The sequence below is a fragment of the Erpetoichthys calabaricus genome, chromosome 3 (genome assembly GCF_900747795.2).
Source record: "Erpetoichthys calabaricus chromosome 3, fErpCal1.3, whole genome shotgun sequence".
Taxonomy (NCBI): domain Eukaryota; kingdom Metazoa; phylum Chordata; class Cladistia; order Polypteriformes; family Polypteridae; genus Erpetoichthys; species Erpetoichthys calabaricus.
The window spans coordinates 812,353-873,300 of record NC_041396.2 but is presented as its reverse complement, the minus strand read 5'-3'; the positions used below and the strand labels follow the sequence as shown (position 1 = coordinate 873,300).

The 60,948-nt window shown below is 50.6% G+C and overlaps 2 protein-coding genes across 2 annotated transcripts; one reads left to right on the top strand and one right to left on the bottom strand.

The window, feature by feature from the left end:
* Positions 1 to 273: 273 nt before the first annotated feature.
* Positions 274 to 9,864, bottom strand: LOC127526977 (uncharacterized). The gene is made up of 4 exons (XM_051924225.1): positions 9,779 to 9,864; positions 2,515 to 2,664; positions 2,323 to 2,406; positions 274 to 619 (listed from the first exon to the last, which is right to left on the bottom strand). Exons 1-4 carry the CDS (start codon positions 9,862 to 9,864, stop codon positions 274 to 276), a joined length of 666 nt encoding a protein of 221 aa, XP_051780185.1.
* A 13,758-nt stretch (positions 9,865 to 23,622) lies between these two features.
* Positions 23,623 to 47,050, top strand: kcnk5a (potassium channel, subfamily K, member 5a). The gene is made up of 5 exons (XM_028796323.2): positions 23,623 to 24,189; positions 41,685 to 41,796; positions 43,392 to 43,558; positions 44,221 to 44,389; positions 44,565 to 47,050. Exons 1-5 carry the CDS (start codon positions 24,004 to 24,006, stop codon positions 45,392 to 45,394), a joined length of 1,464 nt encoding a protein of 487 aa, XP_028652156.1. The 5' UTR covers positions 23,623 to 24,003; the 3' UTR covers positions 45,395 to 47,050.
* Positions 47,051 to 60,948: the final 13,898 nt, after the last annotated feature.

The window sequence follows — 60,948 nt, the reverse complement described above, 5'->3', positions numbered from 1 at the left end:
CACATGGCAGCTCCAAGATGTGTACCTCTGGGCTACACAGTAAAATAGACAAGAGTGGGGGGTCCATGGAGGAGGTGGGGGAACACCAGCAGGACTTCCTCAATGCCACCATTACTGGGAAGTGGGAGCTGAAGGGATGGGGTGGAGGCGGAGCCCCCCTGAGGATATTGGAGGTGGAGCTCCCTGTGGATGTGGAGTCCCCTGTGAGTGTTGCAAGTGGAGCTCCCTCATGGTGGGCAAAGTCCTCTAAGGTATAGGAGGTGGAGCTTGTTGTTAAGTCACAAGTATGGAGGTTGGAGGTGGAGCTCCCCCTGCTGGGGAGATCCCTGTGATTGTAGGAATCAGAATGGGATGGGAGGTGGAGTTTGGGGGCGGAGCTCCCATGGTGGTTAGAGGCGGAGTCATCTGTTGAGTCAGAGGTGGAGTGCTCTGCGGAGTTTGGGGCGGAGCTCCCATGGTATTTGGAGGCGGAGTCGTCTGTTGAATCAGAGGTGGAGTGCTCTGCAGAGTTTGGGGCGGAGCTCCCATGGTATTTGGAGGTGGAGTCGTCTGTTGAATCAGAGGTGGAGTGCTCTGAGGAGTTTGGGGCGGAGCTCCCATGGAGGTTGGAGGCGGAGTCCTTTACAGAATAGGGGATGGAGTCCCATAGGTCACAGGTGAGACTTGGGTCAGAGTCAGAAGTGGAGGTTCCTGTGGAGGCTGCTCTTCATTTTCCTGGTCTTTTTGACTGAGGACAGAATGGAGGTGTGACACTCAGATCTTCTTGTTGTGTCCCCTTTGAAGTGTCGATAGGAAGTCATCCTGGGTTGTGAGGGGGAGAACCTCAATACCGTAAAGACTTGGAGTTTTTAATGAGTGGGCAGTTGATCCTTTTGGGTGGTCCCTGCCACCCCCCTGCCCACCCATAGCCGACATATACCACATGGGAAATTATGAAACTATCATGTGACATGAAGGAGTGAGACAGAGCACCCGGGGTGGCTGGCAGAGCTGTATGCCTGGCTGAAGTTGATTTTTATCTCATGTTTCATTTGTTTTTATTTTGTTTACTGATTGATTGATTGATTGATTGATGTTTGTATTTATTATTCAGGTTGCTGTCATTATTTTGTATCTTTGCTGGGCTCTTGATGTGTTAAGTCATGTGTCCGGTCTCCTTAAAGGAAAGTTAGGGGGGCGGTGCTACTATGATGAGGCCCCGCCCACCACCTTTCTAGGTTCGTTGCAGCTGCTGGGTTGGATTTGATTGGTTTACCTGATGGCTTTGATCCTTTCCGCCCTTACTCTGTCCAGTTCTGTTCTGTTTTTGACGGAGATGAGATGAATGATTTTTATTCCTCAAGATACTTTATGTCCCTTGTCCTTTAATCTCGAGGTTTTCTACAGTTTTTGTACATTTGGGACCCGTAGGACCCTTTAAAGGCCCATTTTGGGCCTGTGTGGGCCTTGAAGCCTGCCTGTTGAGTTTGGGGTGAAGCCTGCAGATCAGGTGAATAACATTTTGAGGCCAACGCCCCTCTCTGCCATTTTGTGTCAAGTAAATCATCACAGGGACAAAGTGAAAGAGCGGGGTGCATTGGGGACGTGTGTGTAGGGGGGGCTTTGTGTTTGTTGTACTTTGTTTGACTTTGGGGTACTGCTGCTTGCTTTTGGTTTCCAGGGTAACCGTTCCTTCTGCTGGATGTGACACCCAGGATCGTCATCATCGCAGCGGTGGGTATAAATAGCAGCCCACATATTAATGGAAGGCGCTGCAGAATAACTGTCGTCCTCACAGTACGCTTTAAGATCAAATGGCGTCACTAGGGTTGGTGCCACCCAGTGTGGTAGCCGAGGCCAGAAGAAGAAGACCTCCAGAGACCCCCAGAATGACGTGACGCATAGAGCTCCTTAACAGAAAGTCTTCCATACTTTGAACAATGCAGGGGGCACTGACTGGTAATTCCCACCATTTCTGTTTCAGGCAGCGAGGGGCCGGTGGTCATTATTGACGGTCATTTGTGACTTTCACCAGCAGAGGGCGGCCTCATCGTCACTGGCCACTGCTTGACCGGCTCTTTTAATGCCAAGAAGACTTTTAAGCAGAAAGCCAGGAGACAAAGTGAAGTCAACGACGGGTAAAGGGGGTCAACAGCTGGAGATCTAACGCTCCGTATGGACAATGATGGAAGACCCTCTCTGCTAGCTTGCTGGGGGTGGGGGGTGCACATCCTGTAAGGGTATGCAAAACGGCCCTGGGCAAAGGGAGGTCCAGGTGGTGCCAAGATGAGGTGTTTGCAATGCCAGCAGGCAGAGAAATGAAGGAAGGGAGGCGCAGCTCACCAAAGCCACATGAGAGCAGCACTGCCTTTGTAAGAGGGGCTCAGGGGCTGGTGGTCCAGGGTGAAGCCCTGGATGAGAAATGACCTGTGGGGTGACCAGAGGTGGCAGAGTCCACGACTCCAACACCCGACGTCACATTTGGTCAATCGAGGGAAAGAAACTCATCCTGGCACCATTAATTTGCCCACCCACGGGAGAAGGGCGATGAGGACGTGGCGGATGGAGAGAAGACCAAACACCAAGAGCTCGTCCAGGACTGGGTGGGCAACATGGCCGCTTACAGCCCACTCTGTGAGGAGTTGGCCGACATGAGAGGCAAAGAGCGGGGAGAACCGGCAGAACCTACAAGTAAATACAAGAACATGAGGGAACTCAAAGGGATGCCACTCTGTTGGGTTCTTAACCTGCCATTGCTCCAGGGGTCCTGACCTCTGAAGCTCGGAGCAGAATGACATTGGCTCCGATAGATAAGTAAAGGTGTGAGTCAGCTGTGGAGGTTCATCCTGAATCCCCTCAAAGTGGACCCTGGTGGTATCAAGTGCACCATTGAGGAGCACATCAGACACTTCCATTTCCATGTATTTATTTATCCAAAGTGACTTACAGACGAAGCCAATAAAATCAAGTAAATATCAGTCTGGGGGACAGTTTGGGGACAGGGATGACAGGACAAGGGGACAAAATGGATCATCACAAGTGAGCTCTGCACAAAATACAAGAGACGTGCAGATGATGAAAAGATACCAGCCGACGTCAGCCAGGCAGACAGATGGTCACCAAACCAGCGAGTCTTCTGAAACATGATAAGGGGGTCTCAATGCCAAACAGAGGTGGGCAGCTCATTCCAGCATCTGGGAGCATCACATGAAAGGAGATTGGGCACAGCAGACACCAGTCATCGGCACATCTGGGTAGTTGAGGAGGTGCTGGAGCCTCACAAGTACACCTATGGTAGGTGGAGACCCCCCAAGGACCCGAGCCAATGAGGGGATCTGAAGAGGGGAGCGACATGTGCCCACCTCAGCGCTTTGGAGAGAGTCGCAGACTTGGCAATTCCTAAGCCTGGGTGGGGAGCTCGGTCACATTTGGGCTGATCTTGCAGATGTTCTACAGACCAAGTCTGTGAGACCACCATGACGTGAACTCGGTGCTCTGTGCTTGAGGGGGCCGATCCTGGGTGAATTCACACGAGAAGTCTGACTGCTCTGAGGTTTAGTTTTATCGGTCGTCGTGTATTGAGATGCACAAATGAGACTGAAGGAGATCCATCATCGGACACGTTGTGCTCTTCGTCTTCCTCACTTTGAAGACCAAAGCCAAGGAGCTCCCGTCCAACAATTCAAAGGCGTCCTGGTGAGAGCCGAGCGTTGCGGTGGCACGACGGACGAGACGAGCTTCTCTGATGGGACTTGCGTGAGGCCACTGCTCATCCCATATGTGACTTTGTTTTATGTCAGGGAGGTGCGGTGGCGCAGTGGTTGGCACTGCAGCTTCACTGCTCAGGTCCCATTTCTGGTCACAATAGTCAGGACGGCACAGTTGGCAGTTGGGGGCACTTCAAAGATCACTACGCCCTTGTAATCCACACATAGCTTTGTCAGCTTCTACCCACCATGGACTTCAATGTAGTTTGGGGACATTCCTGAGCCTTTCTGAGTTGTCACTGAAGTGAAGATGATGCAAATTCAGGATGGAAAATGGAGGCGACCAAGGGCCTTGTGCATAATGGCGTGCGCAGAATTCACACTAAAACATGGCGTATGCACAAAGAAATCCAGATGCATAAATCTGTGCGAACGTCAACTTCCATGTTCTTCTGCTCCATAAATCGTGAAAAGTAACACACGTGCACGCGCCTGCTGTCCCACGCTGACTTTGAATATGCAAATCAATATAATTAGCAATTAAGCTAGTGGAGGCAAAGAAAAAATGTACAGTTTGGTGGTTTAAACAGTGGGATAAACAACAAAAGGAAGTGACAGAGTGACATCGAGTGACATCGAGTGACATTGAGTGACATCGAGTGACAGAGAAACTTGAAAGTTCAACTTCAGAAAGTCACACAGTGCTGAGATAAAAGCGAAGTGGTCTGATATCACAAAGGCGAGTCGTAGCCCACCGCCTGAGTGTCATAGGGACACAGCGGGAAAAAAGAATCTCGAAATGTCCACCTTAATCTCGTAGTTTGTCATTAAAGTAGAGCATCATAAACGTCATCTTTAAATCATTTCTCCAATCCCATCGTAACTTAAGTGTCACGTGAAATGCTTCGTATTCTGTGTGTGTCAATCACTACGCCTTATTAAATGACTTTCTCTTCCGCCGACAGGACACACAATCCATGACACTCGTGATGTGACAGCTCTCTGAACAATTGAAACGCTGAGATGTCTACTGGACTTCCTGTTCATGATGGTAGGAGTTAATGCTTGTTATTAAACATGGTGGCACAGTGACAGTGACGAGCTGGCGCCCCGTCCACAGATGGTTCCTGCGCCGTGTGTGACCTTCGATAACATCATTTACTGTGGCAGTGCCGTCTCTCAAACGTATGAACCCCCAGTTCCTGTCCTTCCTTTTCTTTCTCTACCATAAAAAGCCTCCCAGTGTCCCATTCCATCTGAACTGGTGTGGTGCTGAGGTGTCACCCGTCACAGGGCTGAACTCGGGTCCTAGTCTGGGATGCTCTGCCCAGGCTCCTAAGCTCCTCCTCCTTTTTCTTTCTCCAAGTCGCCGATCGTCAGCTCAAGCCATCTGTAAGCTGAGAACTTTTAAGGAGCATTGACATATCTTTGTAGTTCATGTCGAATTCTGTCCATCTATCCTTCCATTGTCACGCCAGCAAGAATCGGGCGCGAGGCAGGAACAATGGGGCGTCAGCTCATCACTAGCGCTGTCCACCGTGTCCTCACATGTTTAATTATTAACAATGCAGATTATTTAAATAAAGTATAATGTAATACGCACTTCATCTTAACAATGATATCAAGAGCTCCAAGATGAAATCTGAATGGAGTCGTCATCATCTGTAAATACGCTCTTTATAAAGTGGCTCAGGTGGTGCAATATTACCGTTGGAGTGCAAGTTTCCAGTGAGGTTCTTATCTTGTCTTACTTACACATCCAAACAGGTCTACCAGGAGCAATGGATGGGCTGACTGAGTGCGGTTTGTGAACCGCGAAGTGCGTACAGGAAAGCCTCTGAAGTGTTTGGTGTATGGGAGCTGTTCAGATAGACTGTGCGCATGGCTGAGGCAGCGTGTGCTCGATGCTGTACCCCGATAATCCAATCAGCTGCTGTCAAGCTGTGACTCCACACTCAGATACAGTGATATAAATACTCAGAGAGGAATATGGAAGAAGATGATCTGCGGTGGCAACGCCTAATGGGAGAAGAAGAAGAAGAAGGTGCAGTGAGAGTGACAACGCTAAAGCAGCTGTGGTATTTAGTATAGTTTGGCCATTCTGTGGACCATTACATTGTTACATGTTGATTACAATCAGATGCCTTAAACTAATAAACGATATGCGCTTAATTTCAGTGTATTTATAAAGTCGCGTCAGGGATGTGCATCAAATAAATAAAGGGAACCTGCGTATGCCAGGGGCTGAGCTGGTAGGACAATGTGCATGGGCTTTACGCCAAGTTTAGTTTTTATACATCACGATGTGAGCATGGAAACGGGCGTACGCAACATATAGACCCGAGGCCTGTGATGATGTAGTCCACTGCAGGCAGACAGACAGAGGAGGAGGAGAAGGAAGATGCACCTGAAAATGCCCCAGGAGATGAAGGGCGCAGCCAGAGATTGACTGAAGGACAAGCGCAGACCCCGGGGTCCTGACGTCTGAAAAGGCAGAAAACGAAATCGGAAGGAGCAGCACGGAATTCTGAAGGTGACCTGCAAATCGGACGCGCCAACTGATAACGTAGGAAGGCGCGCGGCGTGAGGGCGGGCATGAGGCATCAGGACACGAGGGGAGTCCGAACCGAAGCCAAAGGGCTGACGTAAAAGAGTGAAGTCCTGAACCCAAAGCTGAGGAGCACAGAAGCCGTCAGGTGACTCGCGGCCCCACACTCTCACACTTGCCGCATCACCTTTAGGTTTTTCATCCGCAAGCTCGGACATTCTGGAAGTCTCACCCTCAGTCCTTTCTACCCACTGAACCATCACCACAAAAAGGCTGTGCCCAAAAATAACCAAAATGGTGACAAAACTCTTCTGGGACCCCCATGAAAAAACAAACTACTGGTAGAAGTGGATCGAGGGTCCCACAAAGGAGGTAGAAACCAGGCAGGAAATCACATGCAGAAGAACGAATTGACACCAGCGATCTACTGACGGATTTCTTCCGGAAGGTTGCCGATGTCAGAGCTGTGCCAGTCACGGTCACATGATCCACCTGGCAGAGCAGCCTGTGAAAATCCACCAAACTTGTCAGAGGCGAGGTGTCAACAGCTAATGCACGTGACGCTCAGGGTCTCCACAGGGACACAACGCAAGAAAGTCCATCGACACAGAAAGTGACAAGTCTGTCCGTCCATCATCTGTGCCCGGGTGTAACGTCATCCAGGCGTCCACTAGAGGGCGAGAATGTCCAGGGCAAGTGGCTGGCATTAGACAGGGAACAGGGCGTCACGCCAACAAGAAGCACAAGGAAAGTGAGCTGTTAGGCCCGGTGGGTCCACAGAATTAAAAAAGAGATGCCCGTCACAAACTGGCATTTGGGGGGGTGGGGGGCCCTCAAGTAGGTCACCTTATTGACCAGCACAGGTGCACATCTGCCATGGCTGGGAGGCCCACTCGCCTTCATGGTATTACATCAGGACCCTCAGGTAGGTCAGGCGTCCTTGAGATAAGGCTCTTCATCACGTCTGTTTCTCTGAATTTCTCCTCCTGATTTTCTTGGAAGTCCTCACCTTATCTCTTGGATTAGCCACATCAGCTTTCTTTTTTTTATTTCATTCTTCACTATGTGCGCATTTAGCCAATTGTTGTTGCCATAGTGATAGAACTGGTTTGTTTTTTTTGTTTTTGAAAATACAGAACTGGGCAGTGCCAACTAACATAGCGCCACACCTTGGCAGACAGCGCCATGCTGCTGAAGTATAACTTACAGTATCTGGAATTTGGACTTGTTTACCAAGACAGACAGACCTCCACGTCACGCCAGCAATAAACAGCGGGCCAACGTGTCACCACACCAATGAGTGACACCTCTGCAGGTGCAGCACAAGAGGGCGGCTCATCCTCGAGGGTCTCAGCGTCACTTCATGGAGACCTTGGCCCCCTTTAGAGGGGTTGTAGTGCAATGGGCAGCACATCATGAGAGACTCTTGACATGTGACCTGATCAGGGTCACCAACACGGATGGGTGACACTCTAGGAAAAAGAAGAAGAAGAATATGTTGTGTAATACTAGGGATGTGAAAGGCACTATATAAGATTAGATAGATAGATAGATAGATAGATAGATAGATAGATAGATAGATAGATAGATAGATAGATAGATAGATAGATAGATAGATAGATAGATAGATAGATAGATAGATAGATAGATGTGAAAGGCACTATATAACAGATAGACAGTTATTAGGAAAGGCGCTACATTAAACTTGTTACACAGATATGAAAGAAGCAGAGAAGTCTCCAGGGCTGCTGTGCTGAAAGTCAAATCCCTCTGAGGATGAAGAAGATGGCAGGAGGTCATCACTATTACTATTTCCCTTTAGTGCCTTTCTAGCAGAGACCAAAGCTAATAATCCAAGAAGAGACACCATCTCAGCCTTTGGAGGAGGCACAGCTTGGTTGTCTACGTGTCTCTTTTCTCCCCTCAGTTCCTTCATTGCCGCCGAGTCACCTGAGAGCCAGAAGTCAACATAAAGTAAGGGGGAGGGACTTGAACCCGGGTCCATGCAGCAGAGAGACAGCAGTGACAACCACTGTGCCATTCTGTCTACTTATGGAAAAAGACATCTAAATAAAGTCTTTTATCATGTTAATGTCAAATTTAACCCGTTGTTGTTTACATTTTGTCCATTGTTTGATTGAGTGACTAAGGGGGGGCAATTACTTTTTCACAATGGTGCTAGAGGTGTTGGTGAACTTGTTTGCTTCAGTAGAGAAGATCATCTTTTAAAGCTCATGTGTTGGGTGCACTCAATGAATTGTTAAGGATGAGCAAAACTAGAGGAGGTCAGGACGGGGGCAAATACTTTTTCACAGCTCTGGCATGTGTGATCATTTGTTCTTTCGTTTCTACTTTTCTTCATTCACTTGTTGGCTTGCTGATAATTCATTCGTTCATTTCTTTAGTGAATTGCGCATTTCTTTGTCTGAGCCTTCCTTCATTAACTCGTTCAATTGCTTGTCAATTCATTCATTTCTTTATGTTTGTTTATTCATAAATTATTTCATTCATTCATTCTTTGTTGGTTAATAATTAATAATGAAACAATTCATTAATTCATTGATTAATTAATTTGCTCATTCATTCATTCAATTGATTGTGACTATTTCTACATTCCTTTGTTTTCTTATTGACTATTTGTTTTGTTGATAGCTAATTCATTCATTAATTCATTAGTTCATATATTAATTCGTTCATTTATTCATTAGCAAATGTATTACTATTTCATCCATTTATCCTTTCTTCTATTCAGTTGCTCATTTGCTCATTGTTTTATGTTTGGTCATTAATGTATCATTCTATCCATCCATCCATCCATCCATCCATCTATCCATCCATCCATCCATCCATCCATCCATCCATCCATCCATCCATCCATCCATCCATCCATTTCTTTGTTCATTCATTCATTCATTCATTCATCCTACTACTTAGTAGTTTCTGAATTCAGTTATTTGTTTGTTTGTTTGTCCATTCATTCATTCACACATTCATTTACCTTTCTTTATTAACAACATATTTTTCATTCTTTCACTTACTCGCTCATTTGTTGATTGGCTTGAGTTTGTTTATTACTAAATTATTCTTCCTTCCTTCATTCTTTGCCTTACTCCTTCATTCATTCACTAAGCAGGCCACACCCTCTCCTTGTGGCGCTGGCCTGAGAACTCTGGTGACATCCCCGTCAGTGAGCCCGTCTTCGCCCTGATGGCACCCCCTGCCCCCGCCCCATTTTCTGTCCCTTCCTCGCCCCCCTCTTTGTTTCCCCCCCCCCCCAGGGTGGTCCTGCCATTCATCTGCTTTGGTGCTTTCCTGGCCTCACTGACCCCTGGGGTGATCATTGGCCTCACGTCTGTGGCTGATGGTTGAAGTGCCCCCTGTGGTCACAGCCCAGTCCCCTTGTGGTGTTTTGTTGGATTTTAGCAGGGGGACTCTGATGGACTAATGAACCCCTCCGGTGTGATGAAGTGATTATGAACGAATGAATGAATGAATGAATGAGTTGATTGGTTGACTGATTCATCAGACGTGTCATTTTGCAAACTTGAGCCCATCAAAGCGGTCACTCAGGTCAGCAGTGTGAGTGGCCAGATTCAGGGTGGTCTTCACCTGCTCCATCTCATTTGACATCATCCACATAGCAGGCTCTGGAGGGGAGATGGGGGCACAAAGAGAAGAACGTCCTGGGAGGCTGTGGTAGGGTCTCCAAAGGCCGGACCATGCAGCAGGTGTGAGCAGCCAGCCGAAACCTTCCCAAGAACGAGGTGTGTGAAGACCCCATGAAGTCAGTAGGCATCCTATAAGGCATCTGCTAACTCAAAGTCCCCCCCCCCCCCGCCTCCGGTGGGCACACATGAGATGGACCACCAAGGAGCAACATGAGATGGGTAGCCACAGGGTGCTAATGTCACCTTCGGGTCCTCTTTTGATTGCCTTCCCTTGAACCCACCTGGCATCATTGATAGATAGATAGATAGATAGATAGATAGATAGATAGATAGATAGATAGATAGATAGATAGATAGATAGATAGATAGATAGATAGATAGATAGATATGAAAGTCACTATATAGATAGATAGATAGATAGATAGATAGATAGATAGATAGATAGATAGATAGATAGATAGATAGATAGATAGATAGATATGAAAGTCACTATATAGATAGATAGATAGATAGATAGATAGATAGATAGATAGATAGATAGATAGATAGATAGATAGATAGATATGAAAGTCACTATATAGATAGATAGATAGATAGATAGATAGATAGATAGATAGATAGATAGATAGATAGATAGATATGAAAGTCACTATATAGATAGATAGATAGATAGATAGATAGATAGATAGATAGATAGATAGATAGATAGATAGATAGATAGATATGAAAGGCACTATATAATAGATAGATAGATAGATAGATAGATAGATAGATAGATAGATAGATAGATAGATAGATAGATATGAAAGGCACTATATAATAGATAGATAGATAGATAGATAGATAGATAGATAGATAGATAGATAGATAGATAGATAGATAGATAGATAGATAGATAGATAGATAGATAGATAACTTTATTAATCCCAAGTGGAAATTCCCATTCTCCAGCAGCAGCATACTGATACAATATTAAATTAAAGATTGATAACAATGCAGGTGAAAACATTTAAACATCACATCAGCACTGGGGGCCACCACCCAGGCCAGTGGCTTTGATTTTAATTCTTGGTGTCCTTAAGCATGGCACGAGGACACTGACAGCATGTCACTCAGCTCCTCAGTGTCACCTCCTGGACTTGACACTTACAGGGTTAATGATGCCCACTGCTGGCTCACTCAGGCTGGGCACTCTCATCATTCAAACTGTGGAGCCACCGGGGTCAACACAATGGTCACCCAGAAAACGAATTTGGCAGAGGAGAAGCCGAGGGGCCATTAGAGAGCCAGAGCTTCTTGAACCCTCGGGGGACTCGGGATGAAAGCGCCGCTCACTGACACTCAGCCCGAGATCAGATGGGCAGCCGCAGTTTACGTGGTCAGCGCCCATCAGATTGCTCACTCGCTCACTTCCTTCCTTCCTTCCTTCCTTCTTTCCACCTCCACGAGAAGAGCAGATGCGTGAGAACATCCAAGTGCGTCCCTCCTGAACTCACGGCAGCCGGCAGGCTAGCAAAGGCAGCAGCCTCGTGTCCCCTATTGCGGGCTGTGCTGGGACCACCCTGGGACTGAATGCCATTCCAATGCAGGGCAGCAGTCGGCTGAATTATGGGGTAGCAGTGGGGGGAGAATCGGAGGTGGGCATCCCTACCAGGTCTGTGACCCTGTATTGGACGGCTCCAGCCAAGTCATGGTAGTTGAAATAACAGGGGTGGCTAATAAAAGACATGACGGGGGGGGGGCTGCACTAATTACAATGAGGGTGGGCTCTTTGGCATCAGGGACCCTAAACTGCTCAAAGTCAGGTCAGAATGGATGGATGGATGGATGGGTAATCATGAAATGGTGTAACACCCTGAAATGTCACTTCACCTAATTCAGGGTAACGGGGAGCCAGCAAGTCTCGAGCCCACCCTGGATGGGTGGCCAGTCAGCTGTAGGTCTGCTCACAAGAAATGACAAATGAGAAGAAGAGGTGGAGCCTGAAGTTATAGTGCCGCATATGGTATATGAAAAGGCGGAGCCTGAAGTTATAGCGCCCTCCCCCATGCTATTAGAAAAGGCGGAGCCTGAAGTTATAGTGCCGCCTATGCTATTAGAAAAGGCAGAGCCTGAAGTTATAGCGCCCCCTATGCTATTAGAAAAGGCGGAGCCTGAAGTTATAGCTCCCCCTATGCTATTAGAAAAGGCAGAGCCTGAAGTTATAGTGCCGCCTATGGTATTCGAAAAGGCGGAGCCTGAAGTTATAGCGCCCCCTATGCTATTAGAAAAGGCGGAGCCTGAAGTTATAGCTCCCCCTATGCTATTAGAAAAGGCAGAGCCTGAAGTTATAGCGCCCCCTATGCTATTAGAAAAGGCGGAGCCTGAAGTTATAGCTCCCCCTATGCTATTAGAAAAGGCAGAGCCTGAAGTTATAGTGCCGCCTATGGTATTCGAAAAGGTGGAGCCTGAAGTTATAGCGCCCCCCATTCTATAAAAACAAGGCGGAGCCTGAAGTTATAGTGCCACCTACATGCTCATGGCTGGCCATTTTAACAGCTTTGATTAGCCTCCACTACGACCCCCAAGGTGTACCTTCAGCTTTCAAAGACCCCACTGTCAATCGAGATGTCACCTGTCCCTGTCTGACATCTAACGCTTTACTGGGCACAGCTCTAACACCACCACCAAGTTAGCGGATGGCACGACGCTGGTGGGTCTAATCAGCCATGGAGGTACAACATGTATCTGCCCGTTAATGTGGACGAGACGAGAGACCCCCTTGTTGACTTGACAGGACGTCCCCTGCTGCCCACACATTGAGTGAGGGGTCTGTGGTGGAACTGGTCGAGAGTGCCAGATTCCTTGGAGTGCCCATGCCAGCTGACCTTACTCTATCAAATATGCCCATCTCCACCACCAAGAAGGAGGACAAGACCACCTCCCACCATTATCACCATGGAGGGCGCTCTGTCCAGGATGCCCAGTGGATGCACCCCTTTGAACCTGTGCAGATTTTGTCATTCTGGCCTTGTGAATTTCTCACAAAGTGACATTACTGTGTAAATAAGGACTCAATGGTCCTGCTAGTGACATAGCGATTGTCACTTGATGTTTCTTATTATTTTTGCTCTTCTTATTTCTTGGAGCACATCCTGCGTATACAAAGCAGCGTTAGGAACAAACAGCGTTGTTGGAGGTGAGGTGTCGACTGGTGGGTTTTGGGCGTGGGGTGCCCCCTACAGACTGCTCTACACGTACTGGTTCTGTGACACTGAGGGGTATGGCTGGCAGTTCAAGCTGGCACCCATGCCACGCACACCCACTGACACAGGGCAGGATATGGGTGTGCACATAGGCCACGCCCACACCCCCACCAGGCCCGGTTCCTTTGTCAGGATGTTTTGACTGCCGACAGATGTGTAACGGTGACAAATGCTCTTTTTAGTGGCTCTGCCGGAGTCATTAGAGGGAGTCATAAATCAGCGCCCCGCAGAGCTTCAGGTGCAGCCTGTGGAGGAAGAGGAGCAGAGAAAAGCCGAAAGTATTTGGAAAGTGCAAACAAAATCAACGGCTGGCACAGGATGAAACATGAAGGGCTCGGGGCAACTTGACGTGACACGCTTCCTTGTTACGTCTCAGCGAGTGAAGCCGCCGGCCATTCGGCAGAATCTTCTCTAAACAAACTTTGAAACATGAAAGACAACGACTGGCGAGGGCTGAAGTGGACCTCAAGTGCGGGTGTGTCCGCCCCCTAGTGGCCGCCACCCCATCATGGGAGTTGCTAAAAACGAGGAAGGCATTCCTGGCATTCCTGACCATAACCTTGGCACCCGGCAGGGGAAAGGCTGCCAAGAAATGACAGACACCGATGAAAGGCGCTATATACTGTGGGATATGGCCGGTCACTCATCCCGGCCAATACCCCCAGGCCGCCAGGTGGAGCCCTTCTTGCAACGTGGAGGTGCCCCGAGTTCCAGCAGGGCATCATGGACAGTGGAGTTTTACATCGCAGCCCTGCTGGATACCATGGGGGCCTCCAGGGGACGCTGCAGGGACGAGCAGGGACTGCTACTCTCCCTATAACCGGAAGTACTTCCCAGTCATGGGAGCAGAAGAAATTAGGAACTTCTGGGATGAAGAAGAAGAAGTGCTGGATAATCACATGGACTGAGGGATCAGAAGCACTTGCGGGTCAAGGACTATAAAGGACTGTGGGAGATCCCAGACGGGCGAGCTGAGTTAGGAGGAAGGGTGACAATGCGTCTGGGAGAGGAGGATTGAGTATTGATTGTTAGTATTGTTTATTTAGGAGTATAGTGAAGTGGGGGGTGTTTGGTGCACATCATAGTCTAATAAAATGAATTATTGGACTTTTATCTGGCGTCTGATCTGAGGGTTCAAGGGAGCAATAGCGCCCCCTATCTGTCACAATACGAAAGACAAGTCAGCACGCGTGAAAGGCGCTATATACGGAAGTGACAGAACCACATGCTGCACTGGTGACAGTACAAGCAACTCTCTGTTAAGGAGCTCCACTCGTCACGTCACCAAGGGGCCGGTGGGGGTCTTAACCCGGACTTAACTATCACAATAACAGAAAAATCACTCTGTAGGGTCCAAAACATCCGGGACAGAAAGTGCAAACCCAGAAGGGTCCGACTCATCCAATCTGAGAAGGCGAATGACAAAAATAGCCAAAGACCTCCAACATCTAAACAAAGCCAAAGGAAGCTGAGAGAACCGGACCCCCAGACCGGATGACAGCCAGCACCTGGGGGGGGGGGTCACCTGTCTGGAGGGGATGGGACACGGAGAGGACTCTTCAAATGACAATCAAGGACCGGATTGTTCTGTGTAGGATAGAAACCAGGGATGGGGGGTCAGAAACGACCAGCAGGGGTCACACGTTAGTCACCTGCACCACTGGTCCAGCTTTTAAAAGGCGCTATATAAGGAAAGAGAAGCCAGCGCGTGTGAAAGGCACTGATGATACATTTCATTTATTTGTGGGCGCCTTTCTAAACACTCAAGGACACCAAACAATCGACAAGCACAGAAAATAAAGAAATAAAGTAATCAGACAGAAATGGAGGGCGAGGGTGTGGAGAGCAGAAGAATTGAATGTGGACCTGCACTGGAAGCCAATGAAGCTGCTGCAGGACAGGAGTGACATGGTGAGTGGGGGGGGGGGGGGGGAGGGTCCTAGTGATGATGAGGGTGGGCAGCTGAATTATTTTTTTTGTTCTTTATTTCACCTCATATTAAGAATTTGTTCGTTTTCGCACACCCCTTGGGGTCAGAGCGCCCCCGGAGCAATTCCAGGTTAAGGGTCTCGCTCAAGGGCCCAGCAGAGTTGGATCTCTTTTGGCAGTGACGGGGATTCAAACCGGCAACCTTCGGGATACCAGCGCAGATCCTGTTCAGCCCCAAAATGGGGAAGCTGTTTTTAAAAGTTCCAAATACAATCAAAGTCCCCTCAGCATGTCTGACAAGGGAGAGCAAACCGTAAACCTCCGGCTTGTCAAGACAATTCAGTCTTTCTGAATGAAGCACACGTTAACAAAAAGACAAAGTCTGACCAGGACCCTCAAAGTGAGCAACTCCAGTCCAGAATCTGAAAGCAAAATGCAAAGCCTCAGGTGAAGAAATGAGCAGCATGTGACACCTAGGTGACATCATTCACACACACCTTCAAGCAGGCCTCTTCTTCCTCTTGGTCTTCTTCAATGCACATAAACTCCTTTTATTTCCCAATCTTTGTCTCCTCCGCTCCCACCAACACAATGGCATTGCCACCAGGAAGAACTTTTGGGTCAGGCTGGGGCATCATAATGGCACATTCCTCTAGTGGCACCCAAATACCCCCAGAGGGCCACCCATCTGGACTACAGTTCCCATGCTGCCCTGCAATTACTGAAATGGAAGCTTCACCAAGGGGAGGCTGCCAGCCATTGTAGAAGGGTAGCGCCTCCCACTGTCCTTCTGTTGTAATGGCCGGGTGAAGGACCACCGACCAGCCTGACTGTGATGCCATAGAAAAGACAACACTGGCAGCACATCTCCTTACAAACTCAATGCCCCCCCCCCCATAGTGAAAAGTAAAGGCAGGGGGAGGAGCCATCAGCAGGGATGTCAAGGTGGCCCCGCCTCCAGGAATGGACAAGCAGAAATGACACGAAAACCTGAAATGAGCCACAATGAGCAGGTTGCTTGTGGCAGCACGTCAAGTGAGCAGGGGATCAAAGGTCAGAAACCCAGCCATGCCCGACAGACGGAGACCCACTGGTGCCACCGTACTCCTGGTGGTTTAGTTCCATCCCAGCTGGCCGCTTAGCGAAATGAAATCCAAGGAGTTGATTTTGTGATCGCAGCCCCCCTGAGAAGGTCGGTTATTTTCAGCGTTCTGCTGTGGCGCCATTTTGTTTTTCTAGTAGGCGCTGTCATTTTTTTTTTTCAGCAGTGGTTGATGGTTGATGGTTGTCATGGCAACGTGTCCCAGAATTCCCTGGGGGCATGTGCATGCCGGTGATTTTCCGTGGTGCACATCGTGTCGCTGGACTCCTGCTTAGCGACTCTTGGCTCAGCTCCACTCGACAGCTTCCTCTGGTCTGTTTAGATGGAATAGCTAAACTAGCACCGCTGTCACACAGAGTGACAAAAGTGACATGGACGTCTGGGACTTTGATCCCCAAATTTACTTGAAGTGACAGCTGAGTTTCCAGCTGAGCAGGCGTTGCACGAATGACATCCAACAACTGAGCAATGTCTCCCCCCCCCAACGATGGACCCTCAAAATGGTGATGAACCCTGCGCCACGTACATGTGCTGACGGATCACCCGGAAGTGCCACCCCAAGGCTAGAGGGGGCGCCGTTGCTAACGCTGTCATCTGTTTCCTCCACAGCTCCAATCAGTCACTAGGACAGGAGGCCCCGCCTCTTTAGCATTGGCCCCGCCCCTTCCCAGACCAGGGCCTATGGAGGCGGAGGTCAGAGGAGGAGACACAAATCACACACCTGCAATGGCGGGCGACATTTTCTGTTAGCACTGGTCAGTTAAATGGGGCACTGCTGGCACTGGCACTGCCACAAGCCTATCAGTACTGAAAACAAAATGGCACTGCGACAAGAACAAGTTATACCTTTAATGAAATTGAAAATGGCTCCGAATAACTAAAGAGCATAAATGATAAAATACAAATCTGAACCTGTGGGATTCATAACACCAAGAACGTATCTCACAGTGTGGAAGAAAACAATCCTTGTAAACAAACAATCCAAACGTGTGATGGCAGATTAAGTAAGCCGAGTGTGACACACGCGCCCAGGGAGCTGGCACTCAATGCTGCTGTCCTTAGCACATCGGCGCCTCCCCCTGGGGAAACACGGTCACTGACAGCCTTGCTTCTTACACCCACACATAGACCAGACGCCAAGTCACATGACCACAGCTGTAGCCCCAGGGGTCCCACCTCTTCTGCCCTCCATGGCGTGTCACTTGGGCTCAGAATTCTATGTAAGAACGATAATCCTGGAGTAGTCGAGGTTGTGATCCAACAAGCGGTGCTAAGCCTGAACAGCACTCGGGGCATTCAGTGCTCTGCTGCCATCCTGTGGATGAAACAACATCATGCAGGAAAAAGCTCGGGAATATTCTGGGGGGTTTGGCCTTTCTTTGGTAGCTCATCAATATTCATGAGTGGGGAGGAGCCTTCAACCAAAACACTCCAAACAAAGTCCTAAATTCTCTCTATGAGTTCTGTATCCTTCTGGTAGCTCATCAATATTCATGAGTGGGGAGGAGCCAAAGCAGAATGGCACGTTAGCGAAACGCCATAAAGTCAGAAACTGGGGCATGGCTCAGACGGAGAGACAACCAGGACATCGTGACTTGGTGACACGCCTGGTGACCTCACACTCATAAAGCTGCCATGCGTCAGACCCCTAAGCTCCGTTCACTACACAGCAAGCGTCCCTGCCCAGGTCAGTGAAACGTGGATGTCACTAAGCCTGGCACTGTGGCCGCCTGCAAGAACACGAGGGGCACGTCCATCATGGGGGGCAGACACTGACGTTCTATCCTCTCATGTGCAAGCAAAAGATAAAAAGTAAGAAAACTGAGCAGGGAAACACGAGGTGGCCACAGACCTGATTGTGACATTGGGCAGTGCGCTGGTGGCTGTCTCAAAAGTGTCCTAAATCTGCACCCGCACAGCACTACACACCAGAGACACCTTGGCCACTGCATTTATGGTGACGTCTTGTGTTTACGCCAAAAGACATCTTGTACTTGTTGATTTTGTGGGGTTAAACTGGAAGTGCCAAAGAGGAAGGACAGACAACCCAGGGCTTGGTGGCAGGATGGTGGCACTTGAGACTCGACCCTTACCTTCTTCATCCCAGCACGGATGATAAATGGAGTGGGCGAGCAAATGCGAGTGCCAGGGAGCAGGTGGCAGTGTTCAGTCAGGCCGAGACACCCACAGGATGGCATGAGTCGTGAAGTACAACCCTGTCAGGGTCTCTAGGTGCCACCTCAGAGCACCGCTGACTATGCCAGTCTCCTCCAGACCTGGATGTACTCCGGGTGAGCAATGCCAGGATGATGGAAGCGGTCGTAGGTCCAGTCTAAAAGAGACCCTCAGCCGGACCTCGAGGACTCCGAGTTTTCATGAAGAGACCCACAAACTGCTGGCATCTGAGATTCTGCCTGCTGCTTCTTTGAAAGTCAGTCACTCATTTTCTAACCCACGGGGGTCCGCTAAGTGTGGGTGGCAAATAAAAGCCCAGAACAGTGTTGGGTCACGGTGGTCTGGGGCTCGGTGGCGCCCCCTTGTGGTTACAGAGGCTACAGAGCAGGGTCACCAGAAGTGGACTTCAGAAGATGACGGACCACCACCTCACGTTTGCCTGAGAGAGACCCTGGGGGACGGCAGCAGCATCCGCTCTCATTTGGTTTGGACTTTGTCTCTACTTTTGTTTACTTGCCCACCATTAAGGAGGGTCCGCAGCCCCTCACCCACAGACTTCAGTTCATGTCACATGTCATGGGGTCTGTCACATTTGATCTCATCACTGTGCCACATCAAATGACACGACCAGAAGTCACAGCCCACGTCACATCTATGACCGAGCGCCCGCCGATCTTCCAGTGTGCTTGTGCCCGCCCCTTTATCTGACAGCCAATAGCGTGCTGCCTGACCCAGTACTGACCCTCTATGACAGCCGCAGCGAGTTCAGACGTGGGCTCGGGACTTGACCTCTTGTGCCCCCCCCGCCCCACCCTGTTTTAGTACATAAGGCCCAAGACATGGAGCTTCTCTTCTGTTGGTGAGGTTCCGTCTTCTGCACCGTTGTCTTCTCTGCTTTGTACTGCTGGCTGAAAGCTCATTGGTCCTCAACTGTCACATGTAAAGAGTCTGCCCGACCGACCAATGAGAAGATCAAGCCTTCTTCAGTCCGTCCTTGCCAATCACACAGCAGCTGGGTATGGCACATTAAGTAACTAAGACTGGTGCCAATTGTCACCGACTGGCTAAGATTATGACAATGAAGGTGACAACTGGAAATCCCCGGAGACGTCGTGTAACGTGACCCGGGCATTGTGGAGCGCTTCAAAATGGAAACATCGCCCTCTGCTGGCAGCCTGGTGGAACTTTAGATTTCCGATGCTTGCCTTGCCGGAGATCAGAATCAGAAGAAAAGTTGGACTTCATTATGTTTGGTGGATCAGGAGATGAAGAGAAGCAAAGTTTAAAGATACAGCAGTCCAAAGGGGTCCAAAGGTGGGAAGTTCCGAGACCAGAATGACAATGATCTAAATGGCTGCCAGCAGTGAAAGTCAAACATGAGCAACAGTTCAAAACTCGAGAACCTGGAAGTGTCACTGAAAAGACACACAGTCTGGGGACAAATCCCAATTTCCTATAGCAGTGACCCCCATGACAGCAACAGGCAGACAGATTGGTGGCCCGTTCAGGTCAGGGGTGCTGTGAGACAATCCATCTTGAGGAAATTTCAACCAGGAGATGAAAACGTACGGCTTACGTATGTCAAGGAACCGCCACCATACTTGACCCGTGGTGCCTGGTGATGTCACCTTTGTCATGAGCGCTGTCGCACAAATAAAGAGCAGGATGAGATGAGCCCAAAATCATTAAACGAGAGGTTAGAAGCCCCAAGAGGATGAACCTCCGTGATGAACAACACAACACTTTATTATTACAAACGGTGAAGAGATAAGGTGACAATAGAGCAGACAAAATGACTGGAGTGCCCAGAAGAGCGAGGACCCCAGTGATGACTGTGTGGTGAATGGGGTGAAGTACGAGAAAAGTGTAACGGGGGGCCAGCCTGACACCCGTGACACGCCGTTTATAAATGACAAAACTCGCTGGGCGGGCTGAAAAAACTGACAAAGGACAGCAAAACATCGTGAAGAAGAGAGCGGACAGAGAAGCCCCCCGAATGGAGCAATGGCTTCACAAAGTGGTGACAAGTGAGCTGTAATGAGGTGCTGCCCCCCCATCACGATAACATGGGACGCCGCCCACCTCAAACGATCCAGTTTGTCACCATCGCTCTCCGTCATCATGAATTCACTCCAAGTGCCCCCCAAGCAGCCACCCCACTCGTTTATGGCCACAATAAGTGACCTCAGCGTCAGGCGGTGGTGGCGGCGGCGCCCCCCAGTGGATGAAGTGCTGAGCCACAAACCAGGAGGTCAGGGGGTCATTCCCTAACCATGGACCTCCTGTGTGTCATGGGGGCATCACATCACCTGTCAGAAACCATGAAAGCACCTGGGATGTGATCCACCATTGCAAGGCGCTATAAACTTCTATAAGGGGCCAGCTGGAATGTTCACTGCCAGTGTCCTGTTCAGGTCACTCCACTGCCTGAAGTTACACCAAACATGTACAGAGACCTATAAGCACTATATGAATGTAATGAATTGTTATTATTATTATTATTATTATAGCACCTTGAGTTTTCATGCACTGGTTCCAAAAACTCTTTTAAAGATCGAAGCTCCGCTGCTCACTCCCTCAGCCTCACACTCGGCACACACTGAGGCAGCTGTAGGACACAAACACGGAGGAGCACTGCTTCAGATTAGTTAGTGCTCAGTAATGAAGGGCGCTATATAAGACCTCAAGGACAGACAATCAATCCCCCTACTGACTCAAAGACTAATGGAAAGAACCAAACTACACCAGTGAAGTACCAGGGATTACCAGTGAAAGGCGCTATATAGTTTATGAAGGCTATGAGCCTAACTGATTTCATAGCGGACCACACTGAGTGAGCCACTTCACCCAAAACCATCACAAATGTACAACTGGAGGAAAACTCAAACTAAACTACTGGAGGACCGATGAAAGTCGCTATATCATTGAAGACAGCGCCATAGTAAATGCCCACTACTGAGTGCCAGTCCAGCCCGTCACTTCATCTGTCTGACTCAACACTGTACGTGTTATACCTACATAGCGCCCTGAGCGACCACCCACAAGAAATTAAAGGCTTGAAACCTGCCTGAGCGCACACTCCACACACACGGAGACACTCGTGCAGCACGTGGACGGCACTGTGGGGCTGCAATGTGCAAGAAAAGGCACTATATAGAAAAGCGAAGGGGGGCAAAAGAGCGCACGGCGCGCACAAACGGAACTGCGCCCTCTGACGAGCGCCACAACCTGCGGGCACAGCAGAGGACACCAATGTCACTGTCGCATTTGAGAAAATCCTTCGAAAAGGTGACAAAGTAAAAGGAGGAAGTGACAACTTGTGAAGTCAGCAAAACGGGCCGACACACACTTGTGACAAGAGCCCGCAGAAGCCGGCTGGGGGAATGCGGAGTGTCGAAATTGGCGATGGAGGGGCGCTTGTTCACGAGGAGGAGGAGGAGGAAGAGGAGGAGGATTTATGGGTTAGCGAGCCGACGAGCCCGAAAACAAAACTCAGCTCGAAGGGGCTTTACGTCTGGGGCGGGTCAGTGTGCCACCTTCAGCGGCTGAGTTACCAGGGAGATGGGAGGGCCGAAGTGACCAAAGAAAAGAAGAGATGACATCCGGAGAGTTGAAAAAGGGAGTGGAGCGCGCGTCCTGGGGCGAAAAAGGCGCTATATGATAGATAGATAGATAGATAGATAGATAGATAGATAGATAGATAGATAGATGTGAAAGGCGCTATATAACTGATAGATAGATAGATAGATAGATAGATAGATAGATAGATAGATAGATAGATAGATAGATAGATATGAAAGGCGCTATATGATAGATAGATAGATAGATAGATAGATAGATAGATAGATAGATAGATAGATAGATAGATAGATAGATATGAAAGGCGCTATATGATAGATAGATAGATAGATAGATAGATAGATAGATAGATAGATATGAAAGGCGCTATATGATAGATAGATAGATAGATAGATAGATAGATAGATAGATAGATAGATAGATAGATAGATAGATAGATAGATATGAAAGGCGCTATATGATAGATAGATAGATAGATAGATAGATAGATAGATAGATATGAAAGGCGCTATATGATAGATAGATAGATAGATAGATAGATAGATAGATAGATAGATAGATGTGAAAGGTGCTATATAACTGATAGATAGATAGATAGATAGATAGATAGATAGATAGATAGATATGAAAGGCGCTATATGATAGATAGATAGATAGATAGATAGATAGATAGATAGATAGATAGATAGATAGATAGATAGATGTGAAAGGCGCTATATAACTGATAGATAGATAGATAGATAGATATGAAAGGCGCTATATGATAGATAGATAGATAGATAGATAGATAGATAGATAGATAGATAGATAGATAGATAGATAGATAGATAGATAACAGATAGACAGCTAATCCCTGTGAAGTCAGTAAGTCCCAATATGCCACTTGCGGGGGGGGGGGGGGGTGCGTGACTTGTTCCTACGGTGGCCAGACGTCCCGTCCAGGATTGCCGCCCAATCCCCCCAAACCCTGTTGTCGTCCATCGTGACCCTGAACTGGACTACCAGTAGCCTTTCTGCAGTTCATTTTGCCAATTGGGGGATTCCTGCCCATTACTCCCCCCCCACTCCCCCCGTCCGTTGGCACACGTGGTGCTGCCCCTATAAATTTTGTGCATTTTGCCGGTTTCTAAAACAGACACGCAAGCCTTGTAGTGGAAAGGCCGCCCTGCCGCTCGACTCGATTCTCTCCCGTTTCTAAAAGTCTTCACGTGATTTCAGCTTATATAGCGCCTCCCCCAACCCCCCCGCGAAGCGCTCGTTTGGCACCCCACTACTGTACTTCTGAAAGTCTGGAAATCCCAGCGCTGATCCCCTCGACGTCTCCGGCAGGCGCCTTTCCACCTTTCTGGTGCAGTGGAGGGGGGGCTAGGGATGGGGGGTGGAGGGGGGTGTTTGGGTTTAATGGGCTGGCTGGGGTGCTCAGTAAATCCCCTCCAAATGACACGCTTGCCGTCTTCTTTCTCGTCAACAGGAGTTTATCCGGAGCACAACAAGCGGCCGAAGGTTCCTCTAATTTACGGGCGCTGATCCTGTTTGCGATCTTGTCCTTCGCTGGACGGAGCCTGTGACTAATGTCCCGACTCGCCCGCCAGTTTACCTGTCCTGTCATTACGCGGGTGTCCGTCAGCCTAGAGGGCGGCGCCCAGTTTCGAGGCCCCGCCTCTCTCTCATTGTCTGCCCTCAAATAGATCAGTGGGACGCTCGGTCATTTACATAGTCAGCGCGAGCACGTGGAGAGGGCGCCTCACCGAGGGTGTGCTGTTGTCCCGCGACGGCACGGCTTGTGAGTCTTCACCTTGGACTTCGTGGCCTCCCGGTGTGTTTTCAGTGGCCCTGAACTGTTCGAAAGTTGGAGTTTATGCCAAAATCGCGAACGCGAGCCACAGGTAGCGCCCCGCACCTGACTGCACTCTCGAGAAAGTTGAGAAACTCCGGCGGGCGCTCTTCGGATGTCTCGAGCGGCGTTGTGAGCATGCGCCCCACGTAGCGCTGCTCCAAATTCAAACCTGGGGACCTCCCCGAGCCTCCTTCACGCGACGAGTTAGACTGGGCCGCAAAGGGCAAGTCCAGTATGGTGGACAGGGGCCCCTTGCTGACCTCCGCGATCATCTTTTACTTGTCCATCGGAGCGGCGATTTTCCAGGTGCTGGAGGAGCCCAACTGGCAGAGAGCGGTGGACGACTACAAGCTGAAAAAGTCCCAGATCATCAAGGACATCCCGTGTCTGACCCAGAAGGACCTGGAGAGGATCCTCGAGGTAAGAAACGGAACGAGAGAGCCGGCTTGGCCAGGGGGGGCAGTGGATCAGAGGGCGGCGATTTAAACAAACAAGCCAGAAGTTTAGCTGAAGTCCAACGGCAACGTGAAGTGGGCAGGCAGAAGTCGAGTTGAATGAAATGGCAGACGTGTGCGAAGCCCCGCGGTCGTTTTCCAAACTTTATTGCTTTTAAAATCGGTTGGGTTAAAACCGAAGCCTAAACGATGGAGGATTTGAAACCGAATCCAAGCCGAACCTGTCCGTATATGGTTAGCAGGACTGGCTTAAAAACGTTTAATAATGCGCATGAGCAATGAAAGGACAAATGTCAACACACAGTCAATTAACGGGGGCAGGGGGGGTCAAACCGACTTAAGTGAGACAACCGGAACCCCCGAGTCAGGAGCTGAGTTGGGCACCGAAACGGATTTTCCAACGTATTCTCGTGTTGAACTGGCCAGGGGGTCTGCACCCGCGTAACAGCACCGGGGCAAAGTGCGCCTCGTCCAGTGTCTGGGTGGCTTATTCCTCCTGCACTTTATTTAATTCGAAGGCTTTTCGGATTTGTCTCTTTAGCCCTTACACTTTGAACCCGTGTTTGCGTCCGGGCGCTGCTCGGTTTAAGACGTCAGCTGCCTTTTCTTGTGCCCCGCTTTGGTGTTTATTTGGCATGGCGCTAACAGCCGCCCGCCCGCGTGTTTATCCGCCTTTGTAATTGAGTGTTTGCGCTGCAGTTTACTTTCACACGCCGAGGAAGGTGTGGACCGAGAAAGAGTGCCAAGAAAACGGCGCTGGGTTTTAAACGAGAAGACCCTGTGTGTGTGTGTGTGTGTGTGCGCACGCGCAGCTTTGTGACTGGGAGCCGAAGGCGCGCCGTGTTGGAAACGCAGTGGCGTATAGCGCCTTTCACATGCAGCGAGCAGAATCCCGTGGCTCATGGCGTGCGGCGTCTTATTCATACAGCGAAAAGCAGCCCGACTCTTAATTCTAGTAAAAGGCGCTATACAACAGACGGGACAAAAAAAACGCTAAAGGCACTTGATGTATAGCGCCTTATTGACACAGCGAGCGGATGATGTATAGCGCCGTACATGCAATGAGCAGCAGCCCAGTTCTCTTTACTACCATAGTATAGAATTATGTATATAGCGCCCTTTTCGTACGGTGGACAGCATCTCCTTATTAGTATATATGACATGGAGGCTGTATAGCGCCTTGCACATACGGTCAGCAGCACCCGAGGACATTTGCTAATGGATTGTAGAATTAACGGCTTGGAATGGATGGTTTATAGCGTCTTTAACACCCACTGAACAGCAGCCCAATTCACTTTATTACTATATTATGGACATGATCAAATATAGCGCCTTTTTCATGCAGCCATCACTACCTCGGCGCAGCACTAATAATTTATGAAATGATGTATAGCGCCTTGCACAGTCCTTGATGGCAGCCCTTTTCTTTACTAGTAAATTGTGCATTGGACGATATATAGCGCCTTACACCAACTGAACAGCAGCACACTTCTTTTCTATTACGTCATTGATACACAGAGCAGCAGGCCAGCTTTATACTAATGATGATATATAGCGCCTTATTCGTACAGAGAACGGCGTCCTCGCCCTCACGTTACTAGCATATAGGAAAAAGCTGCTGTATAGCGCCTTACATTGAAGATGAAGTGACTCGAGTGAAGAGGACTGAGCTGGCAACCTTTGGCAAGTGGGTCACAAGCGCCCTATGGTCACCTGACGGGCTTTTGGTTTTCTGTAGTTCCCCTTGAAGATGCCACAGTATTGTGGACTGAGCACGTGACCTTGGACCTTTCCGTCCCAAAGCCTTTGTATGAAGCCAGACACCCAAAAGCTTACTGGTGCTGGGGGTGAGCTGGGACTGGTGCGCTTTACTGCCCGTTGCCCCCCAAAACTTATTAAATATGGAAATTGAAGTACTGTGGAAAAAGCCTAATATGTGTTTTATATAGCGCCTTTCACTTGTGGAGAGCATCCCAAGGCACTTTACAACTTCAGAGTCCTCAATTGCTCCCCACATTTCCTAAACGCGCTTGTCCAGAGCAGGGGAAGCATCGGGGCAAAGCAGGGACAACCCCAGGGGATTTACATAGTTACAAGTTAAGTGACCTGCTCAGGGTCACTCCGTGTTTAGATGGCGGACACAAACTGAGTCGACAGCCTTGTGGATTAGGGGTGCGCGTGCTTAGACACGACAATACACCCTACCTGTGTGTGGATGGGCACCATCTCGAAGCGGAAGACCCCCCCCCACACACACACACACATACCCCTTATAACTAAACCGGAAATGCCACCCCGGTGATTAAAGTCTGCCCGCTCTGCGGAACGGTGCGCCGAGGGGGCTGCGTTATGGGCGATGGGCTTAAATGGCCGATTTTCACCGTCTACATTCCACAATCCATATCCGCCCGGCTGATTTGTCCCAGTGGACGAGAGTCCCCTATAATGGACTGCTGTCCTGTCCTCGCGTGATTTGCGTCCTGCTTCGGCCCTGCTAAACCGGACACGCGCACGCGCACTTCACTCATCTGAGCGCAGTTACAAAGCCGACGTACAGAAGAGCCGCGCTTAATAAGTAAACAGCGCCGGGGTCATCGCTGCGCCTCGCCGCTTTTCCAGTTTTTCAGGAATGCCGCGCTTTCCTCCAGGCGGATCTCCGCGGGATCTTTTCACGCCTCGGCTCCCACAGCCAAATTTCCATTCGACTCTCGCCATTTAAAAGTTGCGCATCGATTCAGCTCAATGCGATGCGCGTGCAGGAGAGAGCGGGCGCGCTGAAAATGTCCAGCTGTGAGCTAGCCGGCCTGACCCGCGCGCCCCCGTCTCGGCGAGGTGCGGGGTCCCGTGTATTCCTCGCTGATCCCGCACCAAACCCCCCCTTTCTCGACGGCTCGCCCTTTTCTTTCTAACTGAAACTCGTCGCCCGTCGGGCGCGCCCAGCACTCTCACCGCTAAAGCGCTCGTTTGCGCAAAACTTACAAATAAAGAAAAGAAAAACGTGCAGTCACGCGTTCTGCCCGCGAGCACCGCAACCTGACGCAACGCCCGGGCGGCTCGCGATACCTACAATTCGGGACGAGCCGCTCCGAGACGGGCCTAATGGAAAGGCAGAGGAGCAGGGGGTCGACGAGCGACCGGTAGAAGGTGCCATTCCCAAATCGTGAGGTCCCGTGGTGACACATCTCCGCTGGCGGAGTGTCTCGGATTTGGGGACCGCGGGAGGGGTGGGTGGGTGTGTGTGTTCTACGCGTTTCACTTTCAAAATGAGAGCAGCTTTTTCTAGCTCGTCTATGGCACAGGTCTGTGCAGAGCCCTCTAATGCCCGAGGCTGGCAATCCTTTGGATGACATAGCAGCAGCACAACAAGAATGGAATGGACGACTGCAAGTGGAAACGATGCCCTGGAATGTCCACCTTAAATGTAAACTTCGCCCTTTCACTTTTAGATCTTTTGCAGTGTGCCCGCCACTTATCAGACAGGTGGGGTGCAGAATGGCAGCGCATGGCAGCCAGCATACAAGTTGCACTTTTATCTGCTTGGCTGCACTGGCGTTGGCACGCAGGTATAACTGGGAGTGCGCCATGACTCCACAGGCTTTGGACTTCACACCCTGGGGTTGGGCATTCCAATCCCACTGCTGACACCAATGTGTGACCAAGAAGAGCAGGTCACGTCACCTGCCTGTGCTCCAGTTGGGGGGGGTTAAACAAAAGAAATGGAGCTAATTGGGTGTTGTCAGCCACATAAGTAGTAGTGATGATGATGTCGAATAACACATGCATTACTCCTCCGCGCCAACAACACAGCAGGTGGAGTGCCACACATTGATGGGTGGAGTGCCAGAACATTCTAGGCGTCCATGCGCTTCACTTCCTGGGTATTTCCAGCTGTTCGGCTGACACTGTTGCGCCATCAATGGGGGGTTTCATCCATAGGCGTAGCCCGAAGAGGTGGGCTTAGAATGTGATGCCATCCCTGAAGTCTGTTTCACAACAGTTCCAACAAGTTGATTGTGACTCCTCAGAAATGAATTCCTGTGCTAATCCCCCCGCTGACACTCGTAACTGTCTGATTAGCTCTTGTTTCTTTGATATGATGGGGCACCAAAGGGCAGCTGCCAGCCACCTTGACATATGAGGATTTGTGGCAGCGTTTCATTTACCTGTTTGCCTTCCGTGCCACCCCACTGTCATGTATGTCCTGTACATCAATGAAGCGGGGCTTGTGGCTTGGCATGTGAAGTTTATTGTGCCACGTGGTTTGAGGCACTGGATTGACTAACTTTGGACCAGGTGACACTTCGGCTTGTCTCGGGTATATAGTGCCTTGAATATAAAATGTGTTTTTTGTGAACACCATTACTGCTGGTATGCAGGCAACGTGGCAGAGCGGGTACAGCTTTGGACTTGAGACTCTGAGGCTGGGGGGTTCCAGTTCTTCATCTGACGTATGTGGTGTGACCCCCCTGAGCAGGTCACGTCACCTGCCTGAGCTCCGCTTGGCTCTGTTAACAGAAGAAAGAGCCACCTGTCAGTCACTTCTGATAAAGGTACCTGTTAAATTCTAAGTGACAATATCACGAGGCCAGTACAGATACGGCGGTAAGCGGGCAAGGTGTGCATGCATGGCACCCGTGAACTGCACTCTTGGTTGGCGCTGAGCAGTTTTGGGGTCTTTTACAACTGACTCAGGTGCTGAAGTTTCCATTTGGGGGTCTCCCACAGTCGCCATGTCTGTTATGATGCAGACGTGTTCTTTCCTAACTGATTTTGCCCAATATAGCGTCTTTCGTGTGAAGTACCCTCTCACATAGCGTGCTGGGGCACACCCTCCGTGACCTGCAGCCTTCCTCGTGATGCCCAGCTCGGTTCCTTATCTGCTCCTGGTTATCTTGACTTTGTTTTATCTCATTACCCTGCCCACATGCCCGCCCTCGTGGTGTTTTCTGCTGTTCGTCTCGTTTGCTTAGTGGCAGCGCCGTTCAACGGTAAACCTCAAGGCTGCCAGTTCAAGTCTTGCCATGGACCAAGTGACCTTGAAGAAATACGGGCATGTAGCAAGGCATCTAAGGGTACCTGCCATGGTACGCCTATTTTGGGGACCCCACCACTCCTGTCTGTGGGGGTCAGGAACCACCCACCATCTCATTATGGCAGGAAGTGGCCCTGGATACGCTATGCAAGGCGCTATACAACATCACATCGCCATGCATTTGGAGTGACGATTCTGGGATGGTACCAGCGCTAGGCCAAACTATTAAGGGGGCATGTGACATAATGGGGGGGGGGGGAAGCTTGATCTGGGTAAATGCACCCCTGGAGTGAGTCTTGAAAGGCGCTATATAGAACAAGAAGGTCCCAGTGGGATTCTGAACAAGTGTGTGCAGTGTCTCCATTATGAGATGCCCTCAAAAAAGGCGCTATATAACACCACCACGTCTCTAGTTTGTAGGCTCCCCATAAGACCCTGAGGGATGACGTTTGTTGGCAGGGACTTGCTGATTCTGTGGGTAGTGCCAGTGAGAGGCAGTGTGTGGTGTCATGTGCTTGTGGGGTCCAGGGATGTCCACGTGGTCTTGTGAGGCACTAGATGTCCATGATGGCCTGATCAGTTGACAGTCCAAAGGGGGTCTTCTGGCATTTGAGGCCATCAGCTGCCTCCCCAGCTCTGCCCGTCATTTCTAAACGTCGAGTCTCCTCTGGGGGGTCCGCCTTCTTGTGAAATGCTGATTGTTTGTTTTTGTGATGTTGCAAGGCGCTATATTAAAATGACAGTGAATTCGTGTAGAAGTAGTGATTAACCCCCCAGCCCCCCCCCTTATTTTTGCTCTTCCATGCCCACTTGGCATCTCCTCTTCTTGGACTGCTGGCCACTGCACCTTGCTTGAGTGGTCACTTGTATAAAATTGGATTATTTTCCTGGTAGGGAGGCATGGTACTATATAAGAGACTACACTTTATTTATATAGCGCCTTTTCTGTGGGCCTCTGTATTCCCCCCCCCCCTTGATGTTCCAATATCAGCCCCTGACTGTTGGTCACCTCACCTCACTTAAGTTGGTGGGTTTCTTTAATACAAACATAAAGGGGGGCACAGAATTTGGAGATTTTGCAAAGACTTTGAAAAGCGGCAGTGCCCACCATTTGCCCACTTGGCCTTGTTATTCGAGAACCCGGCCCCTCCAATTGTGTATAGGTCCCCCCACCCACCTGTGGTTTTTGTTTTATTGTGCACAAGAGACTCTTTTTTGGGGGTCTTTGGATTTTACTTTGGAAATGTGGTTGGCACTGGGGGGCTGAGGGTCCTCATCCTGGCACTGCAGTGGTCTGTTTGATTTAATTCAGGTTTGTTTTTTGTCTCACCCATGGGGGAGGGGTGTGTGTGTGGGGGGCGGTAACAGTGGTCTTTTATCTGGCCGGCCCCCCTTCCCAGCAGGTGTCATTGTGGATTTATTTCACTCGACTAGCAGATGAAGTGCTGGCAGACCCCCAAACCGCACGGCCCCCCCCCAAGCCTATAGCAGGCCCAGCCGAGCACAAACTTCAGGCGCCCTGCCCCCACCCCAGCAGCTCCTGAGGTCAAAAGGTGGTGGGCGTGGCCTGTGGAGTTGGCGAGCGCCACCCCGCCACCGCGGCAGCAGCTGTTGACCGCAGCCTCTCTGCATCTCAATGGGACTCACAGCGAGGTCACCGTGGGGAAGGCTTTGGTGTCGGACCCTCACAAAGGGAGCATTGTGGCTGCGGGTGAATGGGTGGGTGGCGCCATCTCACAGCTGCCCGCTTTTGATTGACGATGTGAGGAGATCATGTGTCGATGGTGGTCTGGGGGTGCCACCCCTCCGAGCTGATTGAGTGGGCCGGGGCCATGGGTGTTGGCTGTGTTTTGAACTGCATGGGATGTTGGCATTCACAAGTGCCTGTGGGGCATTTAATGGGCAGCTGCTGGTACTGGAGGCACCTGACACATGGGCTTGGGCCTTGCCACAGATGGTGTGAACTGCTGTACCCCCGGGCCGGTCCTGCTGTCACTTTAGACTGGTCAGACTTTTATATAGCGCCTTTCTCAGCTGACTTCCTTGTACATGTCAAAGAGTGGGATTGTGGGCACATGAAATGACCCCCATACTGGAATTTGAGTTCATCACCACTGCTGTTTTAGGGCAGGAGGAGCTTGAAACAAAATGATGATTGGCGCATGGGACCCAAAATCAGCTCCGCTATCAAGACTGATAGGGCACCCCCTGTGGCGGGTCGTGGCACTGCACTCACTTAACTGACACTTTGCTATCGAGCCGTCATTTAAATATTGTCAGGGTGACGGGCTGACTTGGAGATGGCAGCCATTTGTCTGGTGCATCGGTCCAATCAGTAAAGGGCAGGTGGGCGGGCAGTGCCAGGGGCTCAAAGAGCAACAACACACACCCCATGTTGTGACTGCAGGCCTTCTGGGAGTCGACCTTTGTGTCCCCAGCTGGGTGGCTCTCCGAGGGGCTGGCAGTCACCTGCAGTCACGTGTCCAACTACAGCCTGGCACGTCCGAATGAAGACTCCCACCTACCAGCAGCCCACTTCTGTCTTGAGTGTAATGAGCATTTCAGGGCTGTGAAAGTGCTGACTGGCACTCCTGCCCACTCCGGTTAGTATTTAACTTTTCAATGCCAACTGCCCCTTCTCTTTATGACACCTTGGCTCTTCCAAGGGTATGACCAGTTATTCATTGACAGCAGGCATGATCAGCCTGCCAGTTGCACAAATGAGGGTGCTCACCACCAGTCACTGCAGTCCCACAATGCCCAATCAGTGGGAATGGAAGTGGGCATCTAGGTTGGCACTTTGAACATTTCCCTTCTGGTGGAAACCTCCACTTCACACCACCCTGCAGGGAGGCCATTTAAGGTCAATGCCACCCTTTCCAAGTCGCTCTCGCAGTACAAATCCCACTTTGAGCTGTTCAGATGGGGGTCCCAGTTCAGACACCCCAGTGTGGGCACAGCTCATAGTGTTGCATATGCAGGGCTCCTCTCTCCTTAATCTTCTATATATTTTGATTTTGATCAATCCCATTAGATGGACATGGGTGGGGCACACAGTGTTTGAGTCCCTAGCTGGGTGGAAGGTGGCAGTGCCTCGGAGTGGGGGGCAGTAGAATGAGCCTGGCACTGTGGGCATGTTCAGTGTTTATATGGCTTATTCATATTCTTCAATCAGATGGCACACAGCAGCTCGGGCTTGTGTGCCCCTTTTCTGGGCACTGTTGGGGGAGGGCAATCAATGGCCAGAAGTGAAAGACGCCCACTTATGTGTCTGATTAGTGGTTGGCGTGATGTTTGGCCTGACTGCGGGTGCTGCCAAGCCATTCTCTGCCACCCATGTGGACTTTGCCCTTGTTTACCACCTGTCGATGGGTCAAAAGTTTAACTCGGATTGACCTGCCTGCCTGCCTCCGTGTTGTGGTGTGTGATGGGGCAGGAAATGGAAGAGGAAGAAGAGGAGGAGGAAGAGGAAGAAGAATTTAATTATGAATAGAGAAAGCCAGGTGATGTAACGGCTGTCATAAAAATAGGGGGGGGGGTGACTTGACGAGCTGGGCTTTAGACTCCCAACTCCCGCATGCCTGTATCGTGCCAATGCTGAGAGGACCCTTTGTCAAGGCGCTATATATGAATACAAAGCTACAGTCCGTTTGTTTCCGTGTCTCATTTACTAGGCGGCAGGCATGACCCACTTAAGGAGTCCAAATCAACCCACCCTCATACCTCGGCCAGTAAGCCACCCTGCCCACCGCAGACATGGGGGGGTCTCAATGCAGCTGATGGACATCAATAACACGAACTGCCCCCAAGTCTCTGCGCCTGTCCGTCTGAAGCCATCGCCGCTAAGTCGGCGTGTCGTCTTTGAGCGGCACTCCAGAACGCGCATGCGCACGCGTACTCCTTCAGTGGATCCTAACGGCTCTTTAAACGGTTGCTCGGTTTAAGCAGAGGGTCTTCAAAACCTCCGTCGACACCCTGCCGCTTCCTGAAGTAAACCGCAGCGCCCCCAAAACGGCGAGCGAGCGAGCAAGCGTCCCGGGACCAGCAGCGTCGGGGGCGCGCATATCCGGTCTGAAGGTCTTGCATCGTGCCCGCGCTGCTTGCACAAACCTCCACGCGGTCTGGGACGAGCCCCCCGGGTTGACTCGCAGCAGGGCTTCTCCGGCGAGAGTCGGGGACTGTCGCATGGCGTGGGGTTTAATTTGACATCCGAGCAGGACCTAGCTAAAGAGATGGCGGGCTGCCATTTTTAATGCCGTCGAATTTCTAGTGAACTTTAAAGGGGTCACAATATGAAGTACAAGTGACATCACACACACACACACACGAGTCTGTGTTCAAACAGAAGGCACGGCGACCTAGACCGGCCACAGCCTTGTTCACCCCGCTTGTCTGTCTATCATATCGCGCCTTTCACCTCCATGTTGATTATATCACGACTTCTGTCTGTCTGTCTGTCTCTTGTTATCTGCAACACCAGAGAGATCTGCTGAAAGTTGGGGGTCCCGGCCAGGAATGACCCCAGGTAGTTAAATGAAGAGGCAGGGACAACAGCAAAGTCCAAGGATGACGTCTGCCCACAGGCCCTGCGCTCTTCACTAGCTGCTGGTGAGGTAGTGACGTCCCGTCTCCTCAAGGGCGCCCTCCTCCAGTCCAGGGGTGGCACCGGAAGGTCATGAAGGCTGAGCGTTGCCCTTTAGTCTTCACCCACATCATGTCTCCCTGAAAAGACCGTTTGACGTCTACATTGCCGTATATTATATAGCGCCTTTCCTGTCCACACAGACCGGGGAAGGGGTTAGGATTTGAACCTGGGACACTGAAGCCAACAGGCTGTGGTGACCATTCGTCTTCGTCTTGCTGCCATTTGCCAGCGGTGGTCCACTGCCGAATGGCCGTGGAGGGGAGCAGGACTTTCATCTCCCTGACGTCAGCTTTGTGTCACATTCTGTGGGAGGAGTTTGAGAAGGGGCGGGGCACAAGACGGAGGGAGGCGGAGCTGCAGAGATGAGGTCCCTTTAGGGCGCCTTCTGGTTGGCACCGGGGTTTGATTTCTCTCTGTTAGTTGCTGGCTACCAAAATGCTAGGAGTGTCAGCAGGACGTCCCTAAAATTCAGATTCCGAGTTCCAGGCTTCTGCTTCAACATCATCCAGCGCACGTGCTGTGGGATTGTGGAGATGAACCTGAAACCTCCAGTCTGATGTAAGCTTTAGAAAAGCCAGAATCGTCCCATGTCACTCGAGCCGTCCTGCCCCTCAGTGGACATTCAGACGGGACACCGTCCTGGTGGTCCAGTGATGTGTCTGAGGTCAAATATATTGAGATGGCGCCCCCCCATCGGGGTGAGGAAGTGCATGGCTGCATCTCTGAATGATGGGCTGGATAACTGGCTGATTTCATGCTGGTGTCCCATCCCTGGCATCCTAATGGCTTTGATAAGCAGAAGGAGGGCGGGTGTCACTTGGTGCTCGCCATCTTATCTGCCCGCTGCAGTAATGGACGACCATCCTACTGGCTTTGTGGTTTTTGGCCTACAGGATATAAATAAGACATAATAGGCTGGCTGCTTCATAGAAAAAGACTAAATATATTAGTCGAACTGTGGCAGCTTGTGCCACGGGGACCTGAGGTGGCACTGATGAACTGAAGTGATGGACACATGGCCTGGCTGGTTAATTGGAGGAGGTCCTGGTCACTGGCTCCTTGGGGGGGGATTAAGTCATTTAGCCACGATAGGCTGACCCCAAACCTGGCATTGGCTACATTGTTACTTTGTCACCCCCATGCCCTCCTTAGTGTCTCAGATGCCTCATTGCCATTTTACTCTGGTGTTGGGTCTACGGCATGCCATGCTGCCACAGTGCCGGCTATTTTAGGACTGGCACATTTGGGGGTCTAAGTTGTGTTGTGTCTTTTTTGTGTTTTATTTATAGCACCTTTCCACAGATGCCCACCCCATGGCACTACATTGATTCATTGCTGCATCTTTGTCACACAGGGTAGTGGAGACCACCTTAGCTCAGTTTTGCCTTTATAAAGCGCCTTTTCACACTGGCACTAGACTGGAATTGCACATTTCTTTCAGTGATGTTGCTTTGTGAGCACTGGGATGTGAGGTGGCACCTGCTCAGGATGCCAACAGGGAAAAACTAAGTCTTGTGCTTTATAACCCAGCACCTTCGGCACTAGCGGGTCATGTGGCATGCACCAGAACTTCACATCTAATGAAACAAATGCCAGGGTGGCACAGTGCTTAGGGCTGCAGCACCAGGGATGTGGGGTTTCATTTCCAGCCCAATTGGCACCTTTTTTTAAAACTGGTGACCCAGTATGAATGGCTGGACATTTTCTGGAAAACTGGGAATATCATCAGCTTTAATGGAAGAAACAGTTTTATATAGTGCCTTTCACTGCCATTACAGAATATAGTTGTGGGCACCAGGAGATGATGTGACTCACAGGACTTTAATAAAGTCCCTTTCCTTATTGTGCAGCATAACCTTGGCATGACAGTGAAGGGTACAGTGGGATGCAGGCACATGACAGTGATGGACTTCGATTTGGGGCATCGCTTAAATTTGTCTAACTGTAATGGGCATTGTCTCACTGAGCATCACTTTGTCACCAGTTTGTGACACCAGACCTCCTAATGTCAACTTCTGGGTGTAGGCTGCCTAAATTTGAGGACAATGACGTCCCTGTCACTATGTAGCTGACCTCTTTCTGACTCGTGTTCTGTCACTCCGTCCATTCTTTTATTTTCATTTTAAGGTCTATGAGTGGCCAGAGCCTAACCTGGCAGCACTTGATTCAAGGCAGGACCCAGCAAGGCTTCAAATAAAACCCTGCAAGATTTGACTTCTTGGGTGGCACAGTGGTTACCACAGCCCCTGCCTTTTCTGCTGTGTTTGTGTCGGTGTTGTCACACATCCTGAGGACCTGGAGATCCGGTTGATGGGTGGCACTGATTCGGTTCCTGCCTTGCACCTGCCACTGTCACCTCACCATGAGCCCGAGGTGGACAGAGCAGGTACATGTGGCACACGGATTGGACTTCTTTGCCATGCTTTCCATCTTCTTTTATCTCCTCTAATATGGAGTGCATTAAGTAGTTAGGCCTGTGATCTCGTATTATTATATAGCGCCTTTCACAACAACAATAAATGTGTATAATGCCCAAGAAAAGCCACTGGGCAGCTGACCCATTGAGACTCACATGAGGTGGCATGTGTCAGTGATCAGTAGCTTGCTTGTTTGTGCCCACCTACATGAGGGTCAGGGTTGGATTCTGCTGGCAGTGCCCCAATTCATGGCGTCCCGCAGGCTCACCTCTCGCCCTTGTGACCGCCGCGTGACTCTTGACTGTGACGGAGGTGGCCGCCTGTTTACAGGCTCCCTGAGACGCCGCGTCTCATCTCCTAGGGACACTAAATTAGCCGGCTGTGGCGTTTGTACCTCGGCCTCTTCAGGAGGTTTTACAAAAACAGCAATTAGGTCGCCGAGTTGGAATGCGTTCCGCTGTCTGTGCCAACACGGCGACGGCCAGAGTGTGAGGGCAGCGCAAGGTCACCGCCTGTAGGCACCAGGGAAGCCCCTGTGCTTCTCTATATAGTGCCTTTCACTTGGGGAAGTCGCACCAGCAGCTACTTGGTTTTTGATGCTTGGACCCCACAGCGGGTAGGCTTTGCCCTCTTCAGACCACGGTGTCACGGTGTCTACATGGTGACATCTGAAATAAAGAAAGAAGTTGTCTTTAGCTGCCCTTGTGCCAGTTTGTGAACTTTTAATCAAAGTGGGCATGTGCCCCCTGGGCTTCTCCTGTACTGGCCTGGCAGTACACATTTCTCCCTTACTGGCTCCAAAATCCAGACTGGGGATGTCGCCAGAGCTGGGGGGCACATTGTGGGTGTCTTGTCTTGAATTGTGGTCTCACTTTATGTATGTGCCCACCATCTGAGCGCCTGACACAAATGTCCTAGAGGGACCTAAATATAGCGCCTTTCATATAAAGCACTTTCTCATCAATGTTCTCAAGTAACAAAAAGAAGAGAGCTGCTGTTGGCATATGTAATGAAAAGCTGGCAGAAGTGTGGCACTGGGTGAATAAGGGGCAAGGATAAAGCAAAAATGGAGGAGTGTTGCTGATTAATTTTTATAGCGCCTTTTAAATCACGAGTCTCCATGTACCTCATTGTTGAAGGAATTGCATACAAGTGGGCATTTGTGCCACTCGCTGGCATCATGCCAGTTGCTTCTCATTGTCCCTGTTGGGGGTGAATGGGATAGTCTGGTGCCCCCTATAGGCCTGTTATGGTGGGGATAGGCGTGGGCTCTCTTATCAGTCTGTACTGGCCAGGAAACGTGATAAGTGTTGGTTTACGACCCCCGACTGCCCTCCCAATGCCCGTAAAGGTAATCCAGTGAGCCTCACGGACGGGAGCTGATTGGCATCAACAGAAAATGCGACATGAGGGCCACAAGTGCGGTCTTTGAACTGCCATCGTGCGCGGCGAGCCCCCCAACACACACACACACACACACACACACTCTGCACGACTTCATCATTAACAGACTGGACACGCGCTGCTGAATTCGCTCGCGTGGCTCCATAGCTGCGGTCTTTCATTTCATTTCTCAGGAGTTTCGGTTCCTCTCACTTGGTGGTCCTAAGAGCCCGCCAACTCAGGTGGTCTCTAACTGTCCACCTGACACCGTCCTAACATTACCTCCAACTTGGGGGGAGGGGGACTAGTGGGGAAAAAAAAGACCAGCTGTCACCGTCTGCGCATGCTTCGGCTTGGGTTATGCGCGTGCACAACATAGCTGTTGCGCGCGCATTGGCCGGATCTTCGCTTCACGGTTTTAAAACTTTAGTTTGGGTATATTTCTCATATTTTATATAAATCATCATCATCATCAAATATAACGGGTCAATTTAAATCTTTTGTTAGATTAAAAGTAATTCTCTGACAGGCGGACGAGCTGATTGGGTGGGTTTCTGAAGACCCTTTTAAGACTTTTCCTCTTTTACTGAAGCGCGTTAGTTCCGTTTTCACCAGTTTGGGCTGACGCTCTCTTCTCCATTTGGTACCCCCCACCCCCTTCTAGTCCCCCCCTTGTGCCCGGCAGTCTGAGGTGGCGGTGAGCGCTTGTAATGAACGAACGTGCTGCTCCGAGGAGTCCAATCCGAAGAGACGTTTTGGCGTCCCCGTCGTTACATTTACTTGATTTGACTGACGCCTTTATCCAAAGTGACTTACATCTTTATGGTACAAATTCACTTCCTCGATCTTTACGGGCAAATCGTACAAAAAAAAAAAGACGGCAACGCTCCGGGAATGCGAATCATTCATTTGGACCAGAAGGCACGGCGCCAATCCGGGAAGCTCCGTTTTATATAGCGCCTTTCAATTCGAGCATTTCAAATAAGGCAGAAGGAAACTTCAATAAGCCGTTCGGTTGATTTGGCCCAAAGAACGCGAAGCTATGCCATGCTGGATATCATGCTGTGTGTCGCGCTGTGTGCCGTCGCTCCGGCCAAGGTTGACACTGAGCGCGTGCGCGCATCCCTGCATTGGAACAACGGGATAAAATGTGGGGGTGCGTGTGAGAGACGTCGGGATTCAGTCTTAAGTCCATCTGCGCTCAACGGTAACTTTCATTAAATGGGGGGAATGGCAATCTCGAATCATCTCCTCACACAGACCCCCCCCCGGGCTACGCCTATGGCGTCAGACGGACGGGCGCAGTAGCGCTGTGGCTTAAAACGAAACGTCACGTCTTAGCGTTAAGCTGATTAGGAAATGGCCTGGCATTGTTCGCGGGGCTCGGTGTTGATTGCGTGTCTTTAAAGCGGAATTAGCGCCCCAACAGCCCCACCCTCACGAGTCCAGGCGGCGCGCTGATGTCACCAGGCCGCTTCTGATTGGGTCGCGCTGCTTTGGTCTGACTGTCACGCGCTTTCACTTCAGACTTTCTTATAAATCCATGCGCGCGAACGACTAAGGCTGCCTACAGTCCTCCCCTTTAACAGTAGCGTGTCCCGTAGACCGGAGCTGGTGGGGCTGACGCTCGTGTCGGTGCGGCCCCTGCCGTCTGTCCCCGTCTCTCTCTCTCTCTCTCTCTCTCTCTGGCCTCAGTTCTCCTCCCGGTTGTCTTCGTTTTCTCCTCCATGCATCGTTCTGCCGCCCACATCCTGGACGGGATAGACCCCCAGACCTCCACTGAACGTCTCTTACAAATTTGAAGGCCCATGAAATTGAACTTTGCTGCGCCTTTCCTTGCCCACGTCACTCTCCACGCAAGGACTTTCAGGACTGGTCGTCAAAAGCCCACTGCCTTTCAAATCCTAAATGGCTGCCGTGTTGCGTGGATGAAGGTGCATTGGGGTGAGTTTTGGGGGGCTTAGATACAGAGCATCCGGAAAGTATTCACAGCGCATCACTTTTTCCACATTTTATTATGTCACAGCCTTATTCCAAAATGGATTCAATTCATTTTTTTCCTCAGAATTCTACACACAACACCCCATAATGACAACGTGAAAAAAGTTCACTTGAGGTTTTTGCAAATTTATTAAAAATAACAAAACTGAGAAATCCCATGTCCATAAGTATTCACAGCCTTTGCTCAATACTTTGTCGATGCCCCTTTGGCAGCAATTACGGCCTCAAGTCTTGTTGAATATGATGCCACAAGCTTGGCACACCTATCCTTGGCCAGTTTGGCCCATTCCTCTTTGCAGCACCTCTCAAGCTCCATCAGGTTGGATGGGAAGCGTCGGTGCACAGCCATTTTAAGATCTCTCCAGAGATGTTCAATCAGATTCAGGTCTGGCTCTGGCTGGGCCACTCAAGGACATTCACAGAGTTGTCCTGAAGCCACTCCTTTGATATCTTGGCTGTGTGCTTAGGGTCGTTGTCCTGCTGAAAGATGAACCGTTGCCCCAGTCTGAGGTCAAGAGCGCTCTGGAGCAGGTTTTCATCCAGGATGTCTCTGTCCATTGCTGCAGTCATCTTTCCCTTTATCCTGACTAGTCTCCCAGTCACACAGCATGATGCTGCCACCACCATGCTTCACTGTAGGGATGGTATTGGCCTGGTGATGAGCGGTGCCTGGTTTCCTCCAAACGTGACGCCTGGCATTCACACCAAAGAGTTCAATCTTTGTCTCATCAGACCAGAGAATTTTCTTTCTCATGGTCTGAGAGTCCTTCAGGTGCCTTTTGGTAAACTCCAGGCAGGCTGCCATGTGCCTTTTACTAAGGAGTGGCTTCCGTCTGGCCACTCTACCATACAGGCCTGATTGGTGGATTGCTGCAGAGATGGTTGTCCTCCTGGAATGTTCTCCTCTCTCCACAGAGGACCTCTGGAGCTCTGACAGAGTGACCATCGGGTTCTTGGTCACCTCCCTGACTAAGGCCCTTCTCCCCTGATCGCTCAGTTTAGATGGCCGGCCAGCTCTAGGAAGAGTCCTGGTGGTTTCGAACTTCTTCCACTTATGGATGATGGAGGCCACTGTGCTCATTGGGACCTTCAAAGCAGCAGAAATGTTTCTGTAACCTTCCCCAGATTTGAGACAATCCTGTCTCGGAGGTCTACAGACAATTCCTTTGACTTCATGCTTGGTTTGTGCTCTGACATGAACTGTCAACTGTGGGACCTTCTATAGACAGGTGTGTGCCTTTCCAAATCCTGTCCAGTCAACTGAATTTACCACAGGTGGACTCCAATGAACTGCAGAAACATCTCAAGGATGATCAGGGGAAACAGGAGGCACCTGAGCTCAATTCTGAGCTTCATGGCAAAGGCTGTGAATACTTATGGACATGTGGTGTCTCAGTTGTTTTATTTTTAATAAAATTCAAAATTCAAAATTTTTTTCACGTTGTCATTATGAGGTGTTGTGTGTAGAATTCTGAGGAAAAAAATGAATTGAATCCATTTTGGAATAAGGCTGTAACATAACAAAATGTGGAAAAAGTGATGAAGCGCTGGGAATACTTTATGGATGCTCTGTATTTCTGGAGGAGGAGGATTTGACAAAATATTGCAGGAGTCTGTGGGGTGACCTGCAGCTGAAGGTCAGTATGGGTGTTGGAACAAACGAGAGGAGACCATTCAGTCTGCTTGTCACTGTCCGAATGTCTTGTCCTGATCCCCCTTAAAGGTGGTCGTCCTATTAAAGGTGGTCATTCTAGTTTCCCAGTAAGGCTTTCCCACTGTAGATGTTCTCATTTAGCGCAGCTCTGCTCATTTGTGAGACCATGTGTGGTGTAGCCCAGCATCTTGGACACTTGAGAGGAGACATGGTGAATGTTCTCAGGTGGGACAACCTGCACAAGTCACCGTAGACGTGACCTCGGAGTTGTTTGCGTCCTTTGTCCCTCCGTATGTAACCCCAGATGTTTCTGTTCTCCTTCTTCCAGGTGGTGTCTGAGGCTGCTGGTCAGGGGGTCACCATCACTGGAAACCACACGTTCAACAACTGGAACTGGACCAATGCGGTCATTTTTGCTGCTACAGTGATCACCACGATAGGTGAGTGTCTCCAGAAAAGTGGCCAGCCACCAGCACAAGTGGCACCTCGGGCAGACTGGCACAGTGGTTAAGGCGTTGGACCTCAAACGAGATGTTGTGGGTTCAGATCCCACTACTGACACCAAAACTTTAACTAAATTCTAATTAGTAATACTAATCCTCCAGCTGCCCCAGCTTGTTTGACCCACCTGACCCATTTCTCATTTCCCTCCTTCTCTAACCCTATAAGGTAGGACTTTGTGTAGTCCATGTTTGGTTGTTAGGGTTTGGTAAGGAAGTGGTGAAATTTCCAAGGCACGACCTGCTGATGATGATCATTGTTTGGTATGAAGACAGTGCCACAGGTGAGACCACCAGTTCTGGCACTGAGACACTTCTGATCAGAACCAGCCATTCAGCCCAACAAATTCACCGACCGTCTTCACAGAGATTCTCCAAAGTAACCCAAGTTGAGATCTGAGGGTCCCTAATGTCCACCACACTACTTGGTCATTTACTGCACATGTATGTGGTATATAGAGCTGCATGACAAGTGCGCCCCCTAGCTGCAGGTGCAGGTGATGCCCACTGAAACCTCCCGGCATCCCTTATCCTTTAGATATCAACGCCCAATGACCATTTAGACAATTAGTGTGCCACCCACCAACCCACCTCTCTTTGTCAGTGTGGTGTGATTCATCATAGACTGGGCACAAATGGACAGTCCTCCAGCTCCTTCTTCTCCAGCCCAAGTTTGCTCTTTTTAGTTCAACTCCCTTTTTGTTTTTTTGTAGCACACCTCCTAATCCCATACCCACACACCCATCCACATAACCTGCTCATCCAGGACAGGGTGGCAGGGCAGCTGGAGCCTTCCTGTCTCTTCTTCAGCTGCTTTTAGGGGTGGATCACTTGGCCTTCAGTAGTCCAGCGTCTCTGGTTGTTAGATTTAGTTAGGTGTGCCAGAGGGGGACCACCTGCTGATGGTGGTCTCTGTCAGATGGTTAGGGGCCGTGGCATGAGACATTCTCTATTATGGCATTGGTGACATATTGCCTCTCTGACCAACATGCAACAAGATTTGAACTGAACTCTGCATGGCATAGCATGACTGCTGCTAATAGACAGGCAGATGGTTAGATAGGAAAGGCGCTATATAATACTAAATGAAGTTCTGCATTTTAACCCTTTCTTGCTTACCATGCGACTGGTGACATTGTATATGTTGGCCAGACACAAGTAAGGACTTCACGGTTCTCTGCACTTGGGACCTTCTTGCTGCTATTAATGGACCAGATAGAAAAGGCGCCATATAGCAGAAGCGAGGAAAATATTAATAGCACTATTTAACAGACTGGCACTCCTAGATAGTATGATATAGCGCCTTCCCTGTTTATCCAAGTGACGTTCTGTATTTGATTCTGTTCTTGTGGTGACGTGTCACATGCTGCTTGGTCGTGCCAGTGAGAAGTTTACTGAACCATCAACTGCTGCTGCATTGGCAGTCTAGACCTGCATGGTGAGTGCACCCCCAAGCTGTAAGTGTAAAATGAAGGCCTTTTAGTCGGGTAGTGGGCACCACTTGACCATCTCCCCCACTCTTTGTCACCCCACAGGCTATGGGAACATCGCCCCTAAGACGTCCCCAGGCCAGGTCTTCTGCATTTTCTACGGGCTCTTTGGTGTGCCACTCTGCCTCACATGGATTAGCGCTCTGGGCAAGTTCTTTGGTGGAAGGGCGAAGTACCTGGGCCAGTTCCTCACCAAGCGGGGTATCGCCCTGGTAAGTGGTCCGCTCCGCTCTTCTTTTGATGTCCTGTTAATCAGGCAGACCGCTGGACCTTTTGGCCACTGATGTGCTCCTCAGGTCTCTTTTGGAAACCATCACTGGTTGGGTCTTCTGTTCCTCAATAGCACCTTTTGGCATTGGTTTGGCTGCATAGTTAATTTTTTTATTAATATTAAAATAAAATTCACCCCACCTGCAGACTTGTTGGGTGTCCCTGTCCCTCCTTCCATTTTAATAATTCCTGCCCACCTGTGGTGGGAGGTAGCGTCTCCTCGCCCACCCTATTTCTGGTAACTCAGGTTGGTGAGGTCGGCCATTTCCTAAGTTAGCCAGAACATGGAGCGTGGCCAGGACAGGCCACCTCAGCCAATGGGAGGCTCTGGAGGTGCTGACCAATGGGCCTGGCATTTCCTGGCTCTGCCTGGTGTGATTGGCATCGATGCCAAGTTGACGCTCCTTTCCATTAAGTGACTTTGGCTCTTGATGTGTTTACTCAGCCCTGTTTCATTCACGAGGTGACGTTGCTGTTGCCCACCTGGTGACGGTTTTTGGACCCTCACTTTCGTGGTTTGCCGCCCTTGTGTGTGTAGCTTCTTGATTTGCTTTTTTGATGTTGGACCTCAGCCTTTCTCCTCCTTCTCTTCTTCATTGCACAGAGGAAGGCCCAGATCACCTGCACTGCGGTCTTCATCATCTGGGGAGTGCTTATCCACCTGGTGCTCCCACCCCTGGTGTTCATGAAGACTGAGAACTGGTCGTACGTTGAGGGGCTCTACTACTCCTTCATCACCATCGCCACCATCGGCTTTGGAGATCTGGTTGCTGGTAAGTTCATCTTGTCTCGATTCCGCCAGTTCAGAAAGCTCAGAATGGCCTGACGTGATGCAAGTTGAGACGTAAAATGCAGGCCTGGTGCCCCCCCAAATAATCATCCGCAGGATGAGCAGAGAAGAAACTGAGAAGTTGAAAACTGAATCAGTGGTGTGTTCTCTCTCTGCAGGCGTCAATCCAGACATCGAGTACCACGTCCTGTACCGATACTTCGTGGAGCTTTGGATCTACTTGGGCTTGGCATGGCTGTCCCTCTTCATCAACTGGAAGGTCAGCATGTTTGTGGAAGTTCACAAAGCTCTGAAGAAACGGAGAAAGCGGCGCAAGGAATCTCTGGAGGGCAGTCCACACCATCAACGCAAGAAACCGGCCCTGCACTTGGCCACCTCCGAGGACGTCAACATCTTCACCTTCCTTTCCAGGAAGGAGGAGGGCTACAATGACCTGATCAAGCAGATCGGCTCTGAGGCCCTGAAGAACGGCGGCCCGGTGGGCAGAAGTGCCAGCTCCAGTAGTAAGATCTTACGGTTCGACCACTCTCCCAGGCACAGCCGCAACCTGAGTCGGCGAGACGTGACCATCTTCTCTCCGAACTTCACGTTCGACGACTCGGCATCCATGAATGGTGTGGAGAACCAGGAGCAACTTCTCCATCCGCTTCATGAAACCGAAGACCTGGAGCTCAAGGACAGGAACTTCGAGAACCAGTTGGACAAAAGCCACAACGACGAAGGCCGGTGGGATGGCAACAATTACCAGCCCCTCATTTTCCAGAACAACAACATCGCCTTCATCGATGAAGACAACCTCTTGGAGGAACAGCGGAAAGGCAAGCTGTCGCTTGAAGACAACGAGATCGAGCTGCACGAGGTGGCTGTGTCCGAGTCGGAGGGCTCCTCTGTCTTCACCATCGACAGCTCGGAGCGCTCCCTGTCCTACGAGCGCTTGGTGGAGGAATTCGCCAAGGACGGTAGGCCACGTCTTCTGCCTGCCACGTGACTCTGCCACCTCCCTGCTCCTGATCACTTTGGAAGGCTTTGGATTTTGCACATCTGGTCAGTGGAGACCTAAAGGACATCACATGTGATTTGGGGCTGCAGTCTGGGACTCCATGCTGTACTGCTGGGGCAGACGTCACACCGGCCGAGCGATGGAGAGACCCTTTGATCTGTGGTCCTGCCACACGTTTTTATTTCCTGAAGGCACAACGCCTGCCTTGAACTTCACGAAAACGATTTCTGTCCAAAGACGAGACGCTAGTCACCTGGACTACAACGGTTTTAGCAACTTGAGGTTTGAAAAGAGGGTCTTGGCTGATGAGGTCATCTGCTGGCAGACTGCCCCCACCCCGGGCTCTCTCTGACCTCCGGCCCCCCGAGTCCTCGCCTGCTAACGGTTGTGCTGCTTTTAGATTCTCTCTCTCTCTCTCTCGGTTTTTAAAATGGCTGCACTTTGGTGCCGGAGGGGGCGCTCCGGTGGTCCCGACCCAGAAGTCTGATGTTTCCCAGTGAGACCTTTGGCTCTGCACCGATGCCAAGTCTCCGCTCATCTCCTAAATGTACCCCTCGCCCTTGTGGGGGTTTTGCTCTCATAGCTGCGTTTGTTGCCACCCTGCCAACGTGTTGAGATCTGCCAGTGGTGCCCCACCTGTCGGATTTTCACGTTTTACGCCCCGAGCCTTCTGACTGCAGGAAGCTGCCGAGTTACAAGCTGCGACAGGAATGGCGAGGGCCGCCTAATTCAACGACCCAGCCCCCCCCTGTGTGTGTGGTGGTCCGGGTGGGCTCATTCAGTCACCGTGTGAGGAAACTTCCGGAAGAATCCTGGGGCTTGCAGCGTTCCTAGGGAATCTGGGCACTGCTGGTCTGGGGGTCCATCATTAGGTGTGGGGGTGTTTGTCGTTAGATAGGGGACTAGGAGGGTTTGGGGGTCTTTATTAAAGGCCTGTTTCTGGCCGGGGAGTTGAAGGGTTAGGGTGTCTTTACTTAGGGACCCTTATGGCAGACATGGGGGGCTTATGAACACTTTTTAAATAGTCCACGGTTTTCATTCCCGCTCTCAACTCCGCTAACTTGTGCTTTAATGTTAAAGAACTTGGGGGGTCCGCAGCTGTGGCTCTTCTAAGTGGTTGGATGGTCTGTAACTGGGGGCTTAGGCTGGCAGCTGGGTGAAGAACTTCCTTAAAGTTTGGGACCCTCCGATGAGGGCACATTCAGCGTCCAGTGCCATGAAGGCTTTTGGGGGAGCAAAGATAACAAACTTGGAGGTCTTCCACACAAAAGGGGGGGGGGAGCTTAGAAAGAAGTATGCAAGCCCCCCTTAAATGGGGAGCATTACTGAGTATTGTTGGGCTTTCTGTTATCAGGAAGACCTTTAGATGTGAAGCCTCTAATGGGGGCTCTTAAAAGGGTCTGGAGCGGGGGGGTCTTTTTAGGGGTCTCCAGCCTGCCATTCTCGTCGTACTTGGTGGGGTTATTAGTGCCTCCTTTATCAGTTAAAGACCATCCAACTGAAGGGCTGGCACAAGGGTACTATGGGGGGGGGGGGTAAAAGTGTGGGACCCTCTACTGAGGGGGGTGTCCAGTATGGTGACTTGCAAAGGTTTTTTTGGTGGGGGTCTCTCATTGAGGGTCCTTTTATATGTAAAAAAAGAAACCTGAATGTGTTTTTTAAAAAGCTCCACAAGGGGACCTTCGAGTTTTCAAGTGTTCATTTTTTTTGTATGGGGGGGGGGATTATAAAGATTTGGGGGTCTCTTCTAGGGTCCCATTAAAACAACTGAGTTTCTAGCAGGTGAGCTTTGGAAGAGACGCGAGTGACCTCTGAAAACCAGACGTCTCAGTTGGGGTCTTTTTTTGAAGGCTTGAGGGTCTGGAATGGGGGGGGGGGGGGGCTCTGATGTAGGGACCCTTCTGATAGGTTTGAGGGGCCAACACCGTGTGGTTTATCTGACTGAAGAGCTGGGGGTCTCTAAAAATAACGATGGCTACTGCTCACCAGGCTTAGGCTGGCACAAGGGTACTATGGGGGGAGGTGGGGTGGGGGGCTTCAGGGAAAGTCCTGGAGTCTCTAATGTGGGTTTGTGGGCGGGGGGGGCTCCCATTATAATGGGATGAATAAGGGAGCACTGGCTAAGATCTGAATGATTGATGCACAATGTGGGAGGGTTTGGGGGTCTCTGGCCGCAGTGGCGTTCTGGTGGGCGTTTTTCTCGCTTATTCACAAGCAGATTAGAATGAAAGTCGAGCGTCTCTGTCACCGTTGGGGTCTCTTGGAAAGTGACCTTTACACCTTTACATTCCGCTGTCTGCCCCCCTAGTTCAGTAAGTGGGACATCTCCGTCGCCATTGTGGTCTCGCACTCGGCTGAGACTCGGCTGGCGTCTCCCCCCCTCAGCTATTTTACTCTCCTGCTGTCGGCCCCCCAGACCCCTGCTTTCTCTTAATGTTTAGGAGGGCGCTTTATTGCTGCCCCACAGCTTAGTGGACCACCACTTGGGCTTGCACCTCCGAACCCGACTTGAGGAGCGGTGGACCCTCACTTTTACTTTAGGGGTGACCTCCCACGACGGTTCAAGGGCTTGAGGATTAAGTGCCTGCCTTGGAGACCCTCGCTGAGTTTAAGGTGGGGGGGGGGGGGTTCCGTCTGTCCCTATGAGCGTCGACTTGGGGACGTCAGGCAGGGCCCCATTTTTTAATGTCTAATGAGAGAGCAATTTTAAAGTGTCAGTTGGTCGACGCCCGCCTGTTTTCTTACTCGACAAATTGATTTTCCGGTTGATCCGCATGCTCTCCTCCGCCGTCGCCCGATTCTGGAATGAAGCCGCTCTTTTATTTATCGCTGGATGTCGGCATTTTTGTATATTTGGACCGATTTTTATTTTATATATTTTTTTTTTTTTGTATATAATTTATTGCAATGTTCTAATAAAATTGTCTTTTCTATGAAGCTTGTTCTTGTGGTCTCATTTCCCCCAGTGGTGGGCAGGTACCCGCTCTTTCTCTCTCGGTGGTCTTACCGTCTTATTTTTGTCCCGTTGCTGTTGAGCTCTTCTGTGCATTGGGAGTCCTGAGCTGCCGCCGAGGACATCCTTGTCACCTCTTGCTCTGGTTGGGCCACGTCCCTCCCTGCCTGTTCTCGCCATTCAAAACTGGCACAGACTGTCTTGGCCTGCAACTGTGGCACAAGGTAACCTCTGCTCCTGTGCTGGCACACCGTGGGCAAGCTGGCACGATTATCTCAACATGGCCCCAATCTCTCCAATTTATGGATCTGGGAAGGTGGAAGCAGTGCCAGGAGGTGCCATGCTCGGGCATACTGTGCCAGTTTAATGTTTGGTTTAGGTGCCAAGCCTGGGCAGTAAAACTGGAGAAACTGCCCAGGCCAGGGATTGAACCCCAATTTCTGAGCTGTATGCCACTAAAGTCTGTCGGCCCACCTCCCTGCCCACTCGTGTGCCTGCTGCTTTTATGCCACCTAGATCCCACAGATCTCGTCTGTCAGCGAGGCTTGGTGCCTGACGTGGCATCTCTGAACAGGTGAGCCACTCTCGAGACTCGCCTGTGGATTTCTGATGATTGTCTCGTGCCACCACGTCCCTTTTGTTGTATCTGACAGAAGAAAATGCCAGCGGTAAAGGGGCAGAGCTGTCTGCTGGGTGAGAAGAGCGGGCCGTTCAGGCCAGCAGGCTCGCTAATCTAGTGGGTCAATTTGAGATGTGAAGACCCCTGAAGCGCACCTGCCCACCTCACTACTTCAATGTGCCTGCTGATCAGCAGTGGCATGAGGCGCCCACTTGTCCCGTCTTCGTCTTGTCGAGTTTTAATAGCCGCCCTCGTACTGCACTGCTGTGCAGCTCCTGCAGTCTCTCTGCTCTCCGGGGTCCTGAATCGGCCCACCGTTATTGTCCTCTGGATGAGTGAGACGAGGCCATGAAGCCCACCAGGCTCGCCTGTCCTGCCCCCTTAATAAGGACATCGAGTTTTGAATGCCAGGCTCTGTGGTCGCTTATTCCACATAGCTGAGGGTCTCTGTGCCACCAAAAACAAACATCTTCACAGGTGTCCAGCTGTGTCCCCCATGTTCTTGGTGACCTCATTTTAAAGTCACTGTCTCGATCCACTGGGCTGACTCCCTTCATCATTTCAAGCACTTCAGTCAGGTCTCCTCTTCATCACTCTAAAGGCTCAGCTCTTTTAATCTTTCCTCATAACTCTAACCTTTGTAGCCCCCCATAATCAGCCCAGTCGCTCTTCTCTGGACCCTCTCTTGTGCTGCTATGTCTTTATGGAGACTCCAGATGAGGCCTCACCAGTGTGTTTATAAAGCCTGAGCGGACCCTCCTGTGACTTGTACTCCACACGTAAAGGCGCTATATCACCTGACAGTCTGTCTGCCTTCTTAATGGCTTCTGTCTGCCAGTTGATCTTCCTCTACGACTCCTAAGTCCTCCTCAGATGGTGGTGGACTCTTGATTTTCAAACCTCACTTTTTTCTTCTATGTAATTCTTTACATTTACTGACATTAAACTTCATCGCCTGCGCCAGTCTGCTGCCCGCGCTCCTCTGTGCTGATTCACTGAATTCTCGCTGATCTGCTGGTCCACCTGTCTTGGCATCAGCTGCCGACGTCCCAGCTTGTTTTTTATGTTTAGAGATAAAGGTGCACTTTAAAGACAAATCAGACCTCGTTGGGCTACCAAACCCTGCTGGCCACCTCTGCTGCTGTGGACTGATCTGGTGACGCATGTATGACAAACAAAAGGATGGAAATGAAAAGGAGGGACCCCCAAAAAGCAAAGGGAACAAATGAGGTGGCGGGCAGGTGGACAGACGAGTCAACTTGGCTGAAATGAAACTCCAAATTGGGCTCGGTAGTTTGTATGCCCCCCACAACCCATGCCTGACGACAGATGGGCTCCTGGGGGATCTGGACAGGCTGAGGCATCGGAGGGACCCAAACATAATGTCCCACCCAGAGGTGTCGGGTGAGCAGGATGGTGCCAGGCAATGGTATCAATTCCTTCATCCTCTCGCCACATGTGGCCGGGCATTGTGGTGCACCAGCATAGGGTCTCATCCCGATACCTAATGGCAGTCGTTGTCTCGCCTGTAGAGGTCTGTGTGTCCTAGGATACACCTCCTATCACTGACCCCCCACCACCACACTGGTCCTGCTGAACGATGTCACAGGCAGCATGACGTTCTCCACGGCTTTGCAGACTCTCAGGGTGAACTTTTGCTCATCTGTGAAAAGCACAGGGCACCTGCCAGTGGTGGACCTGCCAATTCTGGTATTCTATGGCAAATGCCAATCGAGCTCCACGGTGCCCACTAGACGACATTGTCACCAGTTCACTACATTCACATCAGTGGCCTGCCTGCCTGCATGCTGGAGGTCATTTTGTAGGTTGTGCCAGCCCTCATCCTGGTCCTTCTCACCAAGAGGGCAGATACCAGTGGGTCCTGCTGATGGGTGAAGGACCTTCGACGAGGGGCACTGTCCAGCTCTCCTCGAGGAACAGCCTGTCTCTTGGAATCTCCTCCATGCCCTTGAGACTGTGCTGGGAGAGACAGCAAACCTTCTGGCAATGACAGGCACGTGGTATTGATGTGCCATCCTACCTGTGCCAGCGCTGTAGGGTCCAGGTATCACCCGCCTCATGGTACCAGTAGTGACTCTGACCATAGCCAAATGAGTGAGAAAACAGATGAGGAGGGAAAAATGCCCGTGGCCTCCCTCCACCTGTTAACCCATTCATTCCTGTTTTGGGGGGTCATCTCATTGTTGCCCCCCTCCAGTGCACCAAAGCAGCTGAAACTGATGAAGAAGCCCCCCTGCTACTTCACTGAGCAGTCCAACAGCCCAGATTGGCAGTGCCATGATGCTCTACCCTCATCAATAAGGGCACCTTTAATTTTTTATGAGCAGTTTATTAAAAACAGCAGCGGCCCCCACACTGCCCCCTGCTGGTCACCACTCTTAATATCACCTGTTCTGATTCTGAGGTTCCTCTCACCATCACCTTGTTTCCTGAGTCAGTTCTGCACCCTGATCACCCACTTCTTGTAGTTTGATGCCCACCCTGTCATGTGGCTCCTCATCAATAATCTCATCTGCTCCTCTCTGCTCGTCTCCCTCTGTTCTTCCTCATTGAATTCCAGCCTGTCAGTCAAACCCGACCTCCCTCTTGTGTGCCCACGCTGACTGCCATGTCCTTGCCAGGTGTTGTTCCATCTTCTCCTTAATAATTCCTTCCATTAATTTTCCTGTGATGCCCATTAAGCTTTCTGGCCTCTAGTTGCTTGGCTCTGCCCGCTCCCCCTTTTTATATAAGGGGATGATATTTGCCAGTCCTTCAGAATCGCCCCAGCGTGCAGTGACTCCCTAAAAATGTGTGCCAGTGGCGTCCATCTGCACTCACTGACCTCCTTAAGAACATGAGGGTCCATCTGATCTGCTCCTGGTGATTTGTGTGATTTCTCTCTCTACCAGACCCCTTAGTAGACCCTGTTACTACTGTAGTGTCCTTATCCTCTTCCTCACTTGTGAAGAGTTTAGCTCATCTCCGTCTTTTTTAATTTCTCTTCACTATTTCTGATGCCCTTCACTTCCTCTTCTTTTACTACTAAAGAATCTCTTCAGGTGGTCTCTCGAGAGCCTTCTCTGCTCTGCTCCTCTCCAGCTGTCTTTAAGCCCCCTAATCTCCTTCCTAATGGTTGCCCTCATGTCTGACCACAGCGCCCCCTTCAACACCGTAGTGTGCAAAGCGACTCAGTAACCGCTGTGATCACAAGATACTCGAGATGAGGACCAAATCACAAAAATGACAGCACAGCACCAGAGAAGGTCCAGAGGAGGTCCAGAGGAGGGTGGCAGGGCTGATTCAGGAAAGACTGAAGGAGATGAAGAGGTGACTCGAGTTCTGTGGACAGAAGTGTTTAAGAAGGCCAAGCCCATGTCCCGCTATAAAGCGATTCACAATGGGTGGGGTACAAGGCCAGGCCGGTTACACTTGAGCTGTGCATGGCACTCGTGCATTGGCGCCATCTGCACTGCTGGGTTTGACCTCCACATTCCAACAAAAAGACAAAGCAGCACAAGAGAAAGTCCAGAGGAGAGAAGCTGGGCCGATTCAGCACCATGGAGAGCCTCTGAGAAGGAACAGCGGAAGGAGTTGAGCAATCAAAGCAAAGTCTCGGGGTATATAAGAAGTGGGGGTTCAATGGGCTGTGGGCAGGTGGGCACCACACTGGACCAAATGCCAGCAGGGCCACCTACCGAATGAGGTGGTGGTAGAAGTGATGTACAGCAGGGACCACTGGTTTGGCTGCTGCTCTTTTTAATACACGTCCATTAAGTAATATAAATTAGAGTGCAGTGCGCCCCCCCATGTCCATTGGAGGTACGGTCCATGGCCACCCAGGGATGAGTGAAATCCATGGATAAGACCGAGCCGAAGGTACACAGTCAGTCCGCAGGGATATTCCTGAAAATCCCCACCGATACACATGTGGGTACTGAAGAAGCTTTTGATTCTGTGGGAAAAAAATGGAGTCAGGTTTGGCCAGGATGCCAGCTTAGGAGGAGACGGGGTTGGGTGGGCACGCCTGCCCTCTGCTCTAGCCCTTCACTTCTGATCCTTCTGCAGTTTCAGCTACGTCCAACTTGTTACAACTTTGACTTAATTGAGTTGCGCCATCCTCTAGGGTTCACCAGAGGGCACGAGTGAGTGTGGCAGCGCCAAGCTGTGGACCTCACTAAACCATCCAATCAGTAGTAGGGACGGGCAGCATATGTAAAGGGCACAGACTTGATCAGGTGGGCTTGTGAGCCGCACTTACTGGGCATTGCTTGTTCATGGAGAATAACTGTAAGCCCCTGCCCTCCTCACAAGTGGCATTTGATGGCTCATCTGTGCCACCCAGTGCCAGTTAGACACTCATCGATCCATTCAGTGCAGCACGCGTGCAGCCCCCAGAGAACAGAGGGCATCAGAGACCTGCCACTGAAGCTGCGTTGGAGTTTTATTTTCTGTTGGGCATAGCTGTGAACTGTGGCGGGGGGGTCTCAAAATGGGGGGGGCATTTTTGTAGATGAGAAGAATGGAATTCCTAGCGAGGTTGTGCCACCAGTGTGGGTCATGGTTGGTGCAGCGTGACTGACAGTGGGGGTCAATGACGGTGATGCAGCTACGCGGCTGATTCAGTTTTAGGGAGTTTCTAAAATTGAGTTTTTAATTTTTATTTCCTTTATTTAAAATCGTCAACAAGTGAAACCGCACATCGAGAGTCGGCAGTTGGGGGGTCACCGTGTAAATGACAAGTTAAAGTTTACTGGAGTGGGGTGGACCTGAGGATCAAATGTGACGTATTAGGACAATGGAAGAACTGGCAGACCTGCATGGGCACACAATGGGCGGTTATGAGAAGGCCTACGGGCCACTGGCCAGACGTGAGCTTATATAGCGCCCTGCTGTGTGCACTTCAGTCGCCGTGTGAGGAAACTTCCAGAACAATCGTGGGGCTTCCAGCACACATAGAGGATCGGGGCACTGCAGGTCTGGGGGGGGGGGGGGCGGGTAGGTGTCCCCAGGAGAGGGGATCCATTATTAGGTAAGTCACGGGAGCTTACATGGCGAGGCCTCGTCAGTCATGGTCTCCAAGTTACGAAACGGGCAAAGCATCGGCGGGTGGCAGAGCTGCCACATGACCTAACGTTTTGTTAGCCTCCTGTCCCCTTCTGTCTGGTGGCCGACTCGTCTCCGTCAGCATCTTCTGCACTTTCTCCTCGCTGACCCCCTCTCCATGGTCCTAAATCATCTTCTCTGGACTCTCGCCAGTCTGATATGACAGGGACGCGGACCCTATACCCTGACTTGTACTGTGCCCATTGGCGGCGGTGGTGCTGGCACTATATAACCAGATATCCCACTTGCCTTCTTAGTCATGTCTGGCCAATAGGGACGAGTCCATTGTGACTCCCGGGTCCTCCTCCTCCTAAGGGGGTCTTTTCAAGTTTTAGACCTCCCACTGTGCATTCAGATGTCACGTGTTTACTTCCCCCGTGTCCTGACGTTCAGTTTCGTTGTCCCCAAGGCTGGATGTTGCCCAGGCCTCTCTGTAATTCTCCATCATCTGGTACCCTCATAACACTCGGCCGGCACTTTTTAAATTATTTGTGTGGGGTACAAAGAGCACTTGAGGTGGGCACCACAGCTGATCCTCTGTTCCCAGTGTTTAAACCAATCCCCCCCCCCCACCTTTATTTTTGGCCACTGGCCTCTCTTATCTAAAGCCACCTCTTCAATCCTAACCAATCATCTGCTCCTGTCTGCCCCCTAGAAGCCCCCACCATCTAAAGTAACAACAGAAATGGGACCTGTAAGGTCACACTGAAGACCACTTGTCTGCTCAGTCTACACTCGAGGGGCACAGGGACATCCAGATGAGTTGAAATAAACCCCAGGCTGTCCCCTAGGATGTGACAGTCCTGCTTCAGTGCTGGATCAACACGGCTTACGTTTTCATGGAGCGTCAACTGCTTGGGGACAAAACACATAACAATGTGACGAGGAGATGGATAATGACCAGTGAGCCCCGTGGGGAAAAGCAAGAGGGGGGACAAAGAAGAAGAGTGGACACTCCAGAAAGTGGTAGACCCTCAGCCTACAATGACGATGAGGAAGGATGAGACTTGGAAAGACCTGGCAGACGAGGAAACCGGAGACCCAAGTGAGGAAGAATTGAGAGGGGGGTACATGACAGCGAGACGGCCAGGGAGCAGTGGGCTCTCAAAGAGACAGGGACACGGGCACACCTGGCAGAGGTGACACATTTTAGGGGGACAAAATGGAGTTTTAGTCAGCTGACAGTCCACGGCCTTTAACATAAAAACAAACTCCCTGGACATGGGGACGTTTGGTGACGAGGGGACTGCTCAAGAGGAGGGACGTGATGACACCTCGATTATTTCACAGGGTGTCTGCTGGCAGTGGCCAAGCCATGTCACACGTCCTTACCTGTGGCACCTGAAGTCCCACAATCACAACTCACCATTAAGTGCACAGCCGTTCTATTGTGGGCACCAGTAACAAACTGAAAGTGGCCAGTGTGGTGACCAGCGATGACATCACAAGTGCCACTGTAGGACTGGGCCAAGCTGTGTGGTGAGTACACCTAGGGCTGGGGGTCAGTGGCACTCCATGTCCCTGTCACATTAACGACCCCCCCCTCTGTCCCTGGACTTATTCCTGACCTTCTGTGTCCCTTACACTGTCACTGTCTGTTGTCACTCTTCTTGAGCCCCTTCTTGTCCTCTGTTCCAGTCCTTGTCGAGCTCCCTGTCCAAATTGTTACCCCTTTCCCTGTTCCTGACCCCCCCCCCCAATTCTCCCATTTGCCCACCCACGGCTGATCTTCCTGCCATAGCCTGGTGGGACGTCACAGATCTGTCCCTCAGAGGCTTTTTTTTATTTGTCACCTGGTCCTCCCCCGTCCGTGTCCCTCTAAGGACGTTGCCAGTGAGGAGTCCCTCATAAACCTTCCCTTTCCTGGATTTGACCCCCTCTTCTCTTCCTTTGATGACCCCCTTTGTCTTTTTTGGGGGCAGGTGGCCTGTCCGCTGTCCTTCCTTCCTTCCTCCTCGCCCGCACCTTCACAGGCAGTTGGCCTTTCTTGGCACACTGGCGAGGCGGCTGACTGATTAACGGCTGGCGCTTTTATTTGCTTCAAAGCGGCTTGCACTGGGTGGCACGGGCTGGGCTCTGTGGAATCCCGAGAATGCCAGACTTGCAGAGACGGACACTGGCAGGGAAAGTGAAACCCCCCGGACGCGGAGCTGTGCTCTGGTGGGTTTACTTCATGGCCCTGAGTCAGGGACCTCGCCAAAGTCCAGCTGGTCAGTCACTCGGCCAGCCAGCAGGTTAGAAGCCATTTTGTATAGCGCCTTGACGGCATGTGCCATCTGAATGAGCGCACAGCTGTCTTCTCACAATCAAACTGAGAACTCAATGGATGGCTGAGTGTCTGGGGGTCTCAAGGGATGGGGGGGGGGGCTCTGGGGACGTGTTGTGTGTCACACAGGAGGGACAAACTGATCAGACCCTCCTGAACCAGAGGACAGCAGGAGAAGAGAGCAATCGAGACCCTCCTGGATCATAAGACATGAGCTCAAGAACCAGTGACAGGGCTGTGAAAAAGTATGTGCCCCCTTCTCGACAGCCTCCATTTGTCACAATGAAGGGCCTCAGAAGAATCAGACTGCCACTTGCTTAAACATTAGTGCTTAACATGAGCAGCAATGGAGTTATCTGCCCATGTGAAAAAGTAATTGCCCCCTTTAGTCACGCCCTCTTTGGATTTCCTTATTTTGGTTTGTTCAGCTTTGTCTTTCTCTTCTTTGCTTCGTTTGCACTCCTTGGTCTTCTGGCTCTCACACTTGGTGTCCTTTACTTTTGCGTTGACACTTGCTTTTTTCTTTTTTTTTTTTTTTTTACTTTTGTTTGACTTCAAGTGTGGTTTTAGTTCATTGGACCAGGGTTTTTATGATTTCCTCTCCCTTTTTCGTTTAAATGTCATGATAGGAGTGGTGGAAGGCCTCTTCAAAGCTATCATGAAGTCTCAACAAAGAAGCAAAAAGTCCCCACAAGTGGAAGGATCCGCCAACCTTCAGCTTGGGAACACCAAGGGCAGATGAAGGATCTTAGTCAATAAAATCTTCATTGTACAAAAGCGGCACTGAAAAAGTGAAGGTCAAACAGGCAGGGCAGAGTCCCGAAAACACAAATCCAGAGAGAAGGGTCAAAAAGTGGAGCGAGACGCCACAGACTCACAAAGCACAAGAAAGACTGAGTGCCAACCAGCGCCTGACGTGGGCCGCCACCTCCTCAGACTTCTGCTGCCCTCGTGTCACTGCCAACTTCAGGGAGACCAAGGCCATCTTAACAGCCTTATAGAGACCCCCCTGGCAAAACAGTGCACTGGGCCCCCTACACGACCACTATGCTCATGGGGCCCCTGGTGCAAATGCCCAGCATGCCCATGCGTTAAGACGGCACTGAGGAGGACACTCCAATTTTATTGGAGTGTCGTCCTCAGTGTCTCACAAGGGACCGTCCCCCAGTACTGGCACCAGTCTATTGCAGTGCTTGGCACTTCTTCAAGTGAATGTTTGCCTATCGCGATGCCCCACCACTCTTTGAATGAATGCTAGTGACCCGCCAGTGACGTGCGTCCACTTCGAGTGACGACTGGAACTCTACGAAACCACCAAGCGCACTCAGTGAACCGCATTCTGACCTTTCAAGGGGCTGGGGGGCAGACCTGCACAGTGACTGACAGGTGGCCCCGCCTCTTGTGGAACCACCCACAAAACGCAAGGGGCAACACATAATGAAAAATTCTGAACAAAACATACATTCACACATGAAACAGACTTTAAAAAAGACAAAAGAAAGGAACCTGACCAGAGAATGCCATGTGACAGAAGCTCCACAGGCCTCACCCCAGACAGCCTGAGCTCTCGACTTCACAAGGAGGCCTCGGCCTACACAGGCCAAAGAGGGGAATTGGCCTTTAAAGATCCAAAATATCCCCATTTATGACAAATGGCCTTTAAGGGAGAAGGTAAAGCGTAACAAACGACCTCTGGCTTACGGACAAGGCCAACGCAGAATCTTTAGAAATTACGACATTCACCTGAAAGTCAAAAAGACAAGCGAGAGCAAATCCAAAATCCAGGAATCAAAAACACAGGCAGGCAAAATACACCAAAAGTGAAAGGGCCTGCAGGCTCAGGGCGGTCCTTAAGGCCCCACCCCCTTGAGGGCCCCACCCACAAATCACACGAGACTCACAGAGGGACACAAACTAAACACACGGAAACCAGGGGGCACCGCGGCCTGACGGGTGTGCCCGCCGCCAATGCCTGCTTCCTAACTTTGGAGGCCTGCCCTTTGGAAATGGAGCTCTGCCACCCATAACAAGTGGAAAGTCTGGAAAATGAATTCCAAAAAGTCTCCAGGAATCCACTTGGGAAAGAAAAGGAAACAGCCAGGCCTCCCAAAATGAGAGAGAGTGAACAGTGTGCCAGGTGAAGTGACAGGCTTCAAGGAGCGGCTGCGATAGTGAGACCCGTTGGGTTTAGTGCCACCCCTGTTACGATGTGGCCGCTGAGCTGCTGCTGTTTTAGACCCGCATTCCACTCTTTGCACTCCCGACGGCCCCCCGGATTCGTGTGCACTCGCCGTGGCTCAGAAGTCACGTGAAGTACTCAGCGCTCTGCTCAGGTCACCTGACAGCATCTTTCGGCTGAGACTGGCCAGGGTGGGTCAGTGACCAGAGGGACCACCACCACGTCAAATGAACCAACAGGACCTGCCAACAAAGATTTAAGATGGCACAGAGTCGCCTACTGAGCTTTATCATCACTTGTCACATCACAACGGTGCTCAGAGCTGTCATAACGGGAGGGGGCAGGGGCTTGAGCTGGAGTAGCGGCCCCTCTGTGCAGGTGCCCACCTGGAGGAGACACGGGACGTCCCAAGATTCAAAGCAGGTTGGACTTTGAGACTTCCTGTGGACAGACCCCTAAGCGTGCCAGCCGTGTGCCCACTTGCCACCTGGTCTCCTTCTTTACCTGTCCAGAGGTGGTGGACACCTTAGGGAGCTCCTGAAGGTACAAGAGGCTCCCCGAGGTGTCACCTTATTGACATCTGCTGTCCTTTATGGGGCCCTCTGATTTTCCTGAGCTGTCCACAGGTTTAACTCAACATCATAGTGGGAACGGGGGGTCTCTCCATGAGTCGTCAGGCCCTCCTTCGGGTGGTCTTTCAAATGAAGCACCCAGCAGGCTCGCTCTCCATGAGGTACTGATCAGTGTCACCTAGGTCCCCTCCACCAATGTCCCTTATTTCTGAATTCCTTTTGTGTCATTTTGAATTGTCGTCACATGTCACCATTTTGTGGATTGTTTACAATGGGCGACCAGATTGTTGTCTGTTGCTATGGCTGTTGCCGGTCACCTGATCTGGGGGGTGTCACCTGGAGTCCACTCAAGGGCCTTTCTGGCTTTGCCACCTTTGATGGCCTTTTTTGTTCTTTGTGATATCAATTGTTTTGTTTTTAACCCTTCATCTCCCACTCACCACCTGCCTTTTTGTAACACGAGTTGCCCGAAGCCTCCATAAATCATCTCAGAGGCCCCCTGTGAGTATGAGACCCCTGCGGCTTTAACATCAAACTGCGGTGCAGCTGAGCTCCTTTAATTTATGGGCGTCATTGTGGACCGCCATCAGCCTTCAATGTGGCGTCCCCTCAAGGTGTCCCACGCACGCCAGCCCCCTGTAAATTCACAAGGCCAGGGGTCCAAATCCTCTCAAGCCCTGGTTTTACGATTTGTGCCACCACCATCTCTGGGACTGGGGTTCAATGATGGGTGCCTCCTCAATTAAAGGCTGCGTGCCAATTTGTACCTGGTGTAGCCCCTCAAGAGGGGAGCCATGAAAGGTCAGAGTGGGGTTTCTCCTCCCCCAGGGATTGTCCTGTCCTACAGCAGGTCAGCAAGGTTAGACCACCGAAATTCAGAATACCCCATGATGCAAAAGTGGGACTGGCACGTTGAACTTTCAGGCCGTTCTATGGATCAAAAGCAAAGCATCATGGGGGCTGGCATTCACCTGGCGCTCTGCTGCTCTGTGACTTCACCTGGCATTGTGGTCAGTCGTGGTCTTAGTCTTGACGTACACATCTCGCGATCTTAGAAGACCTGAAGTGTTCTGATGGGCATGTCACCCTGGCACCGTCCGAGATGGGCGTTCACTGCAATTCTCCTGGTTGTGGGCGTCTCGAATTTTTCTCACTCTCAGACAACATTTGCTACATGAAGGGGCGCAGGAGTCCCCAGAAGGTGATGTGCCGTTGTGTCTTCACTGCAATCTTTGCTTTGAAGTTTGGGCTTTTGGTTTCTTTCTTCCACTTTCTACTTTGTCACCTTCTCCTTTTCCTGGACATCCTTTATCTTTTCAAACCACAATCTGAATGCCATTCTGTTTAGTGCTAATCACATTCTAAGGCCACACCCACCCCTTTCAAGTCATATGCTCCACCCCAGACCTCCCTTTCCTGTTATTTAACCCTGACCCCACCTATTTATATGTGAGGCTCCTCCCCATCCATTTGTCCCTGGACCCACCCATCTATGTTTCAGGCTCCTCCCCTGGCCTTCCTTTTGCATGTTATTTAGCCCTGGCCCCTCCCCTGTGTGTCTTAGGCTGGACCACACCCTTTGGCCCTTGCCCCTCCCACATTTATCTGAGGCTCCCACCCAGCTGATTGCTCTTGAAGGTTCCACCCCAGCCCTTTCCATTTACATGTTATTTAACCCTGGCCCCTCCTATTTGTCTCTTAGGCTCCACCCTGCCTTCTGGCTCCACCCCAGCCCAGCAGAATTGGAACCCCTTTATCTGTGAAATTAAGGGATCTGACAAATGAGAAAAGACCAGTCAGTCCATTCATTATCGGACTAGTAGCTCAGCTGTCCCAGTGTCTCTCAG

Coding starts and splice junctions, on each gene's coding strand:
- LOC127526977 (XM_051924225.1), bottom strand. CDS start 9,864: ATGTCAAATGAGATGGAGCAGGTGAAGACCACCCTGAATCTGGCCACT. Junction 2,665..9,778: donor GACCGCTTTGATGGGCTCAA/GTTTGCAAAATG, acceptor ATTTACTTGTAG/GTTCTGCCGGTTCTCCCCGC. Junction 620..2,322: donor GCTGCTCTCATGTGGCTTTG/GTGAGCTGCGCC, acceptor TATTCTGTAAAG/GACTCCGCCTCCAACCTCCA.
- kcnk5a (XM_028796323.2), top strand. CDS start 24,004: ATGGTGGACAGGGGCCCCTTGCTGACCTCCGCGATCATCTTTTACTTG. Junction 41,797..43,391: donor TACAGTGATCACCACGATAG/GTGAGTGTCTCC, acceptor GTCACCCCACAG/GCTATGGGAACATCGCCCCT. Junction 43,559..44,220: donor CCAAGCGGGGTATCGCCCTG/GTAAGTGGTCCG, acceptor TTCATTGCACAG/AGGAAGGCCCAGATCACCTG.